General features: G+C 35.4%; 1 protein-coding gene, 1 long non-coding RNA gene and 1 pseudogene across 3 annotated transcripts; 1 reads left to right on the top strand and 2 right to left on the bottom strand.

Moving 5' to 3' along the window:
• Nucleotides 1-16,347: 16,347 nt before the first annotated feature.
• LOC148210264 (uncharacterized) lies at nt 16,348-18,819 on the bottom strand. The gene is made up of 3 exons (XR_015792161.1): nt 18,576-18,819; nt 17,818-17,861; nt 16,348-16,727 (listed from the first exon to the last, which is right to left on the bottom strand). It is a non-coding gene; the product is annotated as an uncharacterized LOC148210264 (long non-coding RNA).
• A 9,773-nt stretch (nt 18,820-28,592) lies between these two features.
• On the top strand, nt 28,593-64,426 carry SBI1 (Leucine carboxyl methyltransferase). The gene is given in 14 exon segments (XM_022297500.2): nt 28,593-28,795; nt 29,222-29,310; nt 29,404-29,540; nt 30,048-30,095; nt 30,333-30,414; nt 32,151-32,253; nt 33,166-33,286; nt 33,437-33,484; nt 46,068-46,151; nt 47,469-47,533; nt 62,947-62,998; nt 63,144-63,182; nt 63,881-63,934; nt 63,936-64,426. Coding segments are annotated over 14 exon segments (1,116 nt in total). The 5' UTR covers nt 28,593-28,622; the 3' UTR covers nt 63,957-64,426.
• LOC148210263 (uncharacterized) lies at nt 47,578-53,525 on the bottom strand (annotated as a pseudogene). Its single transcript, XR_015792183.1, has 3 exons — nt 51,198-53,525; nt 50,980-51,098; nt 47,578-50,894 (listed from the first exon to the last, which is right to left on the bottom strand). The product of XR_015792183.1 is annotated as an uncharacterized LOC148210263 (transcript).
• Nucleotides 64,427-72,089: the final 7,663 nt, after the last annotated feature.

Raw genomic sequence — 72,089 nt, 5'->3', positions numbered from 1 at the left:
ATCTGCGAGAGAAATGAGACCTTCTTAGTCTGAAGACGTTTTGTTTCAAAGTTTTGTATAATGCAGTTACAATTTTGCCCCAATATAGCATTGCTTGATTTTGCCCTAGCTTGAAGATTTGTAGAAAGGACCTTGAAGTCTTTAGAACTGATATCATCGATCTATATGGATTGCCCTAGTCATTGAACTAAAGAATTGTCATGGCCTTAGACATTTCATTTTTCTTTTTTTTCATTTCTTTCTTTTTATTTTTTTCTCTTCTATTTTCACACCTTTCAGTTTTTTTTTTTTTTTGCCAAACATACTCTTTTTTACAAACAAAATAAGGTGCAATCACATATATATATATAAAAAATTGATCATGCGTAGTCGCCTTTTGCAACCCTGACTGCTATTCCAAATTATTTCTTTTCTGCTGCTCCAATAACATGATGAAATTGATCCCAAGCAAAACTCCTCAAAGAAGACTGATATCTTGAGACTATTTGTTAGGTCGCTAACTTCCCAATTGTCAAAATCATTATCCTCGATCTTGGAATCACTTTTTACTCAAAAGAAAAAAAACAGACAAAGGATTAAGCTTTGAAGAACAAGATGGAAGAATGTTGAGAAGAAAAATTTAGGTATGAATAAAAGGCAGTCAAAATAGGGAGATGTCTGTACAACTACAAGTACCAATTCATGAAGCAGTCAATCATAAGAGTCCAATGCTATTTTATAAAGTTCTCATGATAACATTAGGTGGATAATTTTGGACATTTACCACGTAATTAGATGAGACAGGTTTGGTAAAAGGCATTTATGGTAAGTAGGAAAATATTGATATTCATCACAAAAATTTTATGTGACGGGCTGAGCAAATGATTTTTTGCAGTAAATGGTCAACTCTCAACGTTGACTATATTTACCATATATCGGTAGGCTAGGCTCAAGGTAGATTAGGCTTAAAGTAGGCTAAGCTCAAGATTTTAGAGGGAGTGAGTAATTTTGGGTTTTCACCTCAAAAGACGTCCTTGCCCCAGTATGAGATTTGGTGGTTTACTGGTTCGCACATGAGAAGAAATACGGAGGCCAACATAAAGCTGCTTTGAGTTAGGGTTTAGCCTGAGAACAAAGTTTGGTAAAATTATATCTCATTGAGGACCTTGAAGGCATTCACACAAATTTTTCATTTTTCATTTTTTTTCAAAACTTTTTTTTTAATTATTTTTCCACTTTTTTCCCGTTTCCTCCAAGTGACTTACAATGATTGTTTGATTCTTGCTAAAGTCTCAACTAACAAGAATGATAAAAGTAGATCATATTAAAAATATTATAGAGAAACTTCAAAACATGTAATTTCCTTTTTATCGCAAGCATTTAAAAAAAATATTTTTTGTTTTTGTTTTTTGTTTTTCAACCGATGACATCATATGAGTGATGCGTGAATGAATGTATGACTTTAATTTTTCTCTTTTAAGAAAAATAGCATATTTTCCACATAATCACATTCTTTTTAAGGTCAAATCTAGCTCATCACAAGCTTCAACCAAATTGATATATTTTTTTTAAATGGAAATTGATATGCATGAGATGATGTTATGCAAATGTTAGATCACAAATTAGGGGAAACTTTTTTTGAAATTATTATCAACATGTGAACTAACGCATGCATGGGAACGATAGATGTTTTTTTATTTAATTTATGGACGACATGCCGAATGATGCATACAAGATATATTCTTTTAGTTTATGATAGGGGTTTTTAGTTTAAATTTTCTTACGGGAAGAAAAAAAACGTATTTAAATATGCTACAAAGTTCCCTAATGATATGATGCATATTTCATGCGATTATTTATTTTTTAAAGCAATATTTCATGGAATTATTAGTGTATTTAAATCCATGCAAGATTCTAACTCAACCCAAGGGAGAGACATGAATATGCATGACATTTAATTCTAGGGTCAAAGCTTAACTACTAAGTTTTGGATCGGAAATGAATGAATTTGAAAGTCTTTGGCGTGCCTACATAGAGATATTTATAATCCTTTTTGAAAGACAACACTTTTAAATTCACTTACAAGTAAAATGTGATGTAGTGCATGTTGAAAGCAAATAAATAATGAAAGGAGTGAATAAAAGGTAAATGATTTTTTATTTTATTTTTTTATTTTTAAAAAAATGGTTAATTTTAAAACCTTATGATTAAAACATCAAATCAACCCTAATTTTTATATAAAAAACAATATGCCATGAACGACATAACAACCCACATAAAATGCAATATGAATATGGTGTGAAGTTATGTACTAATGCATCCTAGAGGATAATGGCCCTCAAATCTTCCATATGCTTGGACAGTATGGTCGACTTGAGTGGAGAATTTCATGCGCCTGCACGGGAACCGCAATTCCACGAAGGTCACACTACTCAGTCTCCGATCTAATCCTAAAAGGTAAAGTCCGGGTAGGAGGCTTGTGAATATGTGTGAGAGATGCATGATTATGCAAACTTACAAAGGCAAATAATTAAAAGACAAAATGTACAATAAAAAGAAATGGACCAAACTATTTTATAACGGATAATAAATGGCTTGACTCTCAATAGTCCCCAGTGGAGTCGTCAAGTTGTCGCAACGTCATCGCGACGCGGAGCGGCCGACGTCACCCCTGAAGGGTCTCTTTCGAGATAAGAGTTTGGAGTCGCCACCAATCATCTACGAGGTGTGATTGGTCACCTATTTAAAAACTTGGTCTGCGAAAACAGATTTTTTTGGTTCGGGAATCGACTGAGCATAGGGAAGGTGTTAGCACCCTACGACACCCGTTCAAAAATGGTACCACATTTTATCATAAATTATCCTACTATTTTATTTGGTCTAAAGAAAAAAAAAAGAAATGTTTTTATTTTATTTTAAATGTCTCATATTACATTAATTCACATTTTGTAATAAGATATGAATTAATAGGTTTGAGTGGCACGAAGACCATTAGAAAAATTTTGACACTTGGAGTTTTTGAAATAATTATTTAGCAAACAAGATAATCAATAAAAAATAATTTTAAATTTAGGGAACATCAAGACTTGAACTTGCGACATGAGTGTTGACACTTAAAACATCACACCAATGTGCCAACACTTTGAGATATAAGCTATGCTCTTTGTTAAAATACATATTTTGTATTTTTGAATTTTTTTTTTAAAAAAAGAAACTCTAAATGAAATATTTTATTTAAAATAATTATTTAGTAAAAACAATGATAAAATGAGACATTTAAAGACTCGAACTTGGGTCATGTACAATTAAAAATAAAACATCTTACTACTATGCCAACATCTAAAGATGTAAACATTATATTCTTTTACACAAACAAACGTTTTAATTTATTTTTTAAACTAAAAAAAACTACGAATTTTGTTAAATTAAAACAAAAAATAACTTTTTTCTTATTTCGAAATTAACAAGATTATTTAAAAATAAAGTCAAATTTACTTTAACAGAACTTGTTTGCTAAAAAAATTGATTTTTTTGTTAAGATTTTTTTTTAAAACCATAATCTTCGAATCATTAAAAGAAAATTTAAAAAAAAAATAAGATTTTATTATAGAAAGACTATGTTTTTATCTCTTCCTTTTTTAAAATCCTGCTGCAGAGGAAGACTCTTTCTAATTAAAAGATAAAATAAAGTTGATAAAAAAAAGTAAATCTTGTTAAAATTTAAATAAAAACTAACTTTTAGAGTTTGAAGTGAAATTTAAAAGAATCCAAATTTTTTTTAAAACAAGATTTATTTTATAAAACTCCTTTTCTTTCAACGTATTTTAACCAAAATTTTAAAGTAAAATCTTTTATTAAAATAAAATTAAGTTTAATATTTATTTCATTAAAAAACAACTCTTCTTTATTAGAAAAAGAAAAACCTTTTTATTTTAAAACAAATTTTAAAATATCAAAATCCTTATTTTATTTTCAAAAACTTATTTAAAATTAATTTAGAAGATTTTTTTTTATCTTAAAAAAAAGTTTCTTACTAAAAGCATTTTCTTAAAAAAAAAGTAAAAAAGAAAAAACTTTTTCTTAAAAAAAACATTTTTTCCTAAAAAAAAATCTTTTGATAGAAACAAAAGAATCTGTTTCAAATTAAAAGCATGATTTCCAAAGCCTTTCCCTTATTTTAAAAAAAAAATTATTTCCAACGTATTTGATACTTACTTAAAACGCACTACTGGGAACGAAATCGTCGGAGTGCCAGCGAACTTGGAAGAAGCTATGAAGAAGGTTGTTGCTACTGTCGTTCGCGTCGTTCCCTTGCGTCGTCCGAGGTCGTGGGTATGAAGAGAAAAGTGGTGATGGTGGGATAAGAGAGATGGAGAGAAGAAGATATGGTGATGGGTTTCTAACTCTCTGCACTGTGTTGTTTTATGTGTGTTGTGTGCCCTTTAAATATACACAAAAAAAATAACAGTAACAATGTTTGAGTTGAGTAAAACCATAGAGAAAAGAAAGGAAAGGAAAGTGTAGGAGACACCACGTGGCTGGAACTTTGACGAGGAAAAGATCAATTCTGTTAAAAATCAAACCATTTGTTTAACATAAAATCTTTATTTTTTTAATTCTTATTATTAATAAAATCAAAATCTTTAAAACAAAATCTATATTTTTTTAATTTAATTTAAACTTTAGCTTATAACCAATAATAAAGTAATCTTATAGTATTTTAAACCAAAAAAAAATAAAACTTAATAAAACAAAAATTAAATAGTAAAAATTAAAATTAAAATGAAGCCGGACCAAATACGGTATGTACAAACTCCATGAAATATACTTAAGCCTAACCTTTTCAGTATTATGGTCAAGCCAACTGATTACTTAATGGCCAACTTTAAGAAAATATTTTAAAGAATTTAATCAATGTGAGTTAAGAAGTAGCACTCGGTGTATAAAAGTTATCCCCTAATAAATTTATGTTTGGAAACTTGTGATAATTGGCTTAGTTCTTGTTGTTTTTGAACTTTTGTGGAAGTAATGTTAGGGTATCAGTAGCAGAGCTGCGTAGCTATTTACAGCCAAGTATCAAGTTATGCGATTTTGGAGCATCGAGTACAGAAAATGGACAAGATAGTGATAATTCTCCGAAAGAGAGTTATTATAGTGTCTATTTGGGTAATTTTATGCACGGAATTGTTAAAGTGTGTCGGTTTTGGTTCTTAATTAGCCAAGAAAAGATTAGAAATTGGAATCTGAGCTAAGAGCCTCAGGTCTTGAATGCTGTAGCTAAATATTGCACTAAATGCTCTTATTTCTGGTGTAAATGCACAGGTCTGGAAGCAGAAGACTGAACATAAAGAGAGTGTTAAATCCGGGGAAGAGTGAGCAAGGCAATTTCAAGACAGAGCAGATAAAAGATGGAGCAAAGCAAAGCTGGAGCATGGATTCACTGTACAGTAACAGCCCAGACACAGGATTTAGCGTGTCCGTACAATTTCTAGTTGGGTTCCCTAAAAACGGAACCCGATATAAAAGGGGTATGTTACCCTAGCCGCCACATACAAATCCCAATAGAAGCACGTTTTTTAGAGCTAAAACGACAAAATAAGAGGAATATGCTGATTTTACAAAACTGACGCAATGGAAACAGAGGGAAAAACTAACAGTTTTTGGAAAAGAGCTAAAGGATATTCCACTATTTTCTAAACTTTCACTAAAATGGGTTGTATTTCTTTTAGTATTTTTATGTTTTCTCCAACACTTATGAGTTAAACCCATTTTCGGGGGAGGTTGTATCTTTTGTTATAACTTATGGACGTCTTAGCATTGATTAAGGTTTGTTGTCAAATAGAAGTTGTTATTTCTCTAATTTTCTTGAATGTTGGTCGTCATTCTTGGAATACCAGCTTCTTTTATGTTTGGAAAAATATATGAGGTGTCTGGTTGGCTCTATTCAGTGTTTGATTTACATTTCAACATAGAACGTAAATTTTTAACAAAAAGATTTGCATAACATTGCTTAGAAACTTCGTTTATTGGTTGATTAGGCAAAGGAAGTTGTGGAAGTCATAATCTATGTATTTCGGAAGAAAACCACGTTGGTTTGGGCTACTGCAGCACGTCGATACTAGAGCATTTGTTTGGGTATTTTGGATTTAAAATAAATGATAGAGCGCAAGTGTATATCCATCACAAGTAGTAAAATGAGTATTCCGATTATCGATCCTCAGGAACAAATGAAGCCTTGTTAATGAAAATGATGTTGATCAGCGACTTTGCAATTGATTTTGGGTAACAAATATCAAGGATAATGTTTATTTTGATACTTTAAGACTCAATGCAATAAACTCAGACCAGTTACTTCAAATTACCTAAAAATATGCAAACTTTTTTCTAACTAGGCGCCAGGCGCCTCTCTAAAATTTTCATCAGTTTGGCTTCGCCATCCTCTTATGTCTAAGTGATTTTGAAGGTATAAGTTCATCCATAATATATCTATTAGAAAATTGAACTTAATTTAATAAAAACCAATCGTAACCTTAGGTTGAGGTCCTATGTCTAGGCTACCCGAGCGAAATCTTTACGTCTAAAGTATTTCTCTCCAAAATTAAATCAGTAAAGTTGTGGAAATGTGTCAACCCTTTCAGTATTGATGTTTGGTTAAAACATTAATTGGCCAAATCAAGTTTTAACTTATAAAAACAACCTTAAGTGATAAAAGAAGAGAAAAACACCTTTTTCCTTGTTGGATTTTAAAAACTTAAGCTAATTATCCATAACCGGGCTTAGGAAAATAAATTTGGCTAATAACTTTAAAGGAAAAACATAATTGAACATTGATGTAAATAAGAGACATGATTAAAGGATGAATATAATTAAAACAAGCGTGAGTTGTAACTCGAGTGACCCTAACCCGTTCTCTTTCAAGATTGGGGAGCAGTACTCAGTCAATTCCACAAGATTGTGTGGTTACAACTTCGAAGGTAGAAAGAGAGAGAAATAAAGATGAACAAACTTGCTGGAATTTAACTTAATAAGATCAAAAGCTTACAATTGAAAAGTAACAAGCTGGAAAAACAAAGAATGAACTTGAAAATAAACGTAGTTTAAAATAACAATACTTAAGAACTAAGGGAAAAACGTACTAAGCTGAGAACAAATTTTCTAAAGCTGAAAATGATCACTTAAGGATGATGAATGAAGTGATGGAGATGCTGTATTTAAGGGACTTCAAGTCGGTTAGGAAGTTGAGACTTTCGTGGGGAGCCACCCTTTTAAAACATCTTTAGGTTGATTTGTTGTTGAATTAGCCTTCTTCCTTGTATGAAAGACACATGGAGGGGCTGGGAGAGACTTTTAAACACACCAAAACTTGCGTTTCACATTAAGGACATTTTCAAAATTGGGCAAGGCACTAGGCGCCTAGCTCGGTTTTTTCTGCACAAAATCACAATTTTCATTAGAAATCAACTCTAAATGATGTAAAAATGTCTTATATGCATGTATAACTTAAGATAACTCTGAATGAAAGGTTTTGGACACAAAAGTAAGTTTAAAATGTGATTTCTTAGTGTAAAACAATATAAAACAGTACCATATTAGTTTCTTTTTACCCTTATAAATAAGGGAAAAATCAGTATCTATTAGGTACAGAGAGCAAAAGAACAATCAATCTCTTCCGTCCTTTAATTAATCAATACCTTGTGATTGCATCTGTTGTTTAAGCATCTTTCTTTTTTATTGTTATTACTGTTCGTTTTACTTTTAGTGTTTTAAATTTTAGTTTAATCTTGATAAAATTTGTTATGTTGGATTGTGAGTATTCTGAAGGTTGTTTTCGAGTGTTAGTAACAATATAGTAATCATTTTTTCAAGGATTAAGAGAGAGATTTTGTGCATACTTTTAAGCTTAGGTTGATTCATTCTTGTCCATAACATGCATATATTTGAACGTATAATGTTAATAATTGAGTACAATGTGTTACTAATGAATGGAGTATGAAACTGATCGTTGTGTGGAGCAAAACTAACAAAAGCGTCAATTTTCAAAGTGTAGTAAAGTAGTGCCCGACGCTATCTTTGTGGAGTTAGCGAAATGCCTCGTTTTGAGTTAAGGATAGCAAGGACATTTCACAAATAGGGGGACTTTGTCTAGTCATTGCAATTAAGTCCATTTTGGGGATATCTCAATCAAAATCCACCATTGTAGCTCCAACTCCCTCCTTTTGTGAAGCTTTGTTGCAGCAGCTCCAGCTCTTAAAAATTCCCAGCGTTCTTGCATCAAATTCATAATCACTTAGGATTATGATAGGTGACTACCACTGTTTCGATGATGATAGGCGACGATAACTACCACACCCATGGTTCTGATGATGACAAGCGACGTCGAGCTCCTACAATGACAGGTGATGTCTGGGTTTCGGACGTGACAGGGGACGTCGGAGAGAGGAGGTTTTAGCACTCGCGAAATCGTAAACCCTTGAGAAGAATCACAAACAGAAAAATAAGATTGCGTCGCTAAAAGCCTTTTTAGCGATGCGTTTTGTGATGGCGTCGCTGAAACTATTCATTAGCAACGTGGTTATAGAAGAATTTCCAGCAATGACGTTTCTTAATGGTGTCGCTGAAATATTTATATTAGCGATTGTTATTTAATAATGTCGCTGGAAATATGTTTTAGCGACGTTTTTTTTTACTAAATGTCACTAAAACAATGTCGCGGAATGCCAGTTTTCTTGAATGCGCATCCGAAAAGTTTAGAGCATACCTTATAGGAACACATATTGTAGTGTACACGATCACTAAGAAATTAGGTTTCTAATAGCAAAGAAAGATGCAAAATCAAGGTTGATTAGATGGATCCTTCTGTTATAATAATCTGATGAGGAGATAAAAGACCGGGAGGGAACTGAAAATCAAGTGGTAGATTATTTATCAAGGCTAGAAAAACATAGAGAAGAAGAAGAAACTTGAATGACTATTTTAAATCACTATTAGAAAGAGAGATTTTAAATGTGTATCAATCTCTTTGCAAAATCGGTCCTTTTTGGAATTGAAATAAAAGGGAAAAAAAGCTGATCAAGAAGACACAAAGAAAAATAGAAAATCAACGTAGATTCTGCTTAAATGGTGATCCAAAAAGATGTCTGTAAAAGAGAGGCAAAAGAGAAACCAACTGTTGTCTAATTGACTTTATATTTTTGTAGAAGAAATTACTCTTCTTGTATGTGCTCTGTTGAGGCTATATGTGTGTAACACATAATGATGTGAAATATCAATGTTTTTTCTCCTATAAAACTAGGTAAACTTGTAGGTATGTGTTAATTTCAAATTCTGACAAATCCGACCTATTTGGGACAGAAAATTTTTTGACCCGAAAAAGTGATTTCAAATCAGCTATAATTTCAATTTTTTTCAAACCAAACAATGTAAATGATTTAAAAATCATTATAATTTACAAAATCCTTACAAATTCGAGGTTCCACTCAAAGGGTAAGTGGGTAAGGCCAAGCATCTAGCTAGAATAGCAGAGGCGAAGATAACGAACTTTGTATGGAAAAATATCATTTGTTTCTTCGGTATTCTTTACACCATCATTACAGATAATGAGCGACAATTTGATAATGCAAAGTTCAAAAAGTTTTGCTCGAACCTCAAAATCAAACATTTCAACTCATCCCAAGCTCATACTCAAGAAAATTGTACAGTCGAGACAATAAATAAAATCATCAGATGAGGTTTGAAGTTTAAATTGAAGGGATCGAATCCCGCAGAGGAAGCGCGCGAACGCGTGTGCTTCGAACTTGTTTTAGAATTACAACAAAGAAAAGACATAAGCATGAGTAAAAGAAAGTTAGTGAAATGTAGATACCAACGCCACCACAAAGTCTTCCTCGCTATCCTCTGGAAGTTAAGAACACGTTTTGTGGGAACCGTCTTATAATTTAGAGGAAAATCGAGAGATCGAGAGATCAAGAGAGCGGTTTCTTGCTAGAAGTTCTAAAACTCATTAAATCGAACATCAGGAAGAAGGCAAAGGGAGGGGAAAACCTCTCTTTTTGTAATGGAGGAAGAGTGGTGGGGAAGTCACAACTTACTTCCCCACTCACCACCTTCCCTAGTGGGTAGTGGGAGGTTAATCCCACTATTACCTCTTTTTTTTTCTTTTATGTAATTTAATTAAAATATTTTTAATTAAATAAATAATTAATTTAATTTAATTTAAATAAATACAAAAAGAAATATTAATTAAATTAAATCAAATCAAATTTAATTTAATCAAATTAACATATTCCATTTATTTAATTAAATCATATTTAATTAAATTAAACTTATATTAATCAACTATATTAGAATCGAATTCTAATATCCGTTTTTCTCATAATTTTGAATCAAATTCAAAATTAACTTTATATTATAATGTATCAACATACATTACATTAATTGCATCTCATACAATTAATCTTAATTCCCTTTAACCAATTTGAACAATTCAAATTATTTTCAAGACTAAATGTTCTTAACTATCATTTACGAGCTAGCAAGGGACCTAATGGACCTACAGATCAGAAGCTCCAACGATACGAGATTAATTTATTAAAATCATTAACCAAATTAATCAACATTCGTTAATTGTCGGTCACTCCACTAAAGACCCACAGCTGCACTCTTCTCACAGTATAATATTTTGCGTCCATAGATTTTGACCATTAACTGTAAGTTAATCCTTTACGAGTGTTCATAACCACAATCGGGTCAAATTACCGTTTTGCCCCTGTGTTACATCTTGTACCTTAAGTATCGTTGATCCTCTAGTGAACATCCCGGTTATGGTCCAACCAATAACTGGAAGTCCCTCTCGGGCCAGTGAGAGGGTGGAGCCCCTTGTTCAAATCCCGGAGTCAGCAATTAAGAGAACACTCATCTACTTACCCTATAGTCAGGAATGAGTGAAATTCATCTTGTGTAGTTATGTTCTCAGCTCCCTAATCGGTCTCGTCCCCAAAATGGTAGGCATATGGAGTTGGCGACTCAGGCCACTTTCACCCATACAAATCAAAGGACGAGCCCTAACAGGCAGTCCATAACTCACTCAGGATTGAGATCGAGTTACCTGGTCATCCTATTGAAATATTAATCTATTAGCTAACGGTGTTACAGCAAAAGATTAATTATTTCGTGGTCCGGTCTTATACAAACTCATTGTATAAGATACCCTCACTCGCATGTCTCCACACGAACGACATGGATCAAGTCATTTGTAACTATTACAAAGTGGGTCGTATCTATAGCGTTACCAGGATAAGGTACCCAACCTTATCCATATACTATAGACCCTTTAGGTTGCTACTGGAACATTATCCACCTGTATATCGAATATATACTGTATATATATATACACTGTATATCAAATATATACGTTGTATATTAAATATATATTGTATATCTGTTATATACTATTCCAGTTATATGACATAACCTTGGATGTTAGTTTATTAGATTTGGGTTAATACAAATTCTTTCAATAACAACTTTATTGAATGAATATTTTTTATTGAAAGAATATTTGTTTTATGTTTACAAACCACGAGTTTAGGTCATAAAACCCAACAAACTCCCACTTGAACTAAACTCTAGTGGGATGTACAAAAGCTAAAGGCAACAGTGCGTTGTACAATAAAGTACAAATACAATAAACTAGGGCATACACTACACCCTTTACAAGTCTCCCACTTTCCCTAGACTATATTGTACATATCTCGTAGGTCTAAACTTTCTAGACGGCCTTTTAACACTTAAGTCGCATGAGCCTTTGTTAACGGATCAACAATTTTCCACAACATCACTGTTATCACAATAAACTGTGATGGGCAAAGTCATGTTTGGAACAACTTCCAAATAAGTTAAGAACTTTCTAAGTCACACCGCCTATTTTGCTACTTCAAAAGCGGCAACATATTCGACCTCCATTGTGGAGTCTGCGAAGCATTTTTGTTTGATGCTCCGCCATACTATAGCTCCTCCATTAAGAGTGAACACTGATCCCGAAGTGGATTTCCCCGAATCCTTATCACTTTGGAAATCAGAGTCAGTGCATCCTGTAAGGATCAAATCCTTAGCTCCATACACAAGCACATAGTTCCTCGTTCTCCTAAGATACTTGAGAATTCCCTTAACGGTAGTTCAGTGATCATATCCTGGATTGGATTGATACCTACTGACAATCCCTACTACATAGCAAATTTCAGTCCTAGTACACAACATGGCATACATCAGGCTGCCCACTGCTGAACCATAGGGTATGCGTCTCATATCCTCAACTTCTTAAGGTGTCTGAGGACAATGTTCCTTAGATAGAGAAATTTCATGTTTGAAAGGTAGTAAACCTTTCTTGGAATTCTGCATCGAATATCTGACAAGCATTTTGTTGATATAAGTTGCCTAAGACAGGGCTAGCATTCTATTCTTTCGATTCCTTATGATTTGAATCCCCAGAACAAACTGAGCAACTCCCAAATCTTTCATTTGGAATCCAATTGCTAGCCACTTCTTAATGTCAGTTAGGAAACCTACATCATTCCCAATGTGTAGGATATCATCCACATACAACACCAAGAAAGCTACAGTGTTGTTGATGATCTTTTTGTATACACAAGGCTCATCAACATTCTGGCCAAAACCATAAAACATGATTGCGGTATCAAATCTTATATTCCAAGATCGAGATGCTTGTTTTAATCCATAAATGGATCGTTTAAGCTTGCAAACATTTTGCTCTTGACCTTGCTTAATGAACCCTTCTGGTTGAGACATATAAATACTCTCTTCAAGATTGCCATTCAGAAAATCAGTCTTGACATCCATTTGCCAAATTTCATAGTCATAAAATGTGGCAATAAACAAGAGTATTCCTATAGACTTTAGTATGGCAACCAGGGAAAAGGTTTCCTCATAGTCCACCCCTTCCCTTTGGGTGTAATCCTTTGCCACGAGTCTAGCCTTAAAGGTTTGTACCTTTCCTTCAGCGTCTCGTTTTCTCTTGTAGATCCACTTACAACCTATAATTTTGACCCCATCAGGTTGATTTACAAGGTTCCAGATAGAATTGAAGTACATAGACTCTCATTTCAAGGTCTATAGCTTTGATCCATTTGTCCTTATCAACATCTTCCATTGCCTTTTTGTATGTCAATGGATCCTGAACGCCATCATCAGGTATGACGACCTGGGTTTTTATTAAACCCACGTAACGATCAGGTTGTGACATGACCCTCCCACTACGTCGAGGCACTCTCAACTCTTGAGATGAATGTGACTGACGTGATGTACTAACGTCATCAACAACTCTTGTTGAAGTGCTAGCTTCATCAACAACTCTTGTTGATGTATTTGTAGCTTCATCGGAAATCTCATTTAACACAACCTTGCTTTGTGGTTTATGATCTCTAATGTGGTCTTCTTCCAAGAATGTAGCGTTTGTTGATACAAACACTTTGTTTTCTTGTGGATCGAAGAAAAGTTCACCTCTCGTTTCCTTGGGGTAACCTACGAAAAGGCACACTTTTGAACAAGATTCCAGTTTCTTTGGGTTTGCCACTAACATATGTGTTGGACATCCCTAAATTCTGAAGTGACGTAAACTAGATTTACGTCCCCTTTATAGTTCAGAAAGTGTTTCAGAAACACTTTTGACGGAACTATGTTCAAAATGTATATCGCAGCCTCTACTACATAACCCCAAAACGAGGCAGGCAATTTAGCATAGCTCATCATAGATCGAATCATGTCAAACAGGGTTCTATTTCTCCTTTCTGATACACCATTCTTTTGAGGTGTACCAAGTGTTGAGAGTTGGGATGTAATTCCATGTTCTATCATATAGTCCTGGAATCTTCAATCCATATACTCTCCACCCCGATTAGATCGAAGTGTCTTTATCATATGATGTGATCATATTTGGCAACAAGTCGTTGGAACAACATTATGACAAGAAAAATGCACCACCACACACTCAAACGCAACAAAAGCATGCAAACCTCGCATGGAGACGCCCTCCGTGCACGCGCCTACGCTCCACCGCACGCATTCGTGCCCTTGCACGCCCAACCAGACGCATGAGGCGCACGCCCCATCGCGTGCGCACCCCTACCGCACACCTACGTCACAAGACGTTGTCCTACACGCGCCCGCCAGCGTCCAGCCCGTCACGCCTACGCCCGCGCCCACGCACACCTTAGCCATGCCAGCGCCTGCGCGCCCCCGCATTACAAACCTCGCAAGAAGCAAGCGCCTCCGCCAGCACGTACGCCTGCCAGATGTTCATCGCTCATCTCCAGCGCGCCCACACCGTGCGCCCCTACCGTTTGCCCATGCCGTGTCACCCGCATGCCCATGCGCGCCGCCCTACATGTCCGCGCGCCTCACACCCCTACACACCCATCAGCACCTGCACCGTCGCCCATGCGCACGCCCACCAACGCTACCTTCCTTGCACGCACACCATAGCCCCTATGGACACCTCCACCATAGATGTTGCCACCCCACCCCCCCATGGGTGCCCCCAACTTGCCTTGCCACCCACTCCATTCTTTTAAGGAAAAGATTTTCTTATTATTTTGGATTATTTGATGAGATTTTATTTTGTTTTATTTGTTTTTATTTAACAATTTTAAATTTCATCTTTAGGCAAGTTTTAGAATTTTTAGGGATTTATCATTTTTAATTATCTTTTAATTTTGTTTTTTTCCTTAAAAGGCCAAGGGTCTTAGCCTATAAATAGGCTTGTACCCCTCCATTGTTGAACATCTTGGAATTGTCTTTTGAATAGAATTGAGTGTTTCTCTCATTGCCGTGTGCAAACCCCCTTCAAATTTCGAATCCCTTTGTATAGTTGAACTTAGGCCTTCGTATTTGAACCCCTCGGAGCATGCTTGTTTGATTGGTCATCAAACTCGTGGAGTGTTTCCAACCTCGAGCATAGTGAGTAATCTGTCTGCTCAAGATAACGACTGCAAAGATAATCCCTCTAACCCTGGCGTTTCGGGTTGAACCATCTCTACGATTGGATTCAAGTGGCTTGTGGCTCGAGTAGCTCAATACGCTTGGGTTGTCGCGTATCATTTGGTCTCAGAGGTTAGGCTCTAGACTGGGATACATGTTTATTTTCTATCTTTAAATTTCAGTCTTGTCTTTACATTCCTTTATCCAAAAAAATCTCATAAAAAGTTCCATTATTCTTGTTCTTCCACGTGCCATTAAATCTATCATTCTTGCAAAGAATTTTTTATTTCGAAAATTTGCTTTAAAGTGTCCAAAACTTGTTTGTTTGTGTTTTGCACCTCAAAAGCTTTCCATCAAACCAAGTTTCAATTTTTCTTCGAACCCCAGATTTTGACAAAAACCTGCAGAGAGCATAAACCCAGAGCCAAATTTAAATATCCATAACTTTTTGCTCAGAAGTCCAAATTGAGTGAAACCAGTTCCATTCGAAAGATCTATGTGTTAGCTTTCTATAGAGCATAAAATAGATAATTTTCGATCAGTGGTTTGGAAGTTATCACTTTTTCGAAAACACTGTGTAATCTAGAAATCCTGCAGCGGCCGAAGAAATAGTGTCCCAAATTCGACGATTGATATCTTGTTGACCTTTTTGCTAAATATAGTCAAATCAGGTACCAAAATAATGGTCTTTGAAAGAGCTTTCTAGGGACATATAGATCGCCACAATCCAAGGACTGTAGCAGAAGTTATCGATGAAGGAAGATAAGGTGTCCAAGCAGAAAACTTCCCAAATCTGAAGCTGGACGTTTTTGGAGAAAATCTTTGGGCCACCAAATCTTGTCCAAATCGAATTCTTTTTGGCAACTAATCCTAACACTGATTATATTTTGATTTAAAATTATTGTTGGATTATTTTGACCTATTTTGATAGGCCAAAAGAAGGAGGACAGCCGCATAACCCATTGGGCCACGTGAGAGAGACCATTTGTGCAGCCCCAGATTTTTCTTTGAGAGAGCAGCCCCCTCCAACGAATTTCAAACCATTTGACAGCCTACACACTTCAAGTGCACTGATTGTGCTAACTTTTGCCACTGGTTGGAGCCCCATCCGAGTTGTATACATCACACACCCGTCACCCAAAGTCACCCTATTTACTGCAAAGTCCACTGTTTTGTTGGTAAGTCTATTTTTGTGTTTGTTTGTACTACAAATTGGATTTGTACATCTTTTTAGTTAATTTTTTTTATTTCATTGATTTTATTTGCATAGTTTTTCTTTGTTTAGCTTTAACTTCAATTTGTATATTGTTGTTAAGTCCCTAGAACCAAGAGCCTTAGGCTTAAGGTTATCCTTATCATTCTTGTTCATATCTTGCCTTATTCTTCATAAATATCATTTGTTATCATTGTAACTATCATTTGGTATTCTTTTGATTCTTGTCTTTGGTGTCTTCTATACCATTGACCCCTAGTAAAAAAAAAAAAGGATTTTGTAAGTTGCTTGTAGGCTTATTGACACGACCCGTCCCAGAACATCTACTAGTTCAAGAACGGACCGCGTCGACCATGAACCCCACTAGGTGCAGAGTCTATAGTCGAAAATCTTCTAGACTTTTACACTAACTTTTAATATTACTTCTATTCTTCAATTTCTTCTAGATACACTATTCATGATGTAACTACAAATGATATGCAATTTCTTAACGACTCTGGGTGGCAGAAGCTGGTCCATTCTCTCTTTGAAACTCAGATACAACCTGGGAGGAAAACAAAGGGTAAAGAGTGAGCTGAAAAGCTCAGTGAGTGGTAAATTAACACAAAAAAAAAATAATATTGTAAAACTTCTTTCATAAACAACTGAAGTTTGGAAGTTCTGCAAAACAAGCCTTATAAAACCGTTCTAAGAAATATTCTCATTAAATCTCATAAAACTTGAGAAACTAAAACTCATAAAGACTTTCTCATAATAAACGTGTAACAGCACGCATTCTCTAATAAATTTGTAAATCGTTCTCTTGAAACATTAAATAGAACTAGGAAAACACTTTCTAATATCATATAAAACATTTTCTTTCAACCAATAAATAGGTTCAGAAAACTCAACACCACACATGTATCCACATTCTATTCTGGTCTACTAGCGTAGAGTAATCTCAATATGCACAGCAGAATAATTCTATTTCTGGTCTACTGGCATAGAGTAATCTCAATATACACAGTAGAATAATTCTCTCAACACGTGGAGTAAAATGGTCCCAAAGACTTTCTATTTCTGGGTATACTATAGAAACACATTCATATAGCATACGGGTAATCACCTGGATACAATAACATGGTGGTTTGAAAACTTCTTTCTCAATCTCCTAAACCGTTCTAAAATTCTTTCTAGGAACATTTCTTTCTTTCTCAAATCATTTCTAAAACCTTTCTTCCTAAAAAACATTTCAAGAAATTCTAATATTATTTTCTGAAATCTCTTTCTAAATAACATTTCATAACTTTCTCGAACATTTCTCTAAATCATAAAACATTTCTCTAAATCATAAAGCATTTCTCAATTCTAATAAACATTTCTAAAATAATTCTTTCTAACACATTTTCTTCAATTCTCAGCAGAAATGCTAAATCATACATAATACATATACTTTCTTAAAATTCTATCATGATATACTTCTAAAAACATTTCCAAAAAAAATCACTCACAAATTCCAATAATAATATCCAAAAACGTTTAATAAAATAACCACTCACAAATTCCAATAATAATATCAAAAAACGTTTAATAAAATAACCACTCACAAATTCCAATAATAATATCCAAAAACGTTTAATAAAATAACCACTCACAAATTCTTTAAGGGAGTTGTACGCTGTACCAATTTTCGCTTGACCTGAAATATCGATTTAATACCAAATTATTTCACTTAATTCCAATTTCAACGTAACTTAATTCAAACTTTAATCACAATAATTTCAAAATAACCCAATTACCCAAATTTCCCATTCTCTCTCTTCATTAAAAACTCACTACATTTTCCTACTTACAAGTGGGTCTCACCAAACCCATTCAATTTCTCTTTCTCCCACTCCATTTCACGCAAAAAGCCCAATTTTCCAACATTTGTTTTTTTTTATTTAATTTAAAACCATTCTCTCTCTCCTCTACTATTCATTATCTTCTTCCTCTTCTTCTTATTCTCTCTTCTCCAACCAAACCCACAGATTCTTCTTCTTTCTCCCTAAATTCTCAAATTTCCTTCCTTTCTTTTTATTTTCCGCAATTTCTTCTAGCCCACACGCTTTCCCTTAATTTGTACCCAAAAGATCAAAGATTACCACTTCATTTCTCTCTATTTCTCTACCCTTCTTCTTCATCTTCAAACCCTCTTATATTTGTCCATTTTTGTTACCCATTTACAGTCATTAATTTTTCAAAATAAACCTAAAGAAAACCCACAAAGCAGAATTTTATCCTCTTCAAACGATTAGGAGAGTTGCAAACACACAACTTCAAAGAGAAGAAGACCCACAAAGACACTTCAACATCTAATTCTTTCCTTGTTTATTTCCCAAAACTTCCTTAATCACAAACTTAGAATACTTACCAAATTTGAAACCCAAGTCTTAACTCTCAAGCACATGAATTTTCCTCCTCTCCCCAACCTTCAAAACCATGAGAAAGCAAACCATTTTTTTCCTTCGTTTTGCTTTTCCTTCTTTCGTTCCCTTCCTTCTCTGTTTCTTTTCTTTTTCTTTTTCGTTCTATCTCTGTACTCCTTTCTTTTCTTCCTTCTTCCTTCTTTTCTTTTCTTTCCTTTTCTTTTTTTTTAAAACACACGTCACACACATCCTAACTCACACCACACCCACGTGTCACCTAAAAACCAACCCAACTTTCTTTTCTTTTTTTTTTGCCAAAAGACCAAAATACCCCTATTTTTTTTTTAAACTCCAAACGGTCCTTACACTTATACTCACTTGTTCTAAGACCAATTTGCCACAAGCATTCAAGTGAGCATCTCCAAATGGTATCCACACCAATATCCACCCTACCAAATGAGAGGAAGCCGAGAGGTTAAGTAAGGGAATGAGAGTACTTTTTTTTCTTTGTTTATACTAACCTTCACTTGTGTAGTGATGGCAACAAGAGGCAAATCTCAAGGAGAAAGAACAAGTCCACAATGCACAAATTAGAAGAACCATGTTCTCAATGTACCTCATCAAAGGAAAAAAGATCACCATACTAGTGGCTACCTTGGACACTCAACCCCTAAACTTCCGAAGTTCCATGGAAGTACAAAGCCACGAGAATATCTTCATTGGGAAGACCAAGTCGAGAGCATCTTTGCACAACACCATTGGAGTGAAAGCATCAAGGTAAATCTTATTATCACTTGTTTTAAAGATTATGCTATAACATGGTGGGATGCTTTGTTTTTTAGTAGGAAAAAGAATCGAGAAAGTCGAATCACCTCATAGAGAGAACTCAAGCCCATAATGAGGGGACAATTTATTCCTAAGTCATTAATCAAGTTGAAAAACTTGAGACAAAGGGACAAAAGTGTTGAAGCTTACTACGACGGGATGTGCTCATTACTTGAAGAGCTTAATGTATATGAACATGAGGAGACCAACATGGATCGGTTCTACGATGGACTCAATGGAGAGATTGCCAAGGTGATTGCAGAAAGAGAAGAAATTCGACCTTGTACTAGGTTGGATGAAATGTTACACCTTGCCAAGAGATTGAAAGAGTCATCAACGAGAATCTTCAAGGTATACTAATCCTAAACCTATTTCTCATGAAATTCCAACTTTAGGAAAGATTAGTTTGTCTACTTTAGTCCCAATTGTAGAAAATAAAGAGCATGAAATATTTTGTGGAACTATGTATGGAAATACCTTCTACTAGTGATAGCAAAGTATTGCATGAATTTATATCTATTGTTGAGGAAGGAAGTATTAAGGTTGATAATGAAATACTTTGTGATGTTATGCATGTTGATCTTAATCCACTAGATTGCAAAGTATTACACGATTGTATGCCTATTGATGAAAAGGTAACTGGAACAATTGAAGAGAAAACATCTTGTGAATCAATGCATGAAAATCTTATTCCAATTAATTACAAGTTGTTGCATGACATCTTACCTATTGTTGGGGAAAAATGTGCTGAGGTAGAAGAAGACATGCTTGGGAAACCATGCATAAAATTGAAAACGAAGCATCGCATGATAATTTTCCATTTGATGATAAGGAGAGTAGTACATTAGAAATGAGATACTTTGTGATCCTATGCCTAACTTCCCTAGTCATTTAGATAACAAAGTTGTTTTTCATTGTGAGATATCTACTCTTGTACCATTAATACATGATGAAACATTTGTGGATATATGTGAGCCAAGATAGATGAAAGAAAAAGAAGAGTGAAAAGAGCATGTGGATGAGAAGGAAAGGAAAGAGAACGGGATCCAACATATTTGGCCTTACAAGTCAAATCTCATGGAAGTATTGCATAAGGATCCCTACTTACAGGCTAACATGTTTTATCCTAGTGCATGTACTCTCCTAAGATTTTTACAGGAAGTTCCAACTCTTCACGCCGAGCACAATTAGAGAGAAAAGCCATGGAGGCTCATGACAACATGGAGCTTAAAGGATTTATCATACCGCCATCTCATGACTTTAAGACCACCTCACAAGGTAAGTATGAATTAAATCTTAAAGTTGTTACTCACTTGAATTCTGTTTGTGTTAATTTTCAGGACTTACATAAAGAAGAACTCCAAATGATGAGATGGAGCCAAATGGAGGAAGTTCTTGAGCTAAAGTCAAACTTATCCAAGCTAGTTTGAAAATTTTAGATCAAATCCAAAGGAAAGGAAATTCCTAACATATGCTCAAGAATTCTACCTTGAGTTTGAACCAAAGAGAAGAATTTCTTTCCAAGTGCTAGCAATAATGCACGATGATGAGTACAAGATAGCACTTCAAGGTGAGTATATTGTGGTATGCTCGAATTTGTCACTAATTAGATTACTTTCTTTTGTAGGTGACATTTTTTATTCGAGGACAATTCCTTTTCAAGAAGGAGGAGATGATGTGATCATATTTGGCAACAAGTCCTTGGAAAAATATTATGACAAGAAAAATGCACCACCGCACGCTCAAACACAACAAAAGCATGCAAACCTAACATGGAGACGCCCTCCGAGCGTGCGCCTACGCTCCACTGCACGCATTTCTGCCCTTGCACGCCCACTAGACACACGAGGCGCACGCCTCATCACGCGCGCACCCCTGCTGCACGCCTACGACACCAGCGGTGGACTAACCTCACAAGACATTGTCTCGCCCGCACCCCCACCTGTCGACAGCGCCCATGCACAACTTAGCCATGCCAGCGCCTACGTGCTGCCGTCGTACTAACCTCGCAAGAGGCCAGCGCCTCGGCCAGCACGCGCGCCCGCCAGATGTCTATCCCTCGGCTCCTGTTCGCCCACACCGTACGCCCCTACCGCTTGCCCATGTCGTGTCACCCGCACGCCCATGCGGGCCGCCCTACATGTCCACGCGCCTCACGCCCCTACACGCCCATCAGTGTCCACACCGCCGCCCATGTGCGCGCCCACCAATGCTAACTTCCTTGCGCGCACACTGTAGCCCCCATGGGCACCTCCACCATGGATGTTGCCACCCCCCCCCCCCAATAGGTGCCCCCAACTTGTCTTGCCACCCACTCCATTCTTTTAAGGAAAAGATTTCCTTTTTATTTTGGATTATTTGATGGGATTTTGTTTTATTTCTTTTTATTTAACAATTTTAAATTTCATCTTTAGGCAAGTTTTAGACTTTTTAGGAATTTATCATTTTTTATTTTCTTTTAATTTTGTTTTTTCCTTAAAAGGCCAAGGGTCTTAGCCTATAAATAGGCTTGTACACCTCCATTGTTGAACATCTTGGAATTGTCTTTTGAATAGAATTGAGTGTTTCTCTCATTGCCGTGTGCAAACCCCCCTTCAATTTTCGAATCCCTTTGTATGATTGAACTTAGGCTTTCGTATTTGAACCCTTCGGAGCATGCTTGTTTGATTGGTCATCAAACTCGTGGAGTGTTTCCGGCCTCGAGCATTGTGAGTAATTTGTCTGCTCAAGGTAACGACTGCAAAGGTAATCCCTCTAACCCTGGCCTTTCGGGTTGAACCATCTCTACAATTGGATTCAAGTGGCTCGAGTGGCTCAATACGCTTGGGTTGTCGCGTCATCATCTTACCTAATTGATTCTCAACTTCATTTTTGTACTCCTTAAACTTTTCAAGGGCTTCAGACTTATGTTGCATTAGGTAGAGATATCCATACCTTGAATAATCATCTATGAAAGAGATGAAAAACTCATACCCTCCCCTGGCTTTAACATTCATCGGACCACAAAGGTCTGAATGTACCAGCTCCAAGGGTTCTTTGGCTCTGTAACCTTTTCTAGTAAAAGGTCTTTTAGTCATCTTGCCTTCAAGACAAGATTCACATAGAGGTAAGGAGTCATCTTCTAACTCACTTAGAAGTCATTCTTAACCAATCTCTCAATTCTATTAAGATTTATGTGACCTAATCTTAAGTGTCAAAGATAGATATTTTCTTTTGGAGAAGTTATTTGCCTTTTGAGTTGAGTTTTAGCATTTTTAAACAACTCTGTATTTAAAATTGTTGTAGTTATGGTTGGTCTTAACACATATAAGTTGTACTCGAGTTTTGCAGAACAAATGTTAACAAAATGTCGTGAAATGAACACTTCATTTAATGAAAATGAAATAGCATAACATTGTTCCAGTAGACAAGAAATTGAAATTAAGTTCCTCTTTTTTTTTAGGAACTACATACACATTATCTAATAATATATAAGTATTCTTGTCTAAAAAACAACTTTAGGTCTCCCACTGCGACTACTGAGACGACATCTCCCGTTCCAACTTTGAGAGTCATCTCCCCAACATCAAGCTGCTTCTAGAAACTAATTCCCTGAAAAGAAGAACAAACATGGTTAGTGGCTCCTGAATCCAGTATCCAGGCAGAATCATCATTATCCACTAAGCAAGTTTCAAGAACAAGTAAATCATATTTACCTTCTTTGGCTTTCTTCTTTTCAACCAAGTATTTCTGGCAGTTTCTTTTCCAATGCCCATCCACGTTGCAGTGGAAACATTTTCCTCTGTTTGCAACTTTGGCCTTGTCTTTCTTGGTAGCAGCAGTAGCAGTAGGGTCAGCTTTCACCCCCTTACCATTGTTATTCTTCTTCTTGAAAGTCTTACTTCTAGAAGAAGAAATTGCAGATTTGGTTCCTGAGGTCGAACCTCGATAGAACCATTTTGAGGTGACAACGTTTGCCTCCCCTTCCTGTCCCTTATTTTTCATAAGAGACTGAAAAATATGTAGCTCATTTAAGAGCGTGGTAAGGTTGTACTCTATCTTGTTCATCACAGCATTGCTGCGAAACTGTAGGAAACTCTTCAGAAGAGATTCCAAGATAAAACTGACCTGGCTTCCCTCGTCTATGACAGCGCCGTCCACTTCAGCCACATTAAAGTGGACCATCAAATTGAGAACATGTTCTCACACTGATGTTCCCTCTTTCATGCGGGAATTGTAAATGAACTTTAGGGCATCATATCGGGCTTGAATGGACAATTGTCCAAACATGTCCTGCAATGAGTCAATGATCTCCCTTGCGGTGACCATGCTCTCATACTTCTTGGTCACACATCAGATATGCTTGCCAAGATGTAGACCTTGGCCTTATCATTGGCCTTGATCCATCTGTCATAGGCATCTCGACTGGCTTGGGCTGCATTAGGCGTGGGAGCCTGAGGACACTCCTCAGTTAAAACGAATCTAAGATCATCTACCACGAGTATCATGTTAAGGGTCGTTTTCCATTGTGTGTAATTTCCGCCGTTAAGTTTTTTGGCGGCAAGCAGGGCAATACTTTTAGATATGCTGAAATACAGACAAATTTATATTAGATACTTGCACTACCCATTAAAAACCCAATCAGTTTTGGCAAAAAGTAATAATGCACCCTATCAATCAAGATTATTTTTGCGACGATGCTTCAGTGATTTAGAGCAACAGCTACTGTGGGGCAGTCAGCTACTCCTTCATTGAATTGAGACATTCTCAACTAAATATTACACAAGAATAACTCTTATTCCTATAACAGTTAGTCATCGTTTGTTTGGTCAAGGAGTTACTAACAAACTTAACAACTTCTCGTAAGTGTGACCCGCCATTTTCAGACCTAAGAGGTCCGCCTCAATAAGCCTGTCGTAGGGAAGGACAAATATTGGTGCAAAGCCTAAGAGACCTTATCCATTTCTAGAGTTCGCCCTGATTTTGATTCTATACAACAAACACTCCGTAGGGGTGGTCGCTCTAGGACGACACGCAGGTCGTGTATGAAACCTCACGTTGCAAACCAATGGAGGAGACTGCAAGATGTGTTGTCACACGTCCTTCTCCCACTCACTATAAATACTTTCTCCATTGACGTTGGTATTGAACCATGTAAACACCTTCCGTAGGGAGGCCGCACCTAGGGCGACACGAGGTCGAGCATTAAATTCACGGTGTGAACTTATACGGAGAATGTGAGGGAAAGAATGTATATATATATATATATATATATATATAGCACATATATCTCATATACTTGGTATATTTTATATATACACGTAATCCTCCCACTTAGTATTTTACAACTTAGGGTTATTACTTAAGTAAAATCCGACTAAATGAAATTATCTAAGTTTATTAGTTTGCCCAATATAACTTTTATATTGGATTTGTTTAACACTTAATGTTTTAGTTCATTCAACACTTTAAGTAATTAACCACATTATTGCATGCTATAAAATATTGACTAATTCAACCCCCAAGTCGATTCCCAAATAGAGGTGTTCCCTTACGGTCAGCTTAAGTACCTCAACCTAGACAGAATCTTCCTTAGACATGGTTCTCTTATAGGCAATATTTTATATTAACCTTTTATTTCGTCGTTTTAAACCTATTTAAAACCAAAATAAAAAGTATATAACCTAGGATATAATCAATTTCAAACCCCTTTAAAATTATTGAAGACCTAGGGTTTACATGTCATTCTGGTTATAGACTTTAATTTTTATTCACCAAACTTATAACACTTATAAATTTAAAGAAATTGAAACTATAATCATGCATCAATGACATGCATAAATATAAAATTTATATTTACTAAAGTAATGCACGCTCAATACAACTTTATTTTCATCTAATTAATACAACACTTAAATTATTCAATCATGAAAATAAATCATATTATCATACATTATAACTATTATCTAATATGATGCATGAACATGTTTAACCTATGGTGGGATTTTAAACTATATGGAATACTTTATGCAACATATACAACTAATTAAGTATACATTCAAAATGCATAATAATTAAATAGCAAAACAGATAGGTTTTTGGCTTCCTATAACTCTTATTCCTATAAAAAAATTTAAAACCCCGGTGCCCGAGCCCAACGCCTAGGCTCCTGGACCCAGTGAGGCGCTGCCCCCACTACTGCAGGCCCGAGCTCTCAGATTTCTACAGCTATGGCAGTGCTTAGGTGCCGCCCCTAGTGTCGAGGCACTGTCCGCCTGGTTCCTCTGATTTTTCTTCACTTCTCTGGTACTCTTTCACATCAACTCTTTGCCACGAACGACACGAACTTACAATATCGTTTTACATGATTGAACGCCCAATACAACGAACTTTTACATTGATCGAATCAACGGAAAAAAGACTGTAAATCTAATGCTAAAAACTGAAATCATCTATTTGCAAACCACATACATCAAAAGTATAGAAACACTCATCATTCTTTTCCTTGTTATTTAAAACAATATCGAAAGTAGAACCTGACTCTGCTACCAATTGAAGGGATCGAATCCGCAGCGGAAGCGCGCGAACGCGTGTGCTTCGAACATGTTTTAGAATTACAACAAAGAAAAGACATAAGCATGACTAAAAAAAAGTTAGTGATATGTACCTTTGAAGACACCTCTTCAATGTAGACATCAACACCACCACAAAGTCTTCCTTGTTATCTTCAGGAAGTTAAAAACTCGGTTTGTGGGAGCCGTCTTATAATTTAGAGGGAAATTGAGAGATCGAGAGAGCGGTTTTACTGCAAGAAGTTCTGAAACTCATTAAACCGAACATCAGGAAGAAGGCAAAGGGAGGAAGAACCTCACTTTCTTTTTTTTATGTAATTTAATTAAAACATTTTTAATTAAATCTAATTTAATTAATTACAAAAAGAAATATTAATTAAATTAAATTAAATCAAATTAACATATTCCATTAACTTAATTAAATTAAACTTATATTGATCAACTATATTAGAATCAAATTCTAATATTCGTCTCTCTCATAATTTTGAATCCAATTCAAAATTAACTTTATATTATAATGTATGAACATAAATTACATTAATTGCATCTCATACAATTAATCTTAATTCTCTTTAACCAATTTGAACAATTCAAATTATTTTCAAGACTAAATATTCTTAACTATCATTTACGAGCTAGCTAGGGGACCTAATGAACCTACAGATCAGAAGCTCCAACGATACGAGATTAATTTATTAAAATCATTAACCAAATTAATCAACATTCGTTAATTGTCGGTCACTCCACTAAAGACCCACAGCTGCACTCTTCTCACAGTATAATATTTTGCGTCCACAGATTTTGACAATTAACGGTAAGTTAATCTTTCACGAGTGTTCATAACCACAATCGGGTCAAATTACCGTTTTGCCCCTGTGTTACATCTTGTACCTTAAGTATCGTTGATCCTCTAGTGAACATCCCGGTTATGGTCCAACCAATAACTGGAAGTCTCTCTCGGGCCAGTGAGAGGGTGGAGCCCCTTGTTCAAATCCCGGAGTCAGCACTTAAGAGAACACTCATTTACTTACCCTAAAGTCAGGAAGGAGTGAATTTCATCTTGTGTAGTTATGTTCCCAGCTCCCCACTCGGTCTCGTCCCCAAAATAGTAGGCATATTGAGTTGGCGACTCGGGCCACTTTCACCCATACAAATCAAAGGACGAGCCCTAACAGGCAGGAGTCCATAACTCACACAGGATTGAGATCGAGTTACCTGGTCATCCTATTAAAATATTAATCTATTAGTTAACGGTGTTACAGCTAAAAATTAATTATTTCGTGGTCCGGTCTTATACAAACTCATTGTATAAGATACCCCCACTCCCATATCTCCACACGAACGACCTGGATCGGGTCGTCTGTAACGTTTACAAAGTGGGTCGTATCCATAGTGTTGCCAGGATAAGGTACCCAACCTTATCCATATACTATAGACCGTTTAGGTTATTCCCGGGATATTATCCATTTGTATATCGAGAGTATATCAAATATATACCCAGTATATATACTGTCCCGGTTACATGACAATAACCTTGGATGTTTAGTTTATTGGATTTAGTCAATGCATTGCTATAAATTTAATAACAAATTGATTGAATAAACCTTTATTGAATATAAATTTGTTTTTACATTAATTACAAACTACGAGTTTAGGGCCCAACAAACTCTCACTTGTACATAATCATAAAGCAAAGGGAAATACAATAAACTAGGTCATACACTATACCCGTTACATACTCATGACGACATGTCATTTCACATCCCAAGTTTAACCTATTCTTTGAAAAGTTGCACTATTCAGTTCCCTAACTTTCCAAAGTGGGACTAATGTAAAGTGGGGTAAAATGACGTGCCATGTAGCAAGAGACGAAATGTTGCATGCTTATCAAGGTATTATACCTTGCTATAGTAATAGTGACTATAGCTCTCTTATCATGTCCGACATAAGTGAAGGTAAGAGATTGAGGTAAAACAAGCACCTTGCAACCCCCCACTCACCCTCACACACAAATAATGCTGGAAATCACGCGACATGCAAAGTGCATTATGCATGGAACCAACTCCCAAGCGCTCATGAATATAGAGATAAACTCCATACATAGGTATACGACTGTGATTATTTGTCTTCAGACTAATAGATCGAATTGAGACTAACTTGAGCATCAAAGTATCTAATTTTCTTTTGCAGGTCCCACTTGCACTAACTCAGTCTCTAACTATCTACTCAAGTGATCATAATTCGACAACAACATATTCTATTCGATTTTATCATATTTAAACTAAAAAAAAAGTGACAAGTAGCATAGTGAATTTTCCTCAACATGTCGACATTTCAATATTCCAATAAGTTTGATATCGACATAAAAATTGATCAATATTTCTATAGAATCGCAAAAAAGTTGACAAATGTAATATATATATATATATATATATATATATATATATATATATATATATATATATATATATATATATCAACAAAATATCACTAACGTTTAAATAATACTAAGAATAAATTTTTTAAACTTATTTAGAAGTACTTAGTTGATAATTTAATTATCTTTTATGATTTATTTTATTTTAGATCTTGATATTTTCATCCAACATTTTTCATAAAATTGATAGCGTCACAGCTTTAAAACTTTGGCTTCAAGTTTCCATTCCTTTATCATGGATGATTTATGAAGAGTTGGCTACTTTAACTTGTACCCACCCCAATTTACTCGTCTCTATTTCGTTAGCGGCGAAGCTCTCTGGCAATTTGAAAATGGCGATGGCCGCTCCCGATTCACAGAGCAACAGAGCAGCAGTGCAGGCCACCAACGACGATGCTTCCGCCAGTAAATTGTGAGCAAACCCCCATCTTTCTGTCACTTTCTTTACGCGTTATTTGCAAATTCCCATGCTTCAAAATGCCCGTCCAGGTGCTCTAGGTTTTCATTATTTGATTATTTTTTGATATTGATTGCGTTGCCCTGGTTGTTCTGTTACTCGACGAGATTTGATTATTTAGTTTGGATTTCGTTGACGTCTTAACCTTAGATGCAATAAATTTTCACTTTGCCATAATGGGATGATATCATGCAAGAATTAATTTTAGTTCTACGCTTGCAAAATAACTTTCACGATGCTTTGGAGTTTGGATGATGTTGATCCATCATTTACTTCTGAACCGTTAATCTGGTCTATCCTTTAGCAGAGTTGTAAGATGAACCAGGGTTCTTACATTTTTGCATTTGGATGTAATACTAGCTTCCCCTCTGTGGTAAATAGGTCATGCGTTAGAAGGGGATACATGAAAGACGATTACATACACTTTTTCGTAAGAAAACCTGTCAAGAGATCTCCAATTATTAACCGAGGTACAATCTTGTTGCTTCTCTTAGATTTGACATTAGTTTAGAACTTTTGTTTGTTCGATTTGTAGTAATTCTCCCTACGTTGTTGCTATTAAGGTTATTTTGCCCGTTGGGCTGCTTTGAGGAAGCTCCTCTTTCAATTCCTCAATGTTGGAAGTAATCCAGAGGAGCGTACGAAAAAGCAGATATTGTCACTTGGAGCTGGATTTGACACAATGTACTTCCAATTGCAGGCAAGCTACTTAATTAGGACACGGGCTGTAACATCTTTAACGTAGACCCATTATCGATCTTTCTCTCTATGCATGCATATATATATAGATTTTATTTTAATAACTGAGAATCAGAGCTTTGTTCCCCCGTACCCTTGGGCATCTGCACCCACCCCAAAGTCTTGACTTGGGAGACATCAAGGGTGTTTGGTATTAGCTTACCAAAAGGTTCAAACTTAAGACCCCTAAGCCAGTATAACCAAGAGACCCCAAGCCCTTGCCAACTGGGCTGCTCCTTGGGGATTATATTCATATCTTGTTTTGCTCCTTGGGGATTATATTCATATCTTGTTTTCCCACCATATGCCTACTAGTTCTTAGGTTTGGAGTTGAAGACTGATCTTTTTATATCTATGTTTATTGTAATCATGTTAAGTGGTCTCTTTGTGACTTTCTTTGCCTACTTTACTAATTTGCTTCAATTAACATCCCATTTTGAGTTGATGCTTTTATATTATGCTTTCACAGAACGAGGGTAATGCACCACATTTATATGTAGAGTTGGATTTTAAGGAGGTGAGATTCTGAAAGCTTACTTACCTCTGCTTTTTCAACAGTTCTTCACTTACTTTTGCAGCAATATCTACATTTGCCAAAATATTAATAGAATGGGAAGGAAATTATATCGACTGCCAATATATTGACCTAGTGGTTGTCCTTGTAGCAGAATCTTCACCATTCTTTATGTATGTTTTCAGGTCTCACTAGAATTTAGGGTTACGCGGTTTTTAATTTGTTTAAATTTTTCTCCAGGTGACTAGTAAGAAAGCTGCAATAATTGAAGCCTGTAGTCAGCTGAGAGAAAAAATCAGTGGAACAGTATCTATATCCCAAGGTAAGTGGTCTGGTGCTATCACTAGATGGTGGTCAATTCTCAATTCTGTTATATATCCGTATTCTTTTCTCCATGTCATTGGGACATTTATGGTTAGTTTCAAGTTTTTCCTGGACTGCTTCAGTGTTAACATATAATACTATTTTTTTTCATATGATACAGAACATGAATATGATGAAGCTTCTCTGTTACACTCGAAAGGAGGCTACATTAAAGTTCCATCTTAATAAATTAATAATATTGATCTTCCCTCTTCTGCTAGATTGTCTGTTGAACGAACCTGATTGCCTGAAATTCCTGAATTTTGTCTCAGTCACAATTAGGAACACTTTTTGGATGTTTGAAACTTGTTACATGGTATTTTATTTTCCAGTTTAGAATAGCAGTAAATTAATTAAACTTTCTTTAAAAGAATCCATGATTGATCAAGCAATGTAATTGGGTTTTGTTACATTCGTGTTACCGCTTACCAAATTTTATTTGATTCCTGCCGTATCTCATGTTAGGGAGCCCCATTACCTGTTCTCAAGTCAACCTATCACGTTGATAGCCCTAGGATAAATTGCTGCCTCAACATAAGTGTTTTGACCTAGGTATTTCTCAGTTTTAGATTTCATGTTAATTATCTGAGTATAATCTATAAATTTTTAATTACTGTTGAATTCATTAAAAATAACCAACTAATTGAAACAATATTAAAAATAGAGGATTTTTGGTTTCTTTTAAAGGAATGATCAGAAAAAAGGTCTTATAATTCTAGTCATCAAGGGCCAAAACACCAAAGGCCATTTTGTTACCAAAAGGCATTCCAATTAGCTATAATATTTCTTGTTTCATATTTTGATTGGAGACATAGAAACCTTCATAAAGCTAGAGTAACTAGTCATAAGCTAGAGTGACTAAAAAAAATGTTTAAAGATAGCAACCCAAGAAAAATCCTCAAAAATAGCAAGGTCTCAGAAACTTTGCTATAGAAGTATCTAATCTTTGAAAATTATTTCAGTAAGTTCCAATTGACTCCCAAAAAATGGCAACAATATAGTTGACTGACAAAATTCATTTTTTATTTTGTAATTTTTTTAGCCACATAGAAGTTTGAATGTGAATGTAACAATCGGCCATTAAAGAAAGCAATGATAGAAGACTCCCGGTTAGACAAAGCCCAAGGGGCTTCCAAAGTCGAATTTGTATATGGTAAAGATGAGAAAAGAAGGCTAAAGAAGCTATCCCCCTCCAAACACTTCTCTTAAAAGTGGATCATTGATCCATCTCCAATAGCTTAATAAACTAAAGGACATTGTGTAACTCGAAACTATGGACTCCCCCAGGTTTCCAAGTGTCTTTGACACCACAACTTGATCCACTTGGGAGGAAAAAATTGTACTTGCTAGTTGCCATCAATAATCCTATGCTGCAAAACATCAGTTTCCTAATGGAGTTGCCATGACTATTTTGCAACTAGGGTCTTATTATGAAGTTTCGAATTCTCTATACCTAGCCCACCAGGTCGATCAAACGTGACACAATCTCCATGGATGGGATGATTCGAGGCCCACCTAGTTAAAAAGAAAAGTACCAGCCATTGATATTTGGATCCTTGTTGTCTAGTCTGCGATTACATTTTTGTTTGATTGAAAACAGTAGCAAACACATTCTACATGGTGTTTTGGCCATTTTCCTGCTTCTCAAAATGTATTCATGTACGTTCAATTGTCATATCTATCATTGTTTTGCAGAAAAAGGAGAAGTCCATAGTGATCATTACAAGCTACTCCCTGTTGACCTGCGTGATATTGATAAATTAAATGATGTATTGGCTATTGCTGGTATGGATCCCAGGTATGGAAGTGCAAAAGGTTTTCTTCCTTGTGGTCTAGTTTTTGGAGTGCTTTAAACATCCTTAAATATTTGCTAGATTATTTCAAATTATTACATATCATTTTTAGTCCTATTATGAAGTATTATAGTTTAACCCTCCGCTATTTTTGGGTCATTAAGGTGATTTTCAAATCTTCATTTTTGTCCTAGCACTGTTGTATTTCATTCATGAAAATTTTTCGCTTAATGTTCTTGTGATATGTTGACTCATCTCTGAATTCGTTAGTCTTACGATCTTTTAAGTTATGGTGTCTCTGAGCCTGGGCTCTTGTGTGTTGGGGGGGGGGGATATTTGGATGGGTAAGTTGACCTTTTGATGATTTTTTTTGAAAAACCAAGCTTTCATTGAGATAAAATGAAAGAATATGCAATGGGCACACAAGAAAAAAAATGAGGACCAGCTATAAGAAGGGACCCCAATTCACATCTAACTGATAATTAAAAAAAAACCTTTGTGACCGACCCCAGATACCCACAAAAATGCATTAAATCTAATCATCTCCATAATATTCTCCCAATATCTCTCAACTCCGTAAAAGTTCTATTGGTCCTCTCAAGCCAAATACCCCACAAAATAGTAAAAAAAAAAGGCCTTTTGGAGAACTATAAGAGTGGGATTGAACATTAGACAAATCCGACATTTTCCTTACTTCATGGCTTCACATGGAAATTAATTTTTTTTAAACAAACTTCTCATTGAAATAATGAAAAGGAGCAATAATGTCCAAGGATACAAACTCTTGAAAGAGTGAAAAGGAATAGGAAAAAACAAAAACTTAAAAAGGAATACGAACTCCCCTAGCTTGATTTGTTCTAATTGGAGAGCTTTCACATGGAAATTAATAATATCTTTTATCCTGATATTGCTATCAGTTTGCCGACATTTATAATTGCAGAATGCGTTTTGATATACTTGGATCCAAATTCAAGTCGTGGTATAGTTGGTTGGGCATCGAAAGCATTTTCAACAGCAATATTTTTCTTATATGAGCAGGTTTTACTTATCTGAACTCATACAAGTTTCTTATGCTTGTATTTACTGTGGAACTTCTTTCCTTTAAATTCATTTGTATTCTTGGTATCTCACTGGTACATGGCTTTGTTTTTAATGGTTTGTTAACTTGCGACTGCAATCTTTTAACAGATTCATCCAGATGATGCCTTTGGCCAACAAATGATTAGAAATTTGGAGGTACTTCTTCAAACCAACTTCGTTTCCCTGTCCGTTCAGTCCATGAATTATAAATATTTTCATAGTCTATTCTTCCCTTTCTTTAGCAAATATACATTCCCAACTGTCTTTGATGTTACCATACTTCTGTTGTATAACTTAAACTTACTATTAATTTTACAGTTTGTTTAGATTTGCTAGGCGACCAGTTTGTATGACATATGAATAAGTGCTGAAAGGTTAGTAATAAGTTAGGGTTTGGATAATGGGCTGGAAGTTTATTCTGACAGTTTGAGGAGCGTACAAAAGAGAAGTGAGATTTATAAAGAGGGTACATAGATATAGGAAGAAGAAACCCAGCAGCTAGGAAGCTTGAGAATTGTACCTCTCCATGACAATGGTCTTTCAAGAAACCAAATTCAATTTACCGGAAGAGATCCTAATGACAAGCTTAATATTAAATCTTTAAATAATTTACATATGCGTTATGTCACCACATTTGTTAAGTTTAAGAACCATCTTTGCACAATAACTTTCTTTTACCTTTTACCACTTCATCAAGGATACTATAGCCCGTAACTTTCCCATTTCAAATAACAAGTCAAGCACACAGAGAGTAAGAATTCCCTTCTTGTGTTAGGATCCCAAATACAAGAACCTAACAAGAACACTATATTGCAAATCCAAAGGGAAACTACAACGTCCCTTTCGAGAGGGCAATCTCTCTCCCAAGAACTCTATCAAGTTCCTCTACAAAATACTATTCCCAAAGATAACTTCCTTTTCCCTTACCACCTTTATTTATAACCAACTTATCCCTAACTAATTACTGTATTACCCCAAACCCATATACTAATATCATTCCTTAACTAACCCTAACAGGACTCTCACATCTTGCTTCTTATCATACAATTCTATGTCAACATCCTTACTTGAACAAGATCTGTTCTACATACAATTCTATGTCAACATCCCGAATCTTTTGTATGAAATAAGGTTCGAAGTGATAGAATACTTGATGTATCATTTCCATTAATGAAGTATTATCAACATATACAACTAGTGGGATTTGAACATAAAAGATCAACCTAGGATCAATGTTTTAAAAGGCTAAAGGCAGCCTCGAGGCCTTTTCTCTTGAAAAGGCGAGGCGTAAGCCTCAATTTTAATTAAAAGAATTAAACAAATCCTAAATTTGTGTGGTTAAGTATTACCAAACATAATAGTTATATAAAAATTATCAAAATATCCACCTGTTACTTGTCACTCAAAAAAAATTCTAAAAAAACATCTTTAACATCACTACTATTATTACCGATAGAACTTACTTATTCTATAAATTGTTGTCTTCAATATTTTTAAAGTTTAGGTAGTAAAAGTAGTAATAGATTGAACTGTTACAACTCCTACTTAGCATTCCATACAAAAAAAGCAGAAAATTTTATAGTATTTTTGTAATCATTACACGAGGCGTATACTTTTAGCCTCTGTGCGTTTTCAAAGAGGCGTAAGCCTCTTATAGTCCAAAGAAGGCGTAAGACTCGAGGCTAAAAGTTAGAGCCTTGCCTCGAGGCGGGCCTCAAGGCGTAAGCCTCAAAAGCCTTTTAAAACATTGCCTAGGATGTTATGTTTTAGTTGGAGCTAATCTATTTTCATGGTAGAGTAAGAAATGATATGAATCAATATTTTATGAGTGGGAAAGTGAGAAATTCTTGAACCTTCAACGACAAAGAAAACTCTCCTCAACATGTGATAGAATCTAGTTCATTTTTGGCACTCTCATGGTGTAAAAATGTCAATCCTTTTAACAACTATAGCACATATTCTCTTATATCCAATTGGAGAAGCTTTTTGAAACTTTATTGGATAGGTATGAAATTGTTTCCTATCGAAAAAAATATACTAGGTAATCGGATAGGACAAAATGCTCTCTCCTCCCTACTCTTCTCTTTCTAGGTTCTTATCTTTATGCTAGTTTTTGCAGGATTCTTGTTAAAGTTTTAGGTTCTCTTAGCCGAGTGTTTCAGCCATCGTTAATCATGGTTTCAAGCAGTTGTTATGTGGAGAAAAGGTGAAAAGCTATTTACATTGTCTGAGGGTGGATTTATGTTAGAAGGAAAAAGGAAAAATTGAAGCTTTGAGCTTTTTATTCTTTGGAATCAACTTCAATGGATCGAAGAGGCTATAGTAGACCTAATTTAGTGTCATTGCATTGGAGCCCTTCAAGGGGATGAAGAGGAAACTTCTTCGATTGTGTAAAGGCAAATGAGCGAGATGGCTTGAGGGTGGTTAATTAGAATTTGGCTTTGTTCTACCACAATGTTATTCTGGCCCTCAACCTTGTGTAGCCCTATTGAAATCCTCTATTCTGTTAGCTTCTTCGATAGCTCATATGTTAAAAGGAAGGGGGTTTAGGGTCAGGGGTAGGGGGTTCTCACTTGGAGGAGGGGGTTGAGTTTGCATGCGATGTTAGACCCTGTTTACTTCAAGAGATGAGATTGATGAGAATGAAAGTTTCATTCTAATGGTGTTTACTAAAGTGTAGGAATGAATTCAATGGGTAGGGCCACCTAAAACTTGGGAATCACTCTACCTAAAAAGGAGTAATCTCATTCTTCTCCTACAATCTCATTAATCTCATTCCCATTTCTTATTGGCTCAACACCTTTTCAATAATTACTTTACAACTTTTACCATTTCTAATCTATTTATGATACTCATATCTTTTTAATTAATTTTTTATTTTTCTCTTTGTTTATTTATACTATTAATAATTTTTCTTCTAATAAAAAATTATACAACTTTTATTAGCTTTTTAAACAAGAAACAACTTTTCATTGATATATGAAAAGGAAAGAGGTTCAAGATACAAACCCCTAAAGGGGTGAAAGATGAAGAGAAAGAACAAAAATATTGTAGAAAAAGCTCAACAAGAGCAATACAAACACAGTAAATATAGAAAGCAATAATCCAAGGGGCAATGCTGAAGAACACTGCAAACTCCATGCTACAAAGCTTGGAGAACCATAAGAACGTCAAAAGAAGAGTCTACGAACGCAGCCTATGGCTTGAAGAAAGCTTGATGGATGAAATAAATACTTCCCTAGAAATGGAACCAAAAACATACTCTAGAGAGAACCAATAAAAAACCAGACACTTTTGAAGAATGTATTGAAAATCTTGGAGGAAATAAACCACCACCAGCTGAAATATGAAAACCAGAGAGAGAGGAGGCCAGTTTCTATTTAATTTCTGTTATACAACTTTTACTGGTTGACATAATTTTATTATAAAATATTACAATCTTTATTTAATTTATCAATTATTTAATCTTACTTTGTTTTTATTAATTAATATCAGTAAAATTCTTAAAACAGAATTACTTATTATTTATTATTATAACAAAAAAATTAATAATATTTTAGATTATTGATGGTTCTAATAAAAATTATAGTAATATGTTTTAGTTGATGTAATTTTATTTTAATTCTTTATTATTTATTAATATTAAATAATTTTTTTTTTTAAAAGAAACTATTTCATTGATAATATGAAATATGAGTACAAAAAGGGGGAGAGACCCATACGAGGGCTACAAGAAAGCTCTCTAATTAGATAAGAGAGAGACAAAGTTATAGTGATTGAAGAGAGGTGAGCATTTACACCCAGAAACAACCAAACCAACTATAGAATAAAAAAGATGATGCGTTGTGCGCTCCCTTCCTTGGAAAATTCGATGATTCCATTCTAGCCAAACAGTCCATAGTAAAGCCCGGACAAAATGGAGCCAAAGACAACTTTTCCTTTTTGAAAGGTTGACCAGTATAAGCTAATAATTGGGTGATATCCTATGGAAGAGCTACCGACCATCCGAAGTTGATTAGGAGTTTGTTCCATAATTCAGAGGCCAGTTTACAAGAGACAAAGATGTGCCCAATGGATTCTCCATGTTGCTTGCATAAGATACACCAGTGTGGGGAGATGTACAAATGGGGCAATCTTCTCTGTAGTTTGTCTTGTGTGTTGATAGCATGGAGGCTGGTTTCCCAAAGAAAGAACTTAATCTTCTTTGGGTAGTGATCCTTCCAGATAGTGCTGTAAACAGAGAAGGATGCCACTGTTGTATCTGATCGGTGTAGGTGTTTTAGGAGGGAGGAGGAGGTGCTGAAATGACCGTATGATTCCGAACTCCAAAATGACAGCATCCCTATTGGTTGAGAGGTGAGATGAGGAGCTTGTGCAAGAGAGAAGCCAGCTCCACAATCTCTGCCTCCTTGAGATTTGTTCGAAAGTTTATGTCCCATGAGCTATCAATGGGAGACCAAAGATCACGAACAACCCCCCATTTTTTGTTGTGCAAAGTAAGAAGGAGAAGGAAAGAGTTACGGAGGGGTTCATTAGCGAGCCAAACATCTTTCCAAAATTTAGCAATGGATCCTGAACCAACCTTATAAGCAATTCTGTCAAAAATCAGGGACTTGTGTTTGTCAACGTCTCTCCAAAGCCCTTTAGAAGAAGTAGAGGTCCAGCAGGGGAGGTGGGTTTGGTGGTCTGTGATGGCATATTTGGCCACAACCACTCTCCACCAAAGTGCGCTTTCTTCGGTGAGGAATCTCCAATTCCATTTGGCAAGTAGAGCCCTGTTTTTATCCTTGATACAGAAAGAGACCTAGCCCCCCTTTCTTCCACAGGTTTCTGGACTTGTTCCCATCTAACAAGATTTTGGTCTCCCTCGTTTGATACTTTGGTTGGGATGGTGAATAAGGACAAGAAGTAGGTAGGAAGGTTGGATAAAGTGGCTTGAATGAGGGTAAGTCTACCATTTAAATTTATTATTTTTTTAATGAAAATAATATTAGTACGCTATTTAGTTAATTTGTAATTAGCTGATCTTAGATTTGTGTTTCTTGTAATAGAAGAGTAATATTCCTCGGATTTTCTCCCTTATTCAAATGAAGGAGATAAGGATGTAGTTGTAGTAAGGAGGCCAAAGATACAATAGTAGGGCACAACTCTCGAGAATTACCAAGAACAAGAAGGGGTCTTCCAGATGTGCGATCTTCTCTCTTCCTAGAGTCTTTGTTCCTCGTTCAGATTATGAAGCTTTTTCAGGTTCTTTAATTCAAGTTCAATGCAAGCCAAGTTCCAAGTTCTAGTCGGTATTTTCTTAAGTTATTCCAGTGTTTGTTTCATTTGGAATCATGGAATCGTGCAGCTGTTGTGTTGGAATCAAATATTTTGGGTTTGGTTTGAAGACCAATTTTTTATTGAAGAGGCAGAAAAAAGTCTTTTGCTTCCTTTACATTTATCTCAATTTAAATGGTTCGAAAATGCCATGGTTAAGATGTTGCAATTTCTTCTTTAGTTGAGATTAGATACGGATCAGAATGATACTTGTTGCATTCAGAAATACGAACCCATTATGGATGGAGTGTGGAATGTGTTGTTTGGTCTTATACGGGTGGTAGAAAGAATGTGATTTATTCCTGCTGGGATTTACCAAAGAGGTTGGAAAAGAATATGGGCGAAATGCCTATAGATAAAGAAAAGGCCTACCTTGTAACTCCTATGTTGATATTGTTCAGGAAAAGAGTGAACCAGAAGTTGTTACTAGGAAACATCCTTGATGCTATCCTAATCGCTTCAGAAGCCGTGGGTGATTCGAAAGCGAACAAGAGGAAAGGCTTTTTGTTGAAGCTTGACTATGAGAAAGCTTATGATCAGGTGGACTAGAGCTTTCTGGATGCAGTCTTGGACAGAAAAGGCTTTGGAAAAAGATGGAGAGCCTGGATACACGGATGGCTAAAGTCAATGAATTTTTCTGTGTTAATCAATGGAGGACCTCGAGGGAAGATCTTTGCAACTCGAGGACTAAGACAAGACTGTCCTCTGTCCCCCTTTCTTTTCACTATTATAGGTGATGCCTTAAGTTGTCTAGTGCACTTCTGTCATGAGAAATGTATCCTAAACGACTTCTTGATGGGAAGTAAAAGGGTCCCTTTAAACCTCCTTCAACATGCGGGTGACACAATCATTTTCAGCCAAGGGTCCCTATTACAATGTTGGGAGGTCATTTCCATGTTTATCTTTGCCTCAAGTTTGTCTCTCAACATTAACAAAACTTCTCTGGTGGGAATCAATATTAGTGAGGAGGTCATGCAAGACTGTGCAATGCTTTTAGGGTGCAAGATTGAATCACTCCCGATGTCCTATCTCGGTTTTCCTTTAGGGGGTAATCCAAAAACCTTTGGCTTATGGGAACCTATGGTGGACAAATTCCGAGCCAAGCTGTCTAAGTGGAAAGGCCTCTTCCTTTCCAAAGGGGGACGGTTAACTTTGGCCCAATCGGTCCTCAATAGTCTACCTCTGTACTATTTTTCTTTGTTAAAAGCCCTTGCGGGAATTACAAAAGACATGGATCACCTAGTTCAAGATTTCTTTTGGGAAGGAGAGGATTCTCACCCGTGCAGCCACCTTGTGAAATGTGAATGGACCCCTCTTCCCCTCTCTTTTGGCGGATTGGGTATTGGATCTTTAGAACAACGGAATCATGCTCTCCTTCTCAAATGAAAAGGACCATACTGTCTCCGTTTTCCAAGATTTCTTAAACTTTTCCCATATTCAAATTTCAAGAGGGCTTTATCATACAAAAATGTATTAATCAAACAACCTTGCGAGAAATGGAAAGCATGATTTCGTTGTTTGGCATGCTAAAGTGGAAAAGTGGAAACCTATCCTGGAAGCTGGAAGTACCCAACAAAACGTCTTGCCAAAAGAATATTCCGCTGCCATTTCCCACAATGAAGGAGGAATGGTGCTGAACACTACTCCAATGCTTGAAAATGAAAATATTAACCCAGGGACATCTAGAACAACCATTTTTCCTCTCCTAAGAGTGCCAATTATGCGGATTTGACCCATAGATACTGTCTACGACCAACCGCCAGAGGGAAGAAGGTTCTTGGGTGAATCTTCAACCCCATTTAGCTAAGAGGGCTTTATTTGTTTGTTTGAGATTACCAATACCCAAACCCCCTTGCTTCAAATGAAGTGAAGAGATGTTCCAATGAACTAAACGTTTTAATTTACCAGTTGAATTACCTTTCCAGAAGAAGATTCTCATACTCTTTTCAATTTGCTTTCGAACTAATGAAGGCATTTGGAATAAAGAAATGTAGTAGATTGGAATATTGGCTAGAACCACATTGCAAAGAGTAAGCCTACCACCACGAGAAAGTTGGGAACACCTACATCTGTCTAACTTCTTCAAAATTCTCTCTTGAACTGGTTGCCAAGATCCTAGGGATTTTGGATTTACACCGAACGGTAAGTCAAGATAGGAAAGGGTAAAGTATCCACCTTGCAATTAAGGCATGTAGATTACTGATCCACTTTGCCAAGTTAATACCACAAACTGAAGATTTCTCCCAATTAACTTTCAAGCTGGAAAACCATTTGAAACTTCAATGGTTTTAATTAAAGAGTTCATCATGAAGTAATAATCCTTGCAAAAATGTAAGCGTATCATCTGCATATTGAAGATGAGAGATATGAACAGAATGCCGGCCAACCACAAACCCTTCAAAAAGGCTTTTCGAATGGATATTTTTCAAAAGACAGCTCAATACATCACCAAATAAGAGAAAGAGAGGGTGAAAGCTGAAGTTGAACAGACATTGAAGACTGATTGTCTTCTAATCTCAGATGGTGATGGCATAGTAGTAGACGAAGGCATTAAGAAAGTATTTGTGTCAAATATAGAGCCATCCGTGCACAAATCAACCATGATCGAGGAAATTAACAAAGGAAAAAGAGGAAGCCTTTTCTGAAAAGGTCTCGATGGATGAGTCATATTATGAGATTATGGAACATAGGAAGGATGGATTCTCATCTTCATTATCATTAAATGTACTTTTTGAAGATGATAAAGATGATAGCCCCTGAATAATGAACAGAGTGAAGGTTTATTCATAAATGATTATTCCCTTTTCATTAATAATGATTTGGGTATTTCCGCGCTTCTTGATCTGCTGTCTGGGGTTTCCTTCTCCTTTGCGAGGGAGGATGTGAGGGTGTGGTCCTCCAACCCCTCGAAAGGTTTCTCTTGTAGCTCCTTTTTCAGGTCCTGAACTCCCCGTCGTCGTAGTCCTCTTCTTCTTCTTCTTATGATTCTTCTTCTTGGCCCCCAGTGACCATTTGGTTCTCTTCTCTTTGGAAGATTAAAATACCAAAGAAGATCAAGTTCTTTGGGTGGCAAGTCTTGCTTGGTAGAGTCAATACAATGGATCGTATTTACTATTTAGAAGAAATCCTCTTTTTGTTTGGCCCGCAGTGGTGTGTGTTGTGTAGGAATGCCTCGAAAAATCTTGAGCATTTGTTGTGGACCTGTTAGTTTGCGCAGGAGTTATGACATCGCTTCTTTAGTTGTTTTGGGATTGCTTGGGTCAGCCCCAGAGATTGTAGGGCGATGATAGAGGAAGTCTTTTCGTGACAAAGGGCGGTTTCTGTGGCAAGCTTGTTTTCTGGCTACTTTATGGGGTATATGGCTGGAAAGGAATAATAGGGTGTTTAGGGGGTGGAGAAATTTGTGGAGTACGTTTGGGATTTAATTAGGTGTTTGGGATTTAATTAGGTTTAATACTTCTTTATGGGGATCGGTCACTAAGACATTTTGTAATGATCAGTTAGGTCTTATTCTTTTGGATTGGAGCCCGTTTCTTTAGGGGTTTCCTTTTGCAGAGCTGTTTTTGAACGGATCCTAAAAAAGCCTAATCAAATCTTAGTGACTGATCCCCATAAAGAAGTATTAAACCTAATTAAATCCCAAACGTACTCCACAGTTGTAATCGATTCTCATAATGACGCTGGTACGAATTGGGGAGCATTTTTTTTTTTGAAACAAGATAAAGTTACAACTTTTCATCAATGAAAAGGAAACTGTTCAAGATACAAACTCAAAAGGGGCGAAAGAAAAAGAGAAACAGAATGATCAAAAGACAAGCTCAATAAGGAGCAATACAAGCAATTGAAAGAAAAAGAACAAAAAAACCTAGAACCACCGCCAGAGAAATCCAAGGACAGCAACTACAAAGTTTGGATCACCAATTAGCTTCATACCCTACATCGACGAAGGATCCGAAGAAAAAGACTTCTCAAAGGCAACCTTGATCTCTTCTACGTATTCTTCATAACAAAAAGCTGCATCTTAAAATAAGAAACATGAAGCTGGAGAGCTGTTAAAGAATTGTGGTCAAACAAGTCTCTGGACCAGACGACGGATACATGGCAGAGTTAATTTGGAACATTCTTAAAGCCAGACATCATGAGAATGTTCCAAGATTTTTTTAAGAACGGCATAATTAATGCTAGCCTCAATGAAACGTATATTTGCCTCATCCCCAAAGAAGGTGGATGTACGGAAGGTAGGAGATTTTCGCCCCATTAGCCTCATATCTTGCCTTTACAAGATTATAGCTAGAGTTCTCTCTAAAAGGTTGAAAAGTTTGTTGCTCCTCACCATTACCAAGGAACAATCCGTTTTTGTGGCCAGAAGACAAATCCTTGATGCCTCTTTAATAGCCAATGAGATTTTTGAGGGTTGGGATAGAAATAAGAGAAAAGGAGTGGTTATCAATCTCGATATAGAAAAGGCTTTTGACAAAGTAGATTGAGATTTCCTTGATGAGGTTCTTGCCACCAAAGGTTTCGGTCACACATGGAGAAATTGGATCAGAGGGTGTATCTCCTCAACAAACTTCTCAATCATTATCAATGGACGTCCTCGGGATAAAATTACCACTTCCAGGGGTCTCCGACAAGGTGATCCCCTATCACCCTTCTTATTTATAATGGTTGTTGATGTCTATAGTAGACTTATGCCCCATGCAGCAAACAACAACTTTATTAAAGGTTTTGATGTGGGAAAACTCTTTGGCCATTCGTCATTTACAATTTGCGGACGACACCATCCTCTTCTCCCCATATAAAGACTTCTCCCTTACAAACATGTTCAACATCATTAGGCTTTATGAGGAGGCATCGGGGCTAAACATAGACCACCAAAAATTAGAAATCTTGGGGATTATACAACAACCAATCCAAGTAGGGGGCTTAGGGATTGCTAATATGAAACTGAAAAATAGAAATCTCCTTGCAAAATGGAATTGGAGATTCCTAAAGGAGGAAACAGCCCTATGGAGGAAGGTGATCGAAGCTAAATAAGGTAGAGCATCTTGGAACCTCAAACTCATTTCTACGTCACACCCCACCGCAAAAAGCCCTTGGGCAGCCATGAGAAAGCTACAGAATCTGATTTTTGACCGGTTGGCCTACAAAACCAGAAATGGCAGGAATATATCTTTTTGGGATCACCCCTGGCTGAATAGTGTGCCCCTAAAACAATCCTTCCCCAACCTTTTCGCTTTATCATCAAGAAAGGAGGCCCCAATCTTTGATTTTTGGAATGAATCTACAACATGTTGGAATTTGGGATTAAGGCGGAATCTCAAAGATGATGAGATAAATGGATGGGCAGGCCTTAGCTTACAGCTCACAGAGGTTCAATTGACGACAAAAAGGGGTGTCTTATTCTGGAAATTGGAAGCGAATGGAACATTTTCCACTAGCTCTCTCACTAAGGATCTCACACACAGCAACCAAACACCCCGAAATAGCCTCTACAACACTATCTGGAAGGTAAAGTGCCCAAAAAAGGTGAATTTCTTTCTATGGGAGCTTAGTCACCATGCCATTAACACCAATGACAAACTACAAAGAAGACTTGAATCATTTGCAAGAACAGCTTGGAATCTCAACAACATCTCTTTACCTCGTGCACCTTTGCTTCTGAATCACCTCCTGCACCTTTGCTTCTGAATTTTGGAAGGACATCCTCAGTGCATTCGGTTGGTCCACTGCATTGCCAAACGACCCCCAACTTCTCCTAAAGGCCACCTTTATGGGGTACCCCTTTAAAAACGAAAAGGAACAGCTATGGACAAATTTCATTCGCGCTTTTATCTGGACTACATGGGGTGAACGAAATCAAAGGACCTTCAACGACAAGCACAATCTTTCGAGCATTTTTTTGATGCTATAGTGTATAAAGCTGTCTCTTGGTGTAAAACCTCTCCTACTTTTCACCACTATAGCTACACTTTCCTCTTGTCTAATTGGAAGTGTCTTATGTCACCCTTCAACGGGCTTTTTGTAATTTCATACATCAATGAAAGCTAGAAAGATTCTTCTTGAATTTTGGCTACTTTTTTATACCTGGAGGACAAATAGAACGACTCCAACTGGGAAGGGGATAAACTAGAAATATTCTTGACGGATAATATAATGTCTTATGAAGAACATCCAGGTGGAAAATCCTTGATAATACCAGCAAAAAGGTGAATGAGGCACTCTGAAAAAATCTATAAATAATCATGAAAAGGCTTGATCGAATCAAGATCCAACAAGAGGCCATATTTTTACTCTATTTGAATCGGAGCAATTTATCTCTCCTCTTTAGAGTATTTCTACTCTATTTGTTCTCTTCTTTACACTCTCTGAGAGTTTGTTTTCTTGAACATTTTATGTTACTTCTTATTTATCAATGAAAAGTTTGTTGGTTGTAAGAAAAAAAAGTGGAAATAGATCATTGATCCAATCTTAGTGGCAAATAAAATGATAGAAAGAAGGGAAAATGGAAGGATGAGTTTGAAAATTAGATTTGGAGAAACATAGAGAGCTGATTGAGACTTTTTATTAGCAATGGAAAGAAAGGTTTTGATAAATGGTGCATGGTATGGATGAAAGGAAAATTAGGTGTCACTATCCCTAGTCATGAGTCTCTTTCAAGGGGCCAGTACCCAAGATATTGTTAGTATTTTAGAAGAAGTCCTAGCTAGCAAACCACGTCTAGTATATGGGTCTGAATATGGTAGGCAAAGAAAGGTTAAGAGAAATTTTAGGTATAAAAATAATGAAGCTCACTCTTTGGTTTGGCTCTAAATGCTACCTGTGTAAGAGGTGATTCTAATGCAAGTAAATTTGGCAAAGAAAAGGAAATGAGTCACAATCCAGATTTATAAAATTAGGTTTGTGGTGAGAGGACTGTGATATACTCCGCATATTTTTGGATGAGGGAAGAATCTCCAACATTGGGATTTTTCTTACCCGCCATTTCGTGCCGAAGGATCTTGGTGCTCTGATACCAATTTGGTGTAAACCAAAAGAGAATTCTTATTAAAATGAGTGTTGTTCACTAAATGAATACAAAGCCTCCTATTTATAGGCTGCAGGACACGGCTTTTAAAAAGGAAATAAGGGAACTAGCTGTTGGTTATGAATAACTAACCAAAAGGCTAACTAATATAACTTATCTAACTAACTAAACATAGTTAGCTACATCAAAATTAGTCTGATTGTATTGATCAGAATCAGATAGGTACATGTATGATGTAAAGCCTGCTTTCTCAAAAATGTAATCTAGGTAATTTCACTTAATGTTGGCATTATATAGTCAGTGGGTATCTGTCTTTTGTTTGTGGCTCCAAGATTGTCGATCTACTCATTTAGATGAAAATATTTAATATATCTGTGAACATCATTGATTCAGAGTCGAGGCTGTGCTTTGTTGGGTATCAATGCTACACCAACACTACTTGAAAAGAAAAAGCTTTTTATTGACCAAGGATGGCAGGTAATCTTTCTGAATGTAATTTTCTTTGCAATCAAACGAGGCTGAAAACTGCATTGTATCCCTTTTCCTTGGCAAAGAAAATTAGCTTTGTGATAAAAACCAAGCAACTAAATAATATTGAAAGATAAAAGATAGATAAACTATAAACTATAGTGACTTGCCAAGTAATCGAGGTATTTGAAACCTCCCCTCGAGTATTCCCACTCAAAGCCCAAACCAACCAAAGTATTCCTTGGCTTCATCTCCTCCCATTCCCCCTATTTATAACTAATCCTTAAGTGAATGACTAATATACCCTTAATACCATAATAGTATTTCTTATCCTAATGATATTCCTAACAGCATTTTGATAGAAACCAAACAACTGAAATTATATTGAAAGATAAAACTAGAAGAATTACAATGACTTCTCAAGTATTTGAGGTACTTTTAACTAACTAAACTATTACTTGGCTTCATCTCTTCCCATTCCTTCTTTTTATAAACAATTCCTTTTCTAATGACTAATATACCTACCCTTTGATTGTTTCTCTTATTATTTTTTCGCTTCCTTTGGGAGCTTGTATCATGAATTTTTTTCTTCCTTTTCATATTATCAATCTTGTCAAAAAAAAAAAGAGAGAGACTAATATACCTAACCTTACTACCCCAATAGTATTTTTTATCCTTCAAGTATTCCTGACATTCTGATCATTACACATCATGTTCATGGAACTAGTGAGTTTGCAAGGCTTGTACTCTAGAGAAATTTGACTACTTAAATTATTTTTGGCTGAAATATAATTAATTATTCACAATGGTTTACACTTGGTCAAAGCATCGGAAAAAGGCTTGCCCCTAGATAATATAATTGTCTTAAAGCATGTCTTTGGCTATGTATTGATATTACGTAGGGAATAGATAATATGGTTATTGATATCACATAATTTAACTGAACTGTTCAATGGATAAATGACAAATTGGTATAAAGATGTGTTATTAAGATCCGACATCAAAATCCCCCACTGCTTTTACCTTTAACTAAAACCAAATAGAATCATATTATCTGATATATATTTCCGGAGCTACAATGGTCTACAAATGTTTGTATACTGAAGTTGGTTTGTTTCTCTGGTTGTTAGCTTTTCATATGCTTTTTCATGAAGATTGTAATGTGTGGGTATTTTGTGATGTTCTCTCTAGTGACAGTACACTCGACATTCTGTATTTTTACTGTATCATGTATGTATGATATATTTTTTTCCTGACCTACATCATCTGTTTTTGGTCTAATTACTTGTTGAAGATGCTATTTGAATATTATCTTTTGGCTGATAGACAGCTGCAGCATGGGACATGTTGAAAGTGTATAATAACTTGATCGAATCTCAGGAAAGACGAAGGTTTGTGTTTTAGAGTGTGTTTTAGCTATCCTATTTGTTTTTCTATTGTGTCAATCTTATGCCATGGTTGGTTTAGTGGTTCATTCAAATGATGTTTGATGCATTGATAATCTTGCTTGTGGAAGAAAAAAAAATTGAATAAAAAATTTGAAATATATGAATGATATCTTTATGTTTGTTCCTTTGTCTTAACTAGCTATATATATATATATTATAATTAACAATTTCATAGATACTATGAAATTACAAATAGAGGGGAGAACCCCAATCCAAAGGAGTTACAAAAAACTTCTCGAATTGGATAATAGAGAAGAATAGCTATGGTAATGGAAAAGAGGAGAGCATTTACACCAAGTAATAACCAAGTGAACTATAGCATAAAAAAGACGGTCGTAGGTAGCTCGTTATCTTTGAAGATTCTTTGATTTCTTTCTTTCCAAGTAACCGAAAAGAAAGCTCTTGGGAAGTTCATCCAAAGAAGCTTTTTCTCCGTTTTAAAAGGATGAGATCCAAGAACACTAGATAGGAGAGAAATGGGGTTATTTGGGAGGATTGTGTACTACCCAAGAGATGACAAGACATAATTCCAAAATCTTGCAGCATACTCACAAGTGACAAAGATGTGATGTTGTGTTTCAAGACTTTTCTTACGTATAGAACACCAGTGTGGAGAGATACTCATGTAAGGCATCCAATGTTGGCGCTTATATCTAGTAATATAGAAGGGGATTTTGTTATATGTAACGATAATGTGTCACAAACTAATGTAGGGTTCTATTTACTATTTTTATTGTTTTTTCAATTTGTTTTAGTAAGCTTTCTAGTTACCCTATGTTAAAATTATTTTACCTCGTAATTGATTCCCATTACTCTAGCCTAGCTTTATACAAAGACATGGTTTTCCTTTTGTGAACTATAATTTTGAAATTAATAAAATAACCTGAATTTTTCTTACCTTACCAAGTCTTGTATCAGAATATTGGGAAGAAGTAAGCCGATTGAAAGAAATATTGTGCACAATATAGAAATGAACATATCTTAGGTAATTGGAACTAATGTAGGGGCTATTTTGGTTTTTCGATTACTGGTTGGATGTTATAACTAGTTGCCTCTGTATCTTTAAATATTCTCAATTTAGTTACCAGTTTATCAGTTCACTCTTTGATGTTGTACTTTGCATTATGAAATTTTAGTAAAATCTTCAAGAGTTGGTTTAGACCAAATTTGGTACCAAAGTAACTGCATGGGCTAAAGATGGTTGCCACGGGATGCAGATTGCAGGAATGATCTCCGTGATGCTATGCTCAATATTCAATAGCACACAACTAAGGTCAAGAGGATATCTTTAGAGTACTCTATTTTTAGGTAGAAATGAGAGATTGTAAGTGATATTCTTGTAAACAACATTTTGATAGAAATTCTGCAAGAAAGGGGAGATACAAATCCATGAAACATGGTTAGAGATATTATGCATGGGAGAGCCAGACATCAGGATTCAACTGAAATCAAGATTGAGATGTTGATTATAGCTGACTCTAAGGAAGAATTTGAGTTTATTAATCTGGCCCAGATTTGATCTCGATATTATGATTATGATCTAAAATTTCGTAGATTTCAAGAGCCGACGAATTCAAGAAATAGGTACCATAAGGTCGTCATTCTTTTCCTTCATCCATCATTAAGAGTCCTACATGATTGAAGATGAATTTTATTAGGAAGGAGAGGCCATTGAATTCTACAATCATTACGAGGAAGGTGTTAAAGTATATATTAGTATATTTTATATTCTTATATTAATATTAATTTGTCATTTACCTTCTATTTATAGGATTAGGTCAACCTTATATATTTGTCTATATATATAGACTTTAATAATGAGAATACATCACATTGGATTCTCTCCAACCTTAGTCTCTACATGGTATCAGAGCTCTAGGTTTCTTCTAAAATTTTTGTGCCCATTAGGGTTTTGATGCCCATTAGGGTTTTGTGCCCATTAGGGTTTTGTCCCTTAGGGTTTTGTGCCCATTAGGGTTTTGTCCCTTAGGGTTTTGTTTATTGCTATCCAACACAACTCACTACGACCACCGCCGACCACCGCCGCCGCCGGTCGCTGCCGACCACCACCGTCGCCGACCGCCGCCGACCGCCGCCGTTTGCTGATTCGCCAACGCTGCTGTTTTCCAATTGCTATTCGTGGGTTTCGTCTCGCAGTTCTTCGCACCTTCGTTGCCGCCAGTCGCCGTGCGCTTCCGTCACCGCCAATCGCCTTCGCCCCTCTGGTTGTCGTGGGGTAGCACTTAGGGTTTCTGGTTTCAGAAGACACCTGATCCGGTTCAAGCGGTCCAGTTCAACCGGTTTGGTTTCAAGTGGTTTGGTTCATCCAGTTCAAGTTCGGTTCGGTCTGGTTCGTCACATTTCGGTTCGGTTTGGTTGATTTATACCGGTTCTGGTCTGGTTCGTTTGTTTCAGTTCAATTGGTTTGGTTCACTTGACTCTGTTCAATTGGTTTGGTTTGATTCCCTTTCCTCCTTCAGATTTGGTTTGGTCTATTCAGTACAGTTTTTGTTTGTGTCCATATTGTTGAAGTTATGATTGAGAAGAAATCAGTGTTTTCGAGGCGCAAGACGCACCGCAAGGCGACGAGTCCTTTGATCGCCTTGAGGCGGGAGGCGATACAAAGGCGACGCCCGATTGAAGCGAGGCGCACCTTGATAAATAAGTAAAAATTATATATATAGTGCATAAATTACCTTAAATCAATACCAAAATAGTAAATGTCAACAAGATGCATAAAACAACCAAATTCTATAAGTTTAGTTCCAAATAAAGACAAGCAACATTAAGAAATTGTAGAGTCTGAAATAGAACAAAAAGTAAATATAAGTAATCAAAGCTCATCATCCTCATCTAAATCTAAATTTTCTTCATCTTGGATGTCCTCACAATCTTCCTTTTCCAATTCTTCTTCTTCTTCTTCGGTGTCATCATCATCATCACTAACCACAACTTGCACTGATTTTCAAACTCTTGATGTTGTAGGAGCGGGAGTAGCAGGCGACTTTCCTTTAGATCTTGCATATGTTCTAGTTTGCCTTATGGGTTCTCTAACACCACTAGCCTCGGCTACATCTCCCCATGTGAGGTCGTCATCATCAAAGACCAACTCATTTTCTTCTTGACCATCTTCTTCTTCGAGTGTTCCGATCAACCATTCATTACTTTCATCAATATGATCCAAAGTAATTGGATCAAGTTGGTCTTGTAGAGTGTAGCGCTCTTTAAGTGCTTGGTTATATTTTATATAAACCAAGTCATTAAGACGCTTTTGCTCTAACCTGTTCCTCTTCTTGGAATGAATCTACAGAATTATTAACGATGTAGAGTCAAAAGTGGATTTTTCAATCTTTAACTAACAAGGGAAAAACCAAATTATTCTCACTTACGTGTTCAAAAACACTCCAATTGCGCTCACAGCCAGAAGCGCTGCACGTTAGACTAAGGACTCTCATGGCTAACTTTCGTAAAATCGGAGCATTAACACCATAAAGATACCACCATGCAGCTGTGCACATATTAAACAAATGATTTAGAATTTTAGTAGTTCAAACTTAAATATGTCTATTAAAAATTTAAAACTAAAAGTAATAAATAATGTCATTACCTGGTGTTTTAACACCCCTCGTCCTTATTGCTACATTACTCGAAAACATGCCTTTTGCTTCATTGTACAATTCTAATTCGATTGAACATTGAACTTGATCATCGATAGATGGTATTAATCGTTCTATAACTTTGATCAGACCATCCATGACCTCAGGATCTTGCATTATTCTCTCTTTGTTGTCATAAAAAAGAGATGGATTCAAATAATATCCGGCTGCATGTAAAGGCCGATGAAGTTGACAATCCCACCTTTTATCAACAATCTCCCAAATCGGTCTATACTTCGCCTCATTTCCATTAAAACCACTCTTAATAGCCTCCTTTGCCCTATCCATAGCTTTGTAAATATAACCCATAGCCGGTTTATCACCATCTACTAGCCTCAACACACGAACTAAAGGACCCGATGCTTTCAAAGTATACACAACTGAATTCCAAAAAGATGGCATCATAACAGTTTCAGCTGCTCTCTTCCCCTTTGGGTCCTTCGCCCATTTAGAGGTGGTCCATTTCTCAGAAATAAACATCTTCCTCAAATTGGCTTTATTTCTGTGAATACTGGCTAGGGTTAAAAATGAAGTTGCGAAGCGAGTCACTGCTGGTCTTACCAATTCATGTTGGTTAGTAAATTCTCTCATCATGTTTAGCACGTACAAGTGGTTGTAAATAAAACCACTAAGTGCCACAGCCTTCCGAAGACACCTTTTCACCTGTTCAATCTTTCCAATATCCTCCAAAATTAAATCTAGACAATGAGCAGCGCATGGTGTCCAATATAGATGAGGTCGCTTGGCTTCTAAAAGTTTTCCAGCTAGGACATAGTTTGAGGCATTATCCGTCACAACTTGGACAACGTTTTCTTCTCCAATCTTCTCCACCATTCCATCTAAGAGTTGAAAAATCTTTTCTCCAGTTTTGATGCATGAATATGCATCGATGGATTCCATAAACAACGTTCCAACAGATGAATGAACTAAAAAGTTGATTAGTGTCCTATCCCTCCTATCAGTCCACCCATCTGACATCAGCGAACAACCATTTCTCTTCCATTCTACCTCATGATCGCCCATAAGATTTTTTGTGTACTGTACTTCTTTTTTCAAGTACGTTACTCGAGCTTCATGATAAGGAGGTATCAAACCAGGGCCAAATTGCCCCACAGCTTCTAGCATCACTTCAAAACTTCTCAAGCGAATAGTATTTAGAGGAAATACCTGCTTGATATATCCAACGCATGATGAATTGCACTGTAGCATCTCTCCCCTCTTTATCATATTTTTCAGTAATAGTTGATTGCTTCAATCTCTTCAATCGATTTCTATCATCAACAACTTTTCCAGGATGTTGATAAACAAATTTATCTATTGGCCCCTTTGGTCGTGGTGGTTTTAACACTGATGGACTACAAGAGTTACTACTTCCACTTCCACTACCACTTCCTCTCCCTCTCCCACCCATACTACTCACATTATCACTTGTGTTTATTCTTGTTCGCTTGTTCATTGGGGTTGATGTTGATCCAGATCCACTACCACTACCACCAATTACTTCCATTTCATCTTCATCATCTTCTTCAATCAAAGTTAAATCTTCATACGTTGGGAGGGCATTACTCTCTTCCCTTCTTGCTTTTGTTCTTGTTTGATACTCCTTCAATTCTTCTCTCACATTAGTTGGGCATTTCAAACATGCCTTTACATTTCTATTTCCCCCAACCAAATGGTTTGTTGCTCGGCAAACTCCACCTTTGGTAATTTTTCCACAAAACACGCATTTGCACGTGTTTGTATCTTTTGGATCATCCAATATGATGTATTGCCAACCGGGATGCTTGCGTTTGTTTCCACCTTCTTCCATCCTAATATAATTCAAATTTGGAAGATAAAAAAAAATGTAAAGGAAAGACTAAAGAGCCACTGTGAAGTGTGAAGAAAGCCAAAGATTTTGAAAAATTGTGTGAAATAAAAGAGAGGAAACGAAAAGGAGAAAATGAGATATAAGAAATTAAAAAAAAAAAAAAAAAACCTACAAACTATCGCCTATCGGAGTGAGCGGCGGCGGGGGCAGACGGCGATGGTGGTGGTCGGAGACGGGGCAGACGGCGACGGTGTTGGTCGGAGACGGGGCCGGCGAAGACGACGGTGGTCGGAGACAGGTTGAAGATGAACTTCGAGAGGGAGGCAGGCAGCTGAGTTTCGTTGTCGAGGAAGGGAAGGGTTTTTAAAACGTAAAACCCTTTAAAATTAAAAAATAATAATAATAATAATAAGACGATCGCCTCCTTGAAGGAGGCGATCGCCTTGCCTCAGGCGACATGCGCGCCAAGGCGCCCAAAAGGCGAGCGTCCAATTGAAGGCGCTCGCCTGGGCACCTTGCGAGGCGCACCTGGGCGAAAACGCCTCGCCTCTCGCCTGAGGCGAGCGCCCGGGTGCGCCTCGAAAACATTGGAAGAAATTAATGGTAACGATTTCTGCGGAAGAGTTTGCTAAATTCTAACAGTATCAAGAGTCATTGATGGAATCATCCTCTAATCCAATCACTGTCATTGTTGATTCAGGTAATACTAATAAATGTCTTATTTCCTCCGCGTCAAAATGGGTCATTGACTCTGGTGCTACGAATCATATGTCAGGTAACCCCAATTTATTTGCTACCTTTTCACCATCTACATCTTTACCTGATGTTACAATAGCGGATGACACCACTTCTCCTGTTCTTGGCTCTGGCACAGTTCATCTCTCCAAAACTCTTTCATTGACCTCTGTTTTAAATTTGCCACAATTTCTTTTAATTTGATCTCTGTCAGTAAACTTACTCGTGATCTCAATTGTTGTGTCTTATTCTTTCCTGGTTATTGCTTATTTCAGGATCTTACAACGAAGAAGACTATTGGTAAATAGCGTAAATCTAATGGCCTCTACATGTTTGATACACAAATACCTACAGCCACCGTTTGCACTCGAGTGCCAACTCCCTTCGAAGAACATTGTTGTTTGGGTCATCCATCTCTCTCCGTGTTAAAGAGTCTCCGTCCTCAATTTCACAGTTTGCATTCTTTTGTCGATGATTTCTCTCGTGTAACTTGGTTATATTTGATGAAACATCGTTCTGAGCTACTTTCTCATTTTCGTAACTTTAATGCTGAAATTCGAACTCAATTTGGTGGCTCTCTTAAAGTTCTACGGAGTGATAATGCTAAGGAATATTTATCTGGTGCTCTTGGCTCCTATTTAAGTGAACATGGTATTATTCATCAATTCTCGTGTGTTGATACTCCGTCTCAAAATGGAGTTGCATAAAGGAAAAATAGACATCTTCTCGAAACAGCAAAGAGCCTTAATGTTTCAAATGCATGTTCCAAAATACTTTTGGGCTGATGCTGTTTCGACGGCTTGCTTCTTGATTAATCGCATGCTTTCGTCAGTTCTTAAGGGTGGAATACCTTATCGTACTCTGTGTACTACGCAACCTTTATTTCCTATTAAACCTAAAATATTTGGTTGCACTTGTTTCGTTCGGGATGTTCTCCTCCAGCTCACTAAATTAGACCCTAAGTCATTGAAATGCATTTTCCTTGGTTACTCTCGTGTTCAAAAAGGGTATCGATGTTATTGTCCTGATCTCAATAGATATCTTGTCTCTCTTGACGTTACGTTCTTTGAAAATACTCATTTTTCATCGTCATTGAGTACCAGTCAGGGAGAGCAGTCACAGGAAGATGATACCTTTCTTGTCTATTTTATTGTCTCTACTTCTATTGAAGAACTTCCTAGCAATACATCTCCCTCTGTGCCTGATCCTTCTCTCCCCACTATTACTCAAGTTTATTCTCGTCGGCAACCTCCTACGGACTCATGCCCTATAACAGCAGCTTCTTTGCCTGTGGATCTAGGAACGAGTGATGACCTTCCTATTACCCTTCGAAAAGGTAAGCGTAAGTGTACTTCTCCTGTTTCTTCTTTTGTTTCATATAACCATTTATCATCATCGACTTGTTCGTTTATTGCATCCCTTGAATCTGTATCTATTCCTAAAATTGTTCATGAAGTTTTGTCTCGTCCTGGTTGGCGAGCTGCTATGTTGGAGGAGATGACTACCTTAGATGACAATGGTACTTGGGATTTAGTGTCTCTTCCTGCAGGAAAGAAACCTATCGGTTGTAAATGGGTGTTTGTTGTTAAAGTTCATCCGAATGGATCAATTGCCCGTTTGAAAGCTCGCCTTGTTGCTAAAGGATATGCGCAGACTTACGGAATTGATTATTCTGATACTTTTTCTCCGGTTGCTAAATTGGCTTCTGTCAGGTTATTCATTTCATTGACATCTATTCACCATTGGTCCTTGCATCAGCTTGATATTAAAAATGCATTCCTCCATGGTGATTTTCAAGAAGAAGTTTATATAGAGCAACCACCAGGTTTTGTTGCTCAAGGGGAGAATGGAAAGGCATGTCGCTTCGTAAATCCTTATATGGGTTGAAACAAAGTCCACGAGCATGGTTTGGAAAATTCAGTCAGGTGATTGAGAATTTTGGATTGAAGAAGAGTAAGTCAGATCATTCTCTTTTTTATAAAAGATCTGAGTCTTGTGTTTTCTTACTAGTTGTATATGTTGATGATATTGTGATTACTGGTAATGATTCATCAGACATCCTATCACTCAAGTCTTTTCTTCATAGTCAATTTCATACTAAAAATTTGGGAATGTTGAAATATTTCTTAGGAATTGAAGTAACAAGGAGCAAGAAGGGGTTCCTTTTGTCACAAAGAAAGTATGTACTTGACTTGTTAACTGAAACAGGAAAGTTAGCTGCTAAGCCACGTAGTACCCCAATAATACCTAATTTACAATTTACAAAGGAAGGGAAGTTGTTGAAAGATCCTGAGAAGTATAGAAGATTAGTAGGGAAGCTTAATTATCTTACGATTATGAGGCCAGACATAGCTTATCTAGTCAGTATTATGAGTCAGTTTATGAGTTCTCCTACGATTGACTATTGGATCGCATTGGAACATATTCTATGTTATTTGAAAGGTGCTCCTGGACGTGGCTTGTTATATAAAGATCATGGTCATCTTAATATTGAATGTTTTTCAGATGCTGATTGGGCAGGTTCTAAGGAATATAGAAGATCAACCTCAGGATATTGTGTATTTGTCGGAGGTAATTTAGTTTCTTTGAAAACTAAGAAACAAAACGTGGTGTCGTGTTTGAGTACTGAATCAGAATATAGAGCTATAGCACAGTCGGTGTGTGAATTAGTATGGATACATCAGCTTTTGACTAAATTGGGATTTGGCATCACCACTCCAATAAAACTTTGGTGTGATAATCAAGCAGCTCTTCATAGGCCAAACATAGCTTAGCCAGTCAGTATTATGAGTCAGTTTATGAGTTCTCCTACGATTGACTATTGGATCGCATTGGACATATTCTATGTTATTTGAAAGGTGCTCCTGGACGTGGCTTGTTATATAAAGATCATGGTCATCTTAATATTGAATGTTTTTCAGATGCTGATTGGGCAGGTTCTAAGGAAGATAGAAGATCAACCTCAGGATATTGTGTATTTGTCGGAGGTAATTTAGTTTCTTTGAAAAGTAAGAAACAAAACGTGGTGTCGCGTTCGAGTACTGAATCAGAGTATAGAGCTATGGCAGAGTCGGTGTGTGAATTAGTATGGATACATCAGCTTCTGACTGAATTGGGATTTGGCATCACCACTCCAATAAAACTTTGGTGTGATAATCAAGCAGCTCTTCATATTGCATCTAATCCGGTATTTCATGAACGAACCAAACACATTGAAGTTGATTGTCATTATGTACGTGAGAAAATACAGCAAGGATTGGTGGCTACAGGGTATGTGAAGACTGGAGATAAGCTAGGAGATATCTTTACTAAAGCATTGAATGAAGCACGAATAGATTATTTGTCTAACAAGTTGGGCATGATTAACATATATGCACCAACTTGAGGGGGAGTGTTAGAGTATATATTAGTATACTTTATATTCTTGTATTAATATTAATTTGTCCTTTTGTTAAATTATAGTTTATTTTATTTTAAAGGTTTCCTATTTTATTTAGGTTAGGGTTTTATTGTTCTAATAGGTAAGTATTTCCTTATCCTAATAGGCAAGAATTTCTTTTTAGTTTCTTCTTTGTGACTGCTATTTATATAGCCTCGTATCAATCATTTAGAGTAATCAAGGAAGAATTATTTTCTTTTCTTATTATTAACATGGTATCAGAACTCTAGGTTTCTTCTAAAATTTTTTTTAACTTAGTTTTTGTGCCCATTAGGATTTTGTGCCCATTAGGGTTTTTATCCATTAAGATTTTGTTCATTACTACCGCCGCTCAACTCACGACCACCGCCGACCACCACCGCCTACCGCTGCCGTTTGCTGCTCCACCAGCGCTGCTGTTTTTCGAGTGCTGTTCGTGGGTTTCGTCGTCCTTCGTCACTGACAACGGTCACCGTCACTGCTGTTGTTCGTCGCCGCCACCGTTGCCGCCGTCGTCCTTTGCTGTTACGTCCGGTCCAGTCAACCCGGTTCGTCCAGTTCGGTTTAAATAGTCTGGTTCAACTGGTTCAGTTCACTTGATTCGGTCCAGCCAGTTCGACTCCTTTAGGCTCGGTTCAAATCGTTGTTGGACTGGTTCAGCGTTTTTCAGTCCGGTTCAGTTCATTGTCGGATCGTTTCGACCGGTTTCAGTTCGTTTCAGTTAGATTTGGTTCGGTTTGGAATATTTTGGTTCGATTCAACTGTTTTTGATTCGGTTCAGCCCTCTTTCAGTTCGGTACAATACTGATTTTTCAGTTTTGGATCTCCATTTTTGAGTTGCAGTTTAGTCTTGGTATCAATGTCACAGTCGTCCAAAATTACAAAAAACTTGAACATAAATTAGATCAAACAATTAAGGAGCTTCTTAAAAACTTTGGATAATGCTCCTAGTCAAGGTACAGGTTCGGTAACTTTGACGAGTACAACTTCCCAGCCTAAACTTTGTATCTGAATTATTGATTCTGGTGCAACAGACCATATGACGAATAGTAGCTGTCATTTTATCTCTTATAGTAGTTGTCCGAGCAATAAGAAAATTTCTACAGCAGATGGTACCTTGGTAACAGTAGCCGGTCAAGGAGACATCAAGATAAATTCAAACATTACTTTAAAGAATGTACTTCATATACCACGTTTAACTGTTAATTTGATATCGGTAAAGAATTTGATCATAGATTTAGTTTGCAAAGTAACTTTTTCTGATTCTTCTTGTATTTTACAGGACCAGGGCAATGAGAAGATTATTGGACTTGCTAATGAAAAAGATGGACTTTATTATCTTAATGAACTTGTCGGTCAGACTAGTGTTCCAGTCTCCTTCACCTCACAAACTCATCATCCTTCAAGTAAGCTTTTGTTGAATCATTATAGACTAGGACATCCTTCATTTCGAACTCTTAAAATATTGTTTCTCGATTTATTCCAAAATCTTAATCCTGAGTCAATTCACTGTGAAGTTTATGAATTCGCTAAATACAAGCGTGTATCCTTCCCTAGTAATAATAAACGAATATCAGTTCCCTTCTCTCTTATTCATACTGATGTGTGGGGTCCCTCCAATGTTCCAAATGTTTCCAAATTTCGTTGGTTTATTGTGTTCATTGATGACTGTACTCGAGTCTCATGGGTTTATCTTTTAAAACAAAAATCTGATGTTGGTTCTACCATTCAAACATTCTTTTATATGATAGAAAACCAATTCGGAATCAAACCCAAACGATTCCGTTCTGACAATGCTCGAGATTACTTCAATCAAAACTTAACATCCTTATTTCAAAAACATGGAGTCATCCATGAGTCGTCTTGTGTGGACACTCCTCAACAGAATGGGGTGGCCGAAAGAAAAATTGGTCACATCCTCTCTGTGACACGTGCCATTCTTTTTCAAAGAAATGTTCCTAAATCCTTCTGGGGGGAAGCTGTGTTAACATCCACTTATTTAATCAATCGGTTACCATCTGCTACTCTAGACCATAGAACTCCTATGAATATCCTATCAAAATATTATCCTAATTTTCGAACAACAAATAACTTGACTCCTCGAGTATTTGGTTGTGTAGCCTTTGTTCATGTTCACAGTCATCAGCGAGGTAAACTTGATCCACAAGCACTCAAGTGTATTTTTGTCGGATACTCGAACACTCAAAAGGGATATAAATGCTATCATCCTCCTTCAAAAAGGTTCTTCATCTCTGCTGATGTTACCTTTTATGAAGACACCAGCTTCTTTACCTCACCTTATCTTCAGAGGGAGGAACTATTATTGGAAGACAAGGATTTGCCCATTCCCAACCTCACATTTCCTATATCAAATCCTTTACCACCACCCTTAGACACCTTACCAGGACCATCTAACCCTTCTACTACTACACCATTACAGGTTTATTCAAGAAGGAACACTGAAAAAGATAAGCACGTCCAAGAGTCGGAACATATACCTGTAACTGAAATTGACGAGAAAATAATCAATGATGAATCAGACATTATAGTATCTACTAATGATGAGTCAGACATTACAATATCGGCTAATGATGAGTCAGACCTGGATTTGCCGATTGCTTTAAGAAAGGGACTTGTACTCGGTATCTATTGTCTCACTTTGTATCATATGACAAACTCTCAAGTCAGTACAGAAGTTTTATGGTTAACCTTACTCAGATAAATATTCCAAAAACATATATGGAGGCAATACAACATGAAGAATGGAGGCAAGCAATGAATCTTGAAATGCAAGCTTTAGAAAAAAATAAAACATCGGAGTTGGTTACTATGCCTAAAGATATAAGAAAGCTGTAGGATGTTGATGGATATATACTGTAAAGTATAAAGCAGATGGAACACACTCGAGAGGTACAAAGCACGGTTGGTTGCTAAGGGATATACTCAAACATATGGAGTTGATTACCTTGAAACCTTTGCGCCTGTTGCCAAGATGAACATAGTATGAATACTTCTATCTCTTGCTGTAAATCATGGATGAGACATGTTACAGTATGATGTAAAAAATGCTTTTTCTACATGGTGATCTTGAAGAAGAAATTTATATGGAGATTCCACCTGGATATCAGCAAGCAGGAAATAAAGTTTGTAAATTAAAAAAGGCGTTGTATGGATTAAAGCAATCTCCTAGGGCATGGTTTGGTAGATTTTCTCAAGTCATGAGGAAGATGGACTATAAACAAAGTCAATGAGATCATACATTGTTTTTAAAACATTCTGCTATAAGGGGAGTAACAGCATTGATTGTTTATGTGGACGATATTATCGTCACTGGCAATGATAATAATGAGCAAGAGAAACTGAGAAATTGTTTAATCCAAGAATTTGAAGTTAAAGAATTGGGAAGACTGAAATATTTTCTTGGGATAGAAGTAGCCTATTCTAAACAAGGCATATTCTTATCACAACAGAAATATGTGATTGACTTACTTTCTGAAACAGGAAAGCTTGGCAGCAGACCAATAGGAACGCCGATTGATCAAAACCATAGATTATGTGCATCTAAAGAGAGTCCTCCAGTAAATAAGGAAACTTACCAGAGGTTAGTTGGAAAATTAATATATCTTTCTCATACGAGACCAGATATTGTGGTAAGCCAATTTATGCATAGTCCAAAAGAAATTCATCTTCAAGCTGTGTACCGAATACTTCACTATTTAAAGAACTCCATTGGGAGAGGATTGTTGTTTAAGAAAGGTGAGAAACTCAATCTAGAAGTTTATACAGATGCAGATTATGCAGGATCGATAGACGATAGAAAATCCACTTCTGGCTATTGTACTTTCTTTGGTGGGAACTTAGTGACATGGAGAAGTAAAAAACAAAATGTAGTTGCAAGATCAAGTTCAGAAGCGGAATTTAGAGTAATGGCATTGGGCATCTGCGAATTACTGTGAATAAAAATTATTTTAGAAGATTTGAAGATTCCATAGGAAGGGCCTATGAAACTTTGTTGTGATAACAAGTCTGCCATCAGTATTGCACATAATCCAGTTCAACATGACAGAACCAAGCATGTTGAAGTTGATAGACAGTTCATAAAAGAGAAGTTAGATAGCGGCCTCATATGTACTCCATTTGTACCAACAAATAATCAAATAGCAGATATTCTTACAAAAGGATTGAACAACAACAACTTTGAGCATTTGGTTAACAAGCTGGGAATGGAAAATATTCATTCACCAGCTTGAGGGGGAGTGTTAAATTATAGTTTATTTTATTTTAAAGGTTTCCTATTTTATTTAGGTTAGGGTTTTATTGTTCTAATAGGTAAGTATTTCCTTATCCTAATAGGCAAGAATTTCTTTTTAGTTTCTTCTTTGTGACTGCTATTTATATAGCCTTGTATCAATCATTTGGAGTAATCAAGGAAGAATTATTTTCTTTTCTTATTATTAACACCTTTACCTTCTCCTTATAGGATTATGTCACCTTCTCCTTATAGGATTATGTCAACCTTGTATATTTGTCTATATATATAGACTTTAATAATGAGAATACATCACATTGGATTCTCTCCGACCTTAGTCTCTACAGAAGGCAATACTTCAAGAACTTGGAAGATTTCAAGAAGTCTATTTCGTCGAAAGGACGTCAAAACATTATGGAGGAACTACTAAATAGCACAAAGAATGTCACCATCCCTCAAAATTTTCTACTCAGTATTTCAGAGAAGTTTCAGTAGTTAGTATAAGTGGTTGGAGCCAACCTCTATGTCCCGATGGGCCAACTAGAATGTTTATTTTGCAATTAATTACGAATGAGCAGATCACGTTTTATTAAATGTACTCATGCATGAGCCTTATTTGGGTAATTGGACGAGCATTAATGGGGAAAGAGAAGGGAAAAAGGATTGAAGGTGGTCGAAAATGAAAAGGCAGCAGGGGAGGAGTTAATTCCCCTCGGGAGAAAATGTTAGAAAATGGCCTTCCATCTTCCAGTATCTTCATTTCGGCTGGTGTGGATTCAACTGATGAAAAGTTGGTTGTTTCAAAGAAAGGTGGATAAGTTGTTTCTATTCTCTTATGGAAAAAAAACCAAGCATTAATGATGAATTTAAAGAGTTTTTAGTTCCCAATGCAAGAAGAATTCAGAGCATGTCTCACCAATACCCAATAGCATCTTGGAATTGTGGGTATAGAGGAAGATGATCAAGTATAAATGTAATGCCCAGTGAACTTGGGTTTTGCTTCGTGGGTATCATCATTATTTCAGCAATTGACACTGCCCCTGCAATTTGTGCTAACATTGGAAGCAAGAATCCATTAGATTGGAGATAAAAGTATTGCTTTGGAATTTAAATGGCGTTGGCTGAGAACTAAAATTGGATCCGTGATGAAATATATTTACTTTTCTCATGGACTTGAAAAATCTTTGATGTGGTTATGTAAATATCCATTCCATGATTCACTTTGAAGAATGAAGAGATGAACAGTCATGCTCTCTACAATTTGTGCAGTAATAAACCTCAGGTTCAAACTTATTTCTGTAACAATACGACACATAATCTAAGAAATTAACATGTCATGCATTCAGCTTATACCTTTTTGAAGATTTTATGTAACGTTCTGATTCATTCAATTCATATGATCTTTCCTTGTTTCCTTCTTTGATTTTGCCAACCTGTTCAAGGTGTATTGCATGGAAGATTTTCATGTTTGACACTTATGTTCTTTAGGATTGAACGGCTGGAGTTATTTGATGAATTTGAGGAGTGGCACATGATGCAGGCAAGTTTAAAACCCTTTCGTGTAATGAGAAAGAGGCATGGGCGTCTGAGTTTTCTTTCTTCTTTTCTTGAGAGTAGTTGCTGTGTTGTCAACAAATCAATAGAACTTATTATTTTCTAAACCTTTTTAATTGGATGGTTTTCAGGAGCATTACTGCGTGGCTTATGCAATCAATGATTCCCTGGTACGTTTATTTCCTGGTAAATTTTGCTCTAATATTTTCTTAGGATTCCTTTTTAAGCCGCTTCATGTTCTGGACTCTTTCATTGGCCATATACTCTGAAATGTTATAATCTTCCACATTTTTAATTACATCTAATAACTCTGGTGTTAGACACATTTGATTTAATCATTTCCACTCTGAACATCTTATTCATTCCTCGATCCAATTTGCTTATTCTTATGGTGCTATTACTTTTGGTCCATATTGGAGGGGGGAAAGTTTTATGGGATGATCTTTATCATGATTAATGCTGTTTCTGGCTCATAAGTAGAAGCACATGCACAAGTGGCCTCTTTTTGAGACCCATTTTATACCACTGCTTGTAGACTTTTGACCCTCTAGAGTGGTCACTTTTCTGGCTTGTCATGGATCTGTTTGCCATTTTCCTTTCAATCTAAACATTTTCAGCACTCCTTGTCCAAAATGATTGAATTCATGCAATATGAAAATTTTGTTTTGTTTTGTTTTTTTGTTTTTTTTTCTTTTCATGCAACTGTTACACGATGGCTTTGATTATTTAATGATGAAACTTGGGTGTGTGTTGTAATGTACTGGCACGTAGTGAATGCCTTAGCTAGATATTGGTGTCTCTTTGTCTTCATTTCACTTATAATAAATCTCTGCATCTTCTGTTGCTTTCTCCTTGTATGACCCTCCAGGTGCTTTTTGGGGATTTCGGCTTTCCCGGGGACCAGCACGTGCTCGATCCCCCTCCCCCACCAGCATGAGATGTAAAGAGCTTCCCTCAGGCAGCTGCTGCCTCATTTTTCTGACTCAACTCTTCCAAGATTTGTTGACGAATTTAATACTTGGGAAGGGAGCACGTGCTGTCCACACGTGCCACTACCTACACTAGCTGGGGAGATTGATTATTTGGCAGGTATAAACTCAAAGACAAAGGTATCTTCTTGAGGACTTAGACTTATATTTTATATATATATACATATATATAATGAATGATCACGGTGTGAAAAATGCTGTGGTTGTATTTTTTTTTTTTTTTTTTTTGAGATAAAAAAAAAAGTTCTTTTATTTTTCCCCCTCTTGTGGTTGATTGAGTTGAGTTGAGCCAGCTGTTTGGCAAACACAACAAGAACATGGTGGGCCATTGAGTTAAAGAATGTAGTAATTAATGGCCTATTTGACTTGTGGGGACTGCCATGTGCCAAACATAATTTTCAAGGTTGGTCCCTTTGCTTTATTAACTCCATTTTTCTTTTCTTTTTTTTCTTTTCATCTGTTTTTAGTAATTGAAATTTTACACGTTTCGTTTCTTGTTTTTCGTTTCCAATTTTCTGAAGAGATCTAAACATTTTGTAACTATGTTTCTTGTTTTTCCATTTTTAGGAACATTCTCAAAATTGCATTGAAATTTTGAAAACAATCAAAACGAGTTTCTTTTTTTTTGTTCTCTTTCCCAATTTGTTCCAAAATATAAATAAAAAATTGTTCTATCATACTTAAATTGATGGATGTTGGAGTTATGCAATTCATTTTTGCTTATTAAAAATGATGAAACAAAAAAAGAAATAGGAATGTTACGAGCACTTATTTTCTTCTATTTTTAGTTAAACTTTGTATACAGGTCTTTAATGCTTATTGATTCATGTAAGATTGGAACCGACTTACGACACAAGTATCTTTGATGTCAAGTGATGATTTTGGTCGGGTATTACAAAATTTAGCGAAGAAATTGAAACAAAGTTTCGTGTAAAGTTACTTTGAAAGTATGAACATAAAGATATTGGCATAATTGAAAAAAGAAAACCCTCTCTTGGTCAGTTGAACTAAGCAAGAATCCTTATAGAAAGTTCTTTTCAATGGATTTCAAGGTATCTATGAAATGTTGTACAAATATTAGTACCTAAATTAGTGAACAAAAAATACTAATAATAATAATGGCAACAATTGTGTTTATAATTTCATTTGCATTTCTATTTATTTAAAATGTGAAAGGAACTAAAGGAAAATAGATGTGAAAGAAGACCTTTGTACCCCTTTTCTATAAAAGAAAAGGCAAAAAAGAAAAAAAAAAGTTATTTCTTTTTTGTTATTGTTATGATAATGTGTTGGTTTGAAACTCAAGTGCTCTATTGGGGGCCCACCACTTCGTCTATAAAGGAAATCAAAAACACCTTTCTTTGCATCAGTCATTATTTATTCCCTTTGGATTTGGATTGCTGCCAGTTCTATTCTCGACCTTTTATCATAATTTAGATCAAATGAAAATAGGCAATAAAGAAAATAATTTCAATGTGTGTTTGGGAGTAATGGTAAAATGAGTGATTTAAAAAAAGTGCTAACTCCAAGTTTCCATTGTAACATTCTAAAACAAAATTTAAAAAAAATAGTGATTATTGTTGATATATATCTATAATTTTTTTTTTAAAGATTTGAACCTCTGACTTTTTAATCGACAATATATATTTTAATTAGTTTGTAGGTATACTTGGGTAGAGCTAATCAATATCTAAGGTCATGTTGAAGTTAACAAAATATAAACATATTGGTTATTGTTATTAAAGCTAACCAATTACTAATAGTGTTTTAAACGTATTCTACAAATATGTAATAAAGTAATAATTATTTTTAAAAAAAGGTCATATATTTGTAATTGCTTTATTTCTAAATATTATAGATAAGGAAGGTACATACTCAAAATATTCAAATTTATTCCATTTGGATTTGTGCCATTTCTATTCTCGATCCTTTTTACTTTTCTGAGCTCCAAATCCAATGTGGGAGAAAATTATTTGTTTGTTGACTATTTACTTCGGGGCCACTTTGGTAGGCCACACAATTTTTATTTTTATTTTTTTTCTTAAAATTTACAAATAGTAATGTTTTAGTTGGAAATTGAAATATAATCCCCTTTTGAGTGAGTGAATGGCGAGTTTTTTTTTTTTTTTAGTACAATGTGTCAGGAGTGGATTCGAACTCACAACCTCTTGGTTGGAGATATATACCGATTACCGCTAAGCTACGCTTGCTTTGGCGAGTGAAAGTGGAGTTACAAAATAAAATAATTATTAAATTTTGTAATTAAATTTAAAATTTACAAGCGTTTTATAAAATCCAGGATTTAATTTCTTAGATATCATATAAATGTTTCATGTTAATTAAATGGGGAAAGCATTTTCTTAGTCAAATTTCAAAATAATTCAAAGCATAGGGTAGACTTCGCTCATATTTGGCTCTCAAAATGACTTTTCTTTTTCTTTTCAAAAATTCTCAAAATGACTATTAACTATGTTAAAATTAACCACACAAATTGCTCCACCAACTAATATATTACCTTTGCAAAAATTAAAAAAAAAAAAAAGAAACTATGTCAAAATTCTTTACTTTTTAATGTGGAAAGGTATGTACAAACACTATTATATTCATATACTATATTCTTACTTTATATCGTATCCCATTGTAATAATTAATTTTACTGTAAAATATCTATTTATATTTTTCTATTGTGCGCTCATTATCTTTATATTGATAATCTAAGTATACTAGAATGAACAATTCTAATAAATTTATATTATCATTGTCTTTATATAAATTTTATATTAGAATTGACGCTTCCTCTCTCATGAAAGCATTTGATTTCTAAATTTATAGTAAACAAAAAAATTGAATAAATGCCAACATGAGCATACTTCAATGTCGGAGGTTCGATCTCTCGTATCACCAACTATTTTATTTTAAGATTAGGTTAAAAAACACATTTAACGATTTTGTCATTGAACTGTAATTTGCAACAGTTTAAGTTTAGGGACTAAGTTGTTACAAATAAATCGTTATAAACTAAAGTTCACCAACTAAAATCATTATTTCAACGAAAGTATAGGTATTAAAAGTATTTTTTGACCTAGAGATTACGAGGCGATCTGATTTTGAACAGATTTAGGCATTTGATGGCCTAAGAGTAAATTTGATAAAAGTTGATGACAAAAATCTATCAAACACAAATTACTAGTTTAAGGATGTATTAAAAGCTTTTGAAAGCATATATGGCACATTTTGTGAGCTATTTATATGATGTGGTATAGTTTAAGTATTATTAGTTTTTGCGTGTTATCTACACCAAAATTATGCACATGATTAGATGTTTTGCAAGAATAAAGCAATTGAGAGGGATTTAAAGAAATTTAGAGGTGTTCCAAAACTTCAACATTTTGGAAGAGGAAGAGAGCAATTATGGAAATATTACCTTTTTCTTCTTTCCTTGGAGTTTTTAAATTCTATTATGGAATTTAGTTTGAAACTTTGTTATTTAGTCTTATTATGAACAACTAATTTCTTGTTCATAAATATCGATGGAGTCACTTGATATTATGAGTTGATTTATTAGTTGATTTATTGATGAGTTATTAATTATTTTCAAAGAGATTTGACTAGTGCTCGGAAGAGAATTCGTGTTCATTGAGTTATAGTATATTAAGAAAATTTACATCATTTTCTTAATTTGATTCTAATGTTTTTAAATTCCACTTTTAAATTTTAAGTACAAAGTAGTGATGTGAGAATTAAAATTATTATTATTATTATTAAATTGGTGTGTCTTTTTCTAATGTTAAATAATGTTCTTTTTTTTCCAGTTTAACAAATGTGTGGGGAGGATTGGACTTCAACTTCACAAAAAAAAACAAAAAAACAAAAAAAAATCGTTTATCACTAAATTATGTTCAACAAATAGGGAATACTTAACATTCAAAGAAACCTCAATTCGTAAAAACAATATTTTTGAAGTCATATCAGCATGCACCCTTTTTTTAGTTCAATAATTATGTGATAGAGGATGGAATGATATATTTCTATTTTAGCTATGTTCGGATTGACACGTACACTTATTTACTATGTATTATTCTTTAGTTCCAAAGAGTTTTTTTTAGAAAAAATTTTATGTACTATAATCATGCATTTAATGAAAATCTTTAAAAGTTTGAGTCCAAAAAATCAAATCATTCCCCGAGTCACTCCAAAATCCAAATCTGTGGGTTTCAAACATAATCGCAATTTTGTCGACCAAAAAATCAAATTATTCGCTAAAACGAACTTAGCTCAACAGTAAGTAATTGACGTTTGTGTCTGATGTAAAGGTCATGTGTTCAAATTCCCAACTCCCTACTAAAAAATCAAATCATTCAATACAAATGACACCTAGGTTTTTTTTTCCTAAATAATTTTAGTGGTAGTTTAATAACTTAATAATGGATACAATACATATTACCGTCTAAAATGTCTATGGTTTAATTTCCACTCTGCAATTTTTTTAACTTAAAATAATAATAATAATAATAATAATAATATCTCTTGTTGATGTAGGTAATTGGTAAGCGGGTCCAACTAAGATCTGATCCAAATTTGCACTATTGAGTTATGTCGTGTAACCAAGGTATCAGGTGAGTTCTACCATTCCTGACTGTCATCTCTCATTTTGTTGCCAAGGCAAGGAGTCCACAATTTAACTAACCTCGAACTTTCCCACCCCAGCTTGGCAGGCCTAGGAAACCACGTGGCCTCATACTCCGTCTAGCTTGGCTCCACGTCATACTTGGTTGTCATACATGTGGAGGGGTATTTTCTTATCCATAACATCTATTTTTTTATCACTAATTTAAATATAAATTTCATTATTATAATTTATATTATTAACATGGTAAGAAAAATAAAATTGAGAAAAGGAAAATAAGGTTCATAAAAGAGCATCATTATAGAGAACCTTTCTCTAAATTTTTATGAGGCTAGAAGAAGAATCAGATGCTTAATTGTAGAAGATGAACCAATTCATTGGGTTGCCCTTTTTCTTATCTACCTAAAAAGTTATTTCTTACAAATTTTTAGGGTTTTGAGGTTTCTTGTTCTTTTTCTTTTCTTTTCTTTTCTTTCTTTCTTTTTTTTTTTTTTTTTTTTTGGTGTAAGAAAAGGAGTGAACATGACTTGAAAAAAACAAAGCACAATGGAATATAAAAACTATTTATTTTTCTTTACACCAAAAAGATTGAAAAAAATCACTTTTTTTGGGTAACATTTATGTCTTTTAAGGTCAAGTGTATATTCTTCCAATCTTCTATTTCACACCATTTTGAATCCTCATTATTTTTTTTATTTTGATTTAAAAAGAACTGTTAGATGAGAAAAAGGGGAAAAAAAATATTTTTACCACTTTAGTGAATCGGTTTTAACATTAAACTCCCATTAAATTGGACCCTACATTTGAATTAATCGTGTAACTCTCTTTTTCTTTTCTTTTCTTTTTTTTTTTTTGAAAAAAATAGCAGTTTCATTAATGACAACAATGACTTGTCTCTAGGGCTAAAATAGATGACCTATCTTCTTCTTGCATCTTCCTTTCAATCCAAAATGTAGATAGGAAATCGACCAAAAAAATGTAGAAAAATTTGTCCTCGATACACATCTGCACTTCGTTATTCCATTTTATCACACCATTATATTGACGAGAGAAATTACTTTATGAGAATCCGATTCAACCAAGATTTTAAATGTCGATATCCATAGAAATGTTGATGTCTCAATTTCAAGAAAATATTGATAGAAATATCGATAAAATGTGATGGATATTTATATAAAAAGTTAGAAAAATAAAAAAAAACCGTAAAAAATATTTAAATTAACAAATAAACATTTTTCCATTTCTTAATTAGTTAAAAATATAATTAATATTGATATTATATATATATATATATATATATATATATATATATTAGTGACATTTTGTTGATATTTTCATATTTTGTCGATTTTTTTGTATTATGATAGAAATGTTGATTCACTCGTTGTCGAACTCATGGAAACATGGAACCATGGATTCAACCACGAGTCCTTCAGAAAACTCAATCTCATCGCCAGCAGAGCACCCTCACCCTCACGAATGACTGAAATTTCAGAACCTACCTATAAAATCAAATAGGTTAAAAAGTGTTACAAACTCACAACAAAATGTAGAGGCACCGTAACTTTTTCTTGAGATTGAAAGTTTAAGTTTTCATCCCCAATTATGAAGCTATATTTTAAGAATAAAAAAAAAGCGAAAAGAAAAATGTCTAAACCTAACTAAAAAGGCACTCAATCCAAGCCAAAAGAACCAATACACATAGTAATTAACCTTGTCCACTCACAAGAACGTCCATCATTAATCGTAAATCTTGAATTTAAAAATAGAAACTTAAATTTGAAACTAAAAGTTTAAAGTTAAAATTGATTTTATGGGGCAAATACACAAATAAAAATTGATAGAGATTTACCCTTTTTTTCTAACTTCTTTTCTTTGAAAAAAAAAAGAGGTAAAAAGTAAGTGAAAATAGGGTTTGAATTTTTGATAGATGTGCATTAGAATCAAACATTTTGAGGCAGAGAGAGAGAGAAAAAAAGTTTAAAGATTTTCAAATGTTGCTTTAATTGTTTTTTTTTTCTTTTTTCCTTTTATATATGCTTTACTTGCAGCTTTGCTTTTCGTTTTTCTCTCCCAAAAGGTTCCACTTATTGGGGGAATATCCATAAATCCTCTCTCTCTCTCGAAATTATTTTGCTTTTAGTTTTGGTTTTATGGTTCTTTTTTCCAAAAGAAAATCAAGATATTCATAAATACTGGTTGTGTAACCAAGTAGATGAAAAAACAAAAGTGTATGAAAACGACGTCGTTTGTGATGTGAAGGAGTTGATTCCAGTCCATCATCAAAAGGAAAAGGAAACAACATTAAAAGTTGAGGAAAATGATGTTGTTTTATGAATTCTTATTTTATAATATAATGGAGAAGGTGTAAACTCATCAATAAAAACTAAAAAATAAAAGTTTGTTCGATCTAATCTCCAAACTTTAGTTTGTTACGATTTCGTCCCTAAACTAATTTAATTTGAAACGATTTAGTACATGTACTTTCAAGTTGATAATAATTTAATTCCTGAACCCTAAAATGTAACAATTTAATCTTTGTAGTTTAAAGTTTGTAACAATTTAGTTCTTATCATGAAAAAATCTTATCAAAATTAAGTGTCGATTTTAATCCTGTAACGATTTTAGTTTTTGTAATTTATAAACACATTTGTCTCTCATAGGTTTTTATCAATCTATATATTTTAAATTTAACAAAAAAATCCAAGATATGCACTACATCATTACAAACTTTAAACTACCGGGATTAAATTGTAATCAATTTGAAATGTAGAGACTAAATGCAACAAACTAATGTTTAGGGACTAAATCGTTACTTCAATTAAAGCCGTGAACTAAATGTATTTTTAACCTAAAAATTATCATCATTTTTTTATTAGTATTACAATGATTCAAATCTATGACCTTTAATAGGAGTTATTGATATCTTGACTAATTGAGCTTTGTTCAAGTTGACAAAAAAAAAATTATTTTGTCATTTTAATTTTTCAAGAATATTTTGTCATTGGGACCAATGAAAAAATAATAAATGATTTAGAGGGAATAAATTGAGACCATAACGGCCAACCATTTATGATTTAATATCTTACGAGTTGTTTTGGACAACTAAACATATATATATATATAGTAGGATCAAGCATTATTCTATAATATTAGTTAAAGGTGTGGTTCAAATATTAAGGTATAAAAAATATATATATTTAAGAATATTTGAAACATTTTTAGTTTATCTCTAATTGTGGACTAATACCTTTGAAATATATTATTTGCGTAGATAATTTCTATTTTTTTAAGGAAAAAAACTAAGATTCCTAAATAAATATATATATATATATCAACTGTTTGGTCAAGAAAATGACCAACACCGCGAACCTCGGCTCGGAGCGAAAGGATGACTTGGCGAATGAACTAGAGCAAACTGGATAGGTGACCTACACAACAAGGAACACCCCCATGCCAAA

Source organism: Momordica charantia (genome assembly GCF_013281855.1).
Source record: "Momordica charantia cultivar OHB3-1 chromosome 7 unlocalized genomic scaffold, Mcharantia_2.0 BLBB01000007.1, whole genome shotgun sequence".
Lineage (NCBI taxonomy): Eukaryota > Viridiplantae > Streptophyta > Magnoliopsida > Cucurbitales > Cucurbitaceae > Momordica > Momordica charantia.
The sequence above is the reverse complement of the archived record's forward strand: the minus strand, read 5'-3'. Positions and strand labels throughout refer to the sequence as shown.